This window comes from Lynx canadensis, chromosome F1 (assembly GCF_007474595.2).
Source record: "Lynx canadensis isolate LIC74 chromosome F1, mLynCan4.pri.v2, whole genome shotgun sequence".
In the NCBI taxonomy this organism is placed as follows: domain Eukaryota; kingdom Metazoa; phylum Chordata; class Mammalia; order Carnivora; family Felidae; genus Lynx; species Lynx canadensis.
Window position 1 is genome coordinate 2,098,953 of NC_044319.2, and position 67,443 is coordinate 2,166,395.

Sequence of the window (67,443 nt, forward strand, 5' to 3'; positions counted from 1 at the left end):
CGCGTACGGAGCACGAGGCCGAGGCACAGCGCACCGCCTGGCACCCGAGGCCGGGGCCGCGAACCCACACCAGCGCCGCAGCCTCCGCCATCTCAGCGAGCGACTGCCGGGGGAGAAGGAGCCACGACTCGCCCGGCGCGCCTGGATGGCGTCACGGGGCCTTCAGCGCCCCGCCCCCACAGCGGCCGCTCGCCCCGCCCCTCCCCTGGGGCCAGTCACGTGGGCCGGGCCCCCGCGCCGCGCCGCGCCGGCGGGGGAGGGGCACGGGAAGGGCCTGGAGGAGGCAGATAAGGCGCCGGAGCGCGCGGGCGAGGCGTTGCTAGGAGACGTTGCTGGGGCGGGGCTCGGGGGACCCCGTATAAAAAGCCGCGCGGGGCCGGGTTTGCAGCGCTCTGGCCGCGCGCGATAAGGCGGGTGCGGGGCGCCGCCCGCGGGCCTCGGGCCCCTGCGGTGACGCCGCGTGGTTATTTTTGGGTCTCGGCGAGCCGGGGCCGGAGGAGGCGCGCTCCCCCGGGGCGGGAGGCGCGGCCCTGCAGTCCCGGAAGCGGTTGGGGCGGCCTCCTCCGGCCTCGGAGCCGCCCCGCCCAAGGGCCAGGGAGCGGCCGCGGGGGCTCCCCGGTGGCCCAGCGCCCACCTCCTCGGCAGCCGCTGCCGGCCGCGCGCAGGGCCTTCTTGCTTCCTGCTGTCGGCGCCGTTTGCACACCGCCTCCCCTCTCCCCCTGGAGCGGGCCGCGCGAGGGCCGGGGTGGGGCGGGGTGGAGAGCCCAGCGGCCCGCGGGGCGGGGACCCGGGGGCGATGGGGACCGCGGCTGGCCGCCCGCACAGCCAAGTCCCCCGAGGTGCAGAGGGCGAGGCAGACTGACCGCCCGGCGCGGGGACTCCACAGGGCTGACCCGAGGTGGCCACCCTATGCGGTTGAAGACACTGGGCAGAGGACACCTCGCAGAGACTCGGAAGTCACTGAAGGGTGGCTGTAGGAGCGAACTCGGAAGGTCAAGGCCCCTGAAGTTACAGGCTCTAACTGGTGTGTTTATTTCCCTGACACCAGAGGGAAATGGACGCAAAGAAAGGGCCCAGGGACACAAGAGTTACACCAAATGGTGAGGATGTCGTGCCTCGAGAGAGTGGCTCTGGTGGCCCCACCAAGTATGAAAACACAGTCGGGGGCGGGGGGGGGGGGGCGCTTGAGCGGCTCAGTCAGTTAAGCCTCTGACTCTGCGTTTCTACTCAGGTCATGGTCTCCTGCTTCGTGGGATCAAGCCCCACGTGGGGCTCTGCACTGACAGCACGGAGCCTGCTTGGGATTCTCTCTCAAAATAAACGGACATTAAAAAAGAAATTTAAAAAAAAGGGGGGGGGGGCACCTGGGTGGCTAAGATGGTTGAGCGGCAGACCAGCTCAGGTCATGATCTTGCCATTTGTGAGTTCGAGCTCGGCGCCGAGCTCGCTTTGGATTCAGTCTCCCTCTCTCTGCCCCTCCCCTGCTTGCACGCTCTCTCTCTCAAAAATAAATAAACATTAAAAAACAAAGAACACAGTCCAAACTTTGGAAAACTTGAGCCTCCCCACTGTCCACCCTCAGTGCCCCCTGAACATGCAACCTCGAGGGAGCCAAGCCAAGCCCCAAGCCTCTTTGTTCATTCATTTCTTCTTCTTCCTTGGGATTAAAAAAAAAAAAAAAAAAAAAAATGGCTATCTCAAAGGTCCTCCCCTCCGACAAGCAAGCAGACAAAAGACCAGCTTCGCCTTATATAACATTTTTGTTTCAGGGCAATGATTCAAATATGTAAAGATCAATTAGTCCTTTTTAGTAAGGAAAGTCCACATCATTTATTTACTGGCATTAAATCTCATCCTTCTAAAACCAAGTCTGAATGAAACTGTCCACTCTTTATCTCATTCTTACACTTAAATTCCTATTATTAAAAAACAACTCGAGGGGCACCTGGGGGGCTCAGTGTCTGACTCTTGATCTCGGCTCAGGTCATGATCCCAGACTTTGGTGGACGGAGCCTGCAGTCACACTAAGCCTGGAACCTTCTCTCTCCCTCCGCCCCTCCCCCACACGATGCTCTAGCTCTCTAAAATAAACAAATGAATAACAATAACGAGGAAACTGAGTTACCGAGAGTGGCTCTCGTGGTAGAGCTCTCGTAGAGCTCTGGCCAAGGACATAGGAGTAGAAAAAGTTCTAGGAAGATAGCTGATTAGCTGGGCAGCTGAGAGTATACAGTGGTGTCTAATGGGCACTATTGTGTGGCCAGCCTGGTCAGCGGTTATGGAAACATAGAATTGCTGTCACCTTCCCCACCTCATGGTGTCAGGGGAGGCACAGGAAGATGCATGAAGGGTTGGGACCAGTAGGTGGTGAGTGGGTGGAGGTCAGTTCCTCTATTAGCAAAATAGTGTAGCCCTGCTCCGGGGACATATTCGGTGTTCTTTCCAATAAGCCACACTTTGTTCCCGCCCGCGTTCTCCAGAAGGTTGACTCTGGCTCCACCTTTGCTCTTTGAGGACTGGCTGGGGCCGGGAGGACACTGTGAGAGCGTCCCGGGGCGATGTGGGATAATTGTCCCCTGCCAGGAAATGACAGCTCCCGACAATGTTTGTGTGGCAACCCATGACGGGCTCAACTGAGCCAAAATGTCACGCTGGGCCGCAAGAACAGGAAGCGAGTCTGGACATTCTGGCAATTTTTACCAATGACAGCAGGGCTCCGAAACTAGCGAATTTGCACACTACGTCCCCGTGTGACATTCAGGGCACACTGATGTGTTTTCAGCCATGTTCATGCTCGGGGGCAAGAAAAGGAAGTCGTTAATGCCATCGTTATGACAAAAGACAATGGTACGGCTTGGTTCCTCCTGCGCCACGAACACAAAAGTGCATAAACTCCTAAACTGGCAAGTGTTGCCTTCTAGATGGTTCCAGCCCCAGGAACAATGAGGTCAGCTCCTAGGATGGAAAAACGGCTTCTGGGTAGGAGCTGTGGAGTCCACACTGGGGGGTGGATGGCGTGGGAGGCGGAGCCTGACACAGGGACCCAGGACGTGTGGCAGCCAGGGAAGGCACAGCCCCACCCTGCCGCCTTTATTGGACAGAAGGAAACAGGACACGTCAAGGGCGAGGTGGAGTTGAGGGTAGAAAAGGTGTGCATTTAGCACTGGTGCTGGGCAGGAGCCGGAGAGGACAGAGGTTCCGGAAAAGTAGGGTGGCGGTGCCCGGCCGGGAGAAAAATCTGGACCCACAGCCAGTGCTGGGTACAGAAGCCCACCTCTCTGCAGTGTCCGCAAGAAGGAAGGATCTTCCTTCGGGGTGGACTTTCATCAATAAATTCGGTCACTCCCGATCGCCCTGGATATTACCTTGTTTGATTTATCACAACACTCGCTTCCAAAGGCCTCTTGGTTATCCTCATTCGTAAGTCGCCATCAAATAATGCTGTTACGATAAAAAAAAAAAAAATTTAATTTCGGTCACTCCAGTCACTGTATTAGAATTATAAAGCAAACTGGCGTAGCACACATCTTCCATAAATGGAGTATCTGAGCACTGGAATTCTTTCAACATTGAAATTCAATTTCTCTCTTGGCAATAAAGACCCATAGTTCTTTATGAATTCTGCATGGCCAAGCCATTGAAAAGGGGATTTTTCTCCTGGAAAACTCATAGGTCTGTAGGAATATTTTTTAATGATCTGACGTTAGAATGTGTTGACTGTATTAGGGTTTTCTAGAGAAACAGAGCCAATAGGGTGGATAGAGAGAGAGAGAGAGAGAGAAAGGGAGGGAGGGAGGAGGGTACAGGCATACCTCAGAGACATCGTGGGCTCAGTTCCAGACCGCCACAAGAAAGCCAATATCGCAATAAAGCAAGTCAAAGGAATTTCTTGGTTTCCCAGTGAATATAAAGGTTAGGTTTACACTATATTATAGTCTATTAAGTGTGCATTAGCATTACATCTAAAACAATGCACACACCTTAATGAAAAAATATCTCACTGCTAAAACACCCCCACCACCATCTGAGCTTTCAGTGAGTTGTAATCCTTTCGTGTCTGGAAGGGTCTCCATATTGGGGGCTGCTAGTTGGTCAGGGTGGTCGGTGCTGAAGATTGGGGGGCTGTGGCAATTTCTTAAAATAAGACAGCGAAGTCTGCCTCATCGATGGACTCTTCCTTTTTTTTACTATCTTTAAAATTTTTGTTTAATGTTTATTTATTTTGCAGAGAGAGACAGACGGAATCCAAAGCAGGCTCCATGCTCTGAGCGGTCAGCCCAGAGCCCGACGCGGGGCTCGATCTCACAGACCAAGAGACCATGACCTGAGCCTAACCCATGCTTTGGACGCTTAACCAACTGAGCCCCTGGGCACCCTCTGATACACATCTTAGAAGCCCACCAAACAGGGTAGAATTTTGAACATTCATGAACACACGGGTTAAACGCTAACGAAGAAAACTCAGCTGTCCAATATGGCGGCATGTGTCCCCAAAACACTGGATACCGAGAGTCGTAGCCGCTCCGGTCCCCACTCCTAAACACCTATTGTACTTTAAGGCAGTTCAAATAGAGGGTCAGACAGACTGTTTTGTGTACAAATAACCAATTTTCTCCAGTTACTATAAGATGACAGTGATTTCAACACATAATTTCTCTTTTAATTACCCAGAGCCTTGTGCCCCTCTGGACGAGAAGATAAAGGGATTCTCCGATTTTCTGTAAATTCGTAGAGGGCTCTCCTTTGAATATTTACTAAAAATCTGCAATGCATGTATCTGGGCTCTCGGAAGGAGTCATAAAGGAAACAGAATGCATGATATCCTGTAATCACCGTGGAAAGCCTCTGGACGCTGGCAGAAGGTTCGAAACAACACACATTAGCTGCTGCAATTTGAAGATGCAAGAAATTCATACACAGCCTCCAGCTGATATTAATATTAAATTAAAGGAGGGGGCCCCTGGCTGGCTCAGTGGGTGGAGCGTGTTGACTCTTGATCTCAGGATTGTGAGTTCGAGCCCCACGTTGGGTGTAGAGATTACTTGCAAGTAAAATCTTGGGGCGCCTGGGGAGCTCGGTTGAGCATCTGACTTCGGCTCAGGTCACGATCTCGCGGTTTGTGGGTTCGAGCCCCTCATCGGGCTCTGTGCTGACGTCTCGGAGCCTGGAGCCTGCTTGGGATCCTGTGTCTCCCTCTCTCTCTCTGCCTCTCCCCTGTCTCTCTCTCTCTCTCTCTCAAAAATAAACATAAAAAAAAGAAAAGAAAACAAATTTTTTTAATTTTTTAATGTTTACTTATTTTTGAAAGAGAAAGAGACAGAGTGAGAGCAGGGAAGGGGCAGAGAGAGGGAGACACAGAATCTCGAGCAGGCTCCGGGCTCCGAGCCGTAAGTGGGGCTTGAACCCACGAACCTGAACCACGAACTGGGAGATCATGACCTGAGCCGAGGTCAGACGCTCAACCAACTGAGCCACCCAGGCCATTCCGACAGGCGTGAAGTGATACCTCACTGTGGTTTGGATTTGCATTTCCCTGATGACTAATGAGGCTGAACCCCTTGTCATGTATTTTGGAAAATGTTCTTTGGAAAAAGTGTCTGTTCCGGTCCTCTGCCGTTTTTAATTGGATCATTTGCATTTTTGGTATTGAGTTGTGGGAGTCCTTTATCTACGTGTTGAATATTAACCAATGGGGTGTTTAAAAAAAAAAAGAGAGAGAGAGAGAAACCGGGCAATTCCTCAGGACATTTACGGAGCTCGGTTCATTGTAATACATAAAAGCACACTTTGTTCTCCATATACCCGCAAAACCTACTTTACCATATGTGTTTTTTCTGGCTTTTAGCATCGGTGCCGGTGAGCTATCTCGTTCTTTCTGCCTCTGGGGGGACAAGGTAATAACAGAACACAACGGCATTACTTGCCCTCCTCCTGCCCGGGAGCAGAGGCCAGCGCGCAGAGGAACTTACGGTGTCGAGAGAGCTTCTGTATGGTCCCAGCTCCCACCGAAGATTTAGTGGCCCGCCGTGTGAGTTGGTCGCTCAGTTCAATTCCACCGCCATCCATTTCTCACCTCCTAAGTGCTGGAGAGGAGACGTGGGCGGCAAGGGACCGGACGCAGAGACAGCGACATAAACAGGCGAGGGTCTGTGCGCCAGATGCTCCAAATCCCTAACAAATACAAGCATCTTAAAGCATCTCAGACCAACACCGGTTGTGGCGGCGCGCACGCGCACACGCACGGCATCCCGTAGGCACGTAGGAGAGACCGGAGCGGAGACGCCGGGTTTGGGAGGGGTGTGCGTGGATAAGCTGATTGGGGACACACGTTCGCGCACACGCGCTACTTTCTAGAAAGGCCCCGAGGAGCTGAGCTCGGGGTTCAGGAAACAGCGCGAAGTCCATCGGACGTTACTGTTAAACGCGTGTGCAGCCAGGGGGCGCCTGGGTGGCTCGGTCGGTTAATCGCCCAACTTCGGCTCAGGGCATGATCTCGCGGTGTGTGGGTTCGAGCCCCGCGTGGGGCGCTGTGCCGACAGCTCGGAGCCTGGAGCCTGCTTCGGATCCTGTGTCTCTCTTTCCCTCCCCCGTTTGCACTCTCTGTCTCTAAATAAATAAATAAACGTTAAAAAAAAACAAAAACAAAAACACACCCAGCCGGGGGTGGGGGGAAGGGGTGGAAGCCGCAGAAGATAACGGCTGGGGAGTCGTTGGGCTTTTTAATGCCAGGCTGAGGCATCCAGCCCTCAATCTGCACAGAAGGAGAGACCACAGAAGGCTCTTTCTGTTTCTGTTTGCGTTTCTGTTGAAATACAGCCGCCGCACAACGTTGCACTCGTTTCAGGCGTACAACATAGGGACTGGACAAGTCTGCACTGTGTCCCTGTCATGCTGTGACAGGCTGCCACCTGTCACCCTGCAGCGATTACGATACCCCCGAGTCTTTTCCCTGCCTGTGCCTTCTGTCCCCGTGGGCAGAGCAGGTTTCAAACAGGGAAGAGACACGATCAGACGCGTACTTTAGAGCAATGACCCTGGAGACTCCTGGACCCTGGACTCCTCTTTGACTAGTATGGAAACAGGCTCAGAGAGGTTGAGTGGCTTCACCCAAGTCACACAGCAAGGGGGGGTGGGGGTGGTCAGAGCCAGGATTTCAGCTCCGGGTCTGATTCTGCAGCATGGAGACCTACAGTGAGTCTGCTGTTCCCAGGGAATGGGACACTGGCGGGGGTCAGAGAACAGGTTTGGGGCGCCGAGGAAGCAGAATGGACGGGCGGCCGCCCAGAGAAATCACCGCCTGGAAGAGAGTAGGTCACGGAGCGAGAAAGGAGACGTTTGGCCAACCTCCAGCCTGGCGACTTCTTCCCACCAGAAACCCCCAAGGTCACTGCCAAGTACTGAGCGGGGCGTGTCCGGGGCTCCCTTCGGTCGTGTCTTTATCATCAAGGACCTTCTTGCCAGATGCCTTTTCGCCGCCTTTCCGCGGGTCTGTCTGCCCCCCCTCCCCCCCGCCACAGGCCGCGCCGTGAGTTCGTGTTCGTGATATTCTGCTCTTATCTGCACGAATCTGGGAGACGCTTGTGTGTTTGCGTCACAGACCTGTGCAAAGAGAAAAACCCCAGGAAAAGGCCAGCTGCTGCCACGGACTTTACGGAATGCAGGTGGCAGGCGAACACGTGAGGTCCGCGCCCGGCCCAGAATCCCATGACGGGTCTTCGTACCTTGTTTGCACGTTGAAATGGTCATTTGCTGTCCCCGAAGCAGGGGCCCTGTGTGGTCATTTGCACGCCATCTAGGACTTTCTTCAGGACTTTCTTCAGTGGCTTCCTGGAAACACCATTACCTTTTCTATGAAAGCTCAACACTCACAAGACGTCAAGACCTGTAAGACGTCCAAGCTGCCTGCCCTCGGGGTGTCCCAGTTGCTCTCAGGCCCCACCCCCCTCCCCCCAAAGCTTGTTTAACCTGCTGGATTCCCTAACCCAGTGACCGCCTCACCTCTATCTACCCGTGGCCTCAATTTGTAAAGCCGAGGGTCATCACAGATCCCCGTACTTTGTCATGCCCCAAATCTGATGGCTGTCCAAGGCCTTTACACCTCTCTCCCAGCCCTTCTGCCCCCAGGGCTAACGCCTGGTTTCAGCCCTCCCCACCTGGCCCCCTCCGCACCCCCCACCTGTACTCCGCAGCTGCCAGGGACCTCCCTGAAACCGACTTAGTGACGTCAGATAGGGGACAGTCAGGTCCCCAGACTGGCCCTGCCGACCTCCGCCCCTCCCCCACCGGACTCAGCCCTGCTGGCTTCTTCTGCTCCTGTGTCCACCTCCTTATCCACCCCTGCCTGCCTTGCCCCAGCATCCCTCGCCCTCCACCAGCCCTCCGGGCTTCTAGCCTCCAGATAGTCGGTGCTCGATACGGATTCGGCCAGGGAACGTTTACTCATTGTCACTAGCTGCGTTGGAAGCTTTATTTTTCCTAACTTCAAGTTCTCGTTTTTGGGCGGGGATCGCGCCCTATTTGCTTCAAAACAGCAGAGTTTAAGCTTTTTCTCCCATCGCCGTTCCCAGCCTAGAAAGGCTCTGACCTTTGGGGGCGCCTGGCTGGCTGAGTCAGAAGGGCGTGGGACTCTTGATCTTGGGGTCGTGAGTTCAAGCCCCACGCTGGGTGTGGAGATTCCCTAAAAATAAAACAAGCCTCTGACCTTCGTTATTCCAAGTGGGATTGAGAGAGGGGTGCTCTCTAGGACTATGGAGGCAGCTGAAACTCTGTTTATACCCAAATCTAGTCTCAAATTACGAAAGGTTTAACGTGGGGGTAGAGCTAAAAGCAGCAGGACAGGGGCGCCTGGGTGGCTCAGTCTGTTGAGCGTCTGACTTCTGCTCGGGTCATGATCTCGTGGCTCGTGGGTTCAAGCCCCGCGCCGGGCTCTGTGCTGACAGCTCAGAGCCTGGATCCCGCTTGGGATTCTGTGTCTCCCTCTCTCTCTCTGCCCTTCCCCGGCTCGTGCTCTCTCTCAAAAATAAGTAAACTTAAAAAAAAATGTTTAAAAAAAGTTACTCAAAAGCAGCAGAATCATCTTGAGTCCTGGAGAGTGCGGAAAACCTAGAGGCACACAAATGTTCTTAGTTTTAATAGAGTCAGATGTATCCGTGTTTCCTTTTGAGTTGAGCGGGTTTTCCTGTCTTAAGAAATGTTTCCAACTCCGAGGTCAGAAAGATTCACGTGTGTTTCCCAGTCGGAGTTTCTTATGTTTTGTTTTGGTATAAAAGTTCTTTATTTGGTGTTGAGTTTTATTATAGACCGAGGGAGGGATTCTGCTTCATCCTTTTTCATGCGGATAATAATTTCATCCAACTCCATTTATTGAACAGTCTCTCCTTTCCTCACTGTCTTAAATGTCACCTCTGACGTCCGGCAGCTTCGCACCGGCCCGCTCTATTCCGCCGGTCGGTTGGTGCCCCGGCCACGACTGCAGAGCTCTGATTACTATCATTCAAAATAGGCCTCGGTGTCTACAGGGACAGATGCGTCTGGGAGATCTTTTACAAGCATCTCGTCTCCTGTTCACAGGAGCAAAAACCCAAAACAACCCAAATGCCCCTCAGGACAAGAGTAGCTAGACAAGCTGTGGGTTTCTGTTTAGAGTTTATTTATTTATTTTGAGGCCGAGGGAGCGTGAGCAGGGGACGGGCAGGCAGAGAGAGAGGGAGAGGGAATCCCAAGCAGGCTCCGTGCTGTCGGCTCCGAGGCCGACGCGGGGCTCGATCTCCCCAACCACGAGATCGCGCCCTGAGCCGAAATCAGGAGTCGACCGCTCGACCGATTGAGCCCCCCGGGCGCCCCCTTGGAGCAGCCGTGTTTTATCCCCACGGTGCAAAATGATTCGGCAGTTACGAGAATGAACTACAGCCACCCATGACGATGCGGCTGAACCTCAGCAATCCGTTAAGTGAGAAATTAAATTCCGCAAGATTGCATTCAACCCAACATACCCTTTGCGTCAAGTTAAAGATGACCGAAATAGAAACGTACTTTTCCGGAATACACCGGCATGGACTAAAATGGTGTGAAAAGAAAAAAAGCAAGGGACTGAGAGCAGAGGATTCGGGACGAAAGGTTCCTTCAGGTGGAGTCCCCGGTGTCCGCGGGGGCTGGGTTTGGGGGTGCCTGTCGCGTGGTTACAAAGAACTCAATAAACACATGCATGAATGAGGAGGATGTGTTTAGCCCAATGCTGAGGGCAGAAAGATTAAATAAAATAAAAGCTGTAGAAATGGGCTCTGCGAATGTATGTTGAGTTCTCAATGTGCCGGGACCGGGGGCACCCCGCGGGCCTGGTCGGTACAGCGTGTGGCTCTCGATGGCGGGGTCGTAAGTTCAAGCTCCGCATCGGACGTAGGGCTTCTTTTAAAATAAATAACTGATAGGGGGCGCCTGGGGGGCTCGGTCGGTTAAGCATCCGACTCTCCGTTTCGGCTCAGGTCATGATCTCACGGTTCCTGGGATCGAGCCCCGCGTCGGGCTCTGCACCGAGGGCATGGAGCCTGCTTGGGATTCTCAATCTCTCTCTCTCTCTCTCTCTGCCCCTCCCCCGCGCGTTCTCTCTGTCTCACTGTCTGTCTCTCAAAATGAATACACTTTAAAAATAAATAAATAAACAAACAGATAAACAAGGACCTAAATACCTGCTCGGAAACGGCCTGACAAAGATGTCATGAAAACTGGCAGACCCGTGCGATTTAAAAACAATACAAAAACATCACGCTGTCCTGCGTGCGTAGACAGCACGCTCCTGGTGGGTAATACAGGGTTCTCTGCCCGGCGTCCCTGTCTATCGCTTCCTCTCCCTACGGCCCCAGTTAGCAGGGGAAAGAATTTCTAGTTGCCCCGTGAAGACACGGAGTTGGGAGGGTTGTTCGTGCGAGCGTGGGGTCCACTCGAGGTGGACCATAGCACATCCTTGCCCACCTGTCTCCCTCTATCCATGCGTGCTCTTTCTACGGTTCTCGAACCTCCGTGCCCTCCAGAGGAGGTGTTCGAACGGAGTGCTGGGCCCCATCCCCAGGGCTTCCGATTCTGCAGGCCTGAGAATTTGCATTCCTAACAAGTTCCCGGGGCTGCCCGAGACCACGTTCCAGAGTCCCAGATCGAGGCGCTTGGGTCGTGACAGACCCTGGGATCCCTGGACCTCGGGCCTTCTACGAGAAGCCATTAGAAAGTGTGGAGTCCGGGGCGTCCCGGGGGGGTTCGGTCGGTTGAGCGTCCAACCGTTGACGTCGGCTCAGGTCGTGAGTTCGAGCCCTGCGTCGGCCTCTGCGCGGACAGTGTGTCGCCTTCTCGGGACTCTCTCCCTCCCTCTCTCTCTCTCTGCCCCTCCCCTGCTTGCACACCGTCTCTGGGCCTGCGATCGGGACGCACAGTCAGCTATCCACGGAGGGATTGGGGTCCAGAGGTGATAGGCCAGCCGTGATAGCTCAGGAGGCATTTTCCCGTCAGAGTAACGCAGGGAGGAGGCACGCCTGAGTTATCAGCCGCTCACGTTTGCCCAGAAGAGACGTCCTCTCACGGAAGCATGGCCTGAATTGGGCTCAAAGGGCACCCAGAGACTGAGCGTCGAGTCCGGGCCTCCTCCGCGGCCTGTCTGTTTTCCTAAAGTCTGAGTCAGGAGCCAAGGGCCACGCGCACCGACGCGCAGAGACAAACCCAACAGTGAGCCCTTGAGGCCGGAGCACGAGCCTGGTTCACCGACGCCAGACTCGGGGTCAGGGCCGGCACCTTCTCCCCGAGGGTCTGGAGCGACATTTTCACCGTGGGCCTCGTCACTGCCGCCGCTGCAACTGAACGGCAGGCTTTCCGGCCCACGGGCCCTGACAGGCCGAGGACTTCTAATCTCACGCGCTAGGCTAACCGAAGTCGCCCCTTGCCAACCGGGAGGTGGCTGGAGCCAGCCTCGCTGCCGAGAAGCCAGGTGGCCCGAGGTGAGGACACTCGACGTTTTCCAACACCTGCGAGGCAAGCTCGAACAGCATCTTGTGGTGATTTACTGCTTAATTATAACCGTACCCACGTCTGCCCGGGCCTGTACCAGCTGGGGACGTCTTTCCCTGTCATCCAGCACGAGGCAGTCACAGCGGCAGCTTCTGAGATGACCGTCGTTTACGGTTCACGAGTTATTTCTAAAGAGGTACCCAGCCAAGTCAACCAAAACAAGGATGCGGGAATAAAGCAAAGAGAAGAGAGAGAGGCAGTTTGTTGCCAAAGGAAACGGAGGCTGGCGGGGCGCCTGGGGGGCTCAGTGGGTTAAGCGTCTGACTTGGGCTCAGGTCACGATCTCACGGTTCGCGGGTTTGAGCCCCTCGTCGGGCTCTGTGCCGACAGCTCGGAGCCTGGAGCCTGCTTCGGATTCTGGGTCTCCCTCTCTCTCTGCCCCTCCCCTGCTCACGCTCTGTCTGTCTCTCTCTCTCTCAAAAATAAATAAACATAAAAAAACTCAAATTAAAAATCAAACAAACAAGAAAACGGAGGCTGGAGAGGCCCTGAGCTTTGACATGATGCAACATTGTCCAACCTGGGCCACGGACGGGTTTTCGATCGGGATCAAGAGACCCCTGGAGCTGTCCCACGATGGGGTGCAGGAGTGGGGAGGGGGGACAGAGACAGAGAGACAGAGACAAATACATACTTCCTGGAGAGCAGAAGTCAGGCCAAAATCTCCACTTCCAAAGTGCCTCTGGGCTTCGATACCCTGAGCACAGAGGATCTGACGCGGGAGAGCCAGGGCGTAAGACTGACCAGGGTGACCCCAGCAGCGAGGGGACAGCTGGCCCCGAGTCCACTGTCTCCCGGCCGGAGCATGAAAAGGGGCATCTGGGTTTCAGTCTTGCTCCAGAAGCCAAGCGTTCGTCACCGGGATTTGAAGTTCCCTCCAGCCTTAAATTCGATTTTCCTGCACGTCCCCAGTGGCGTCGAGAGGTGCCCCCTCGGTGGCTCTGGACCCTCCTCCCGGTCTGGGGAAACCTGAGGCACGCCAGGAAATGTGGTCTGAGGCTTTGAAGGAGTCACGGGAGCCGTTGCCGTCATTCTGGAATCTTCTAAAGTCCCTTTCATCTGAAGATCTCAAAGACCCACGTAAACATTAATTATTCTCACAGGACTGGTTGGAGGTAAACAGATATTACGATCCCATGAGCCTCTCACCGATGCTTCGTCTACACCTGCAGACGTCAGTTCCCATCCTATTATTCGCTTCACAAAAAAAGTAACTATTTTCCCCGCAATTTGTAGGGAAAACGAACTTGCCTATTAAGTACGTAGCCGTGGGCCAAAGTCTCTGGGCTGTACAAAGAATCCCCCGCCCTCAGGGAGCTCACAGCCTATTAAAGAGATGAGATAAGTACATACAACGAATAATAACATAAAAATTATTTTAAATTTTTTTTTCAACGTTTTTTATTTATTTTTGGGACAGAGAGAGACAGAGCATGAACGGGGGAGGGGCAGAGAGAGAGGGAGACACAGAATCGGAAACAGGCTCCAGGCTCCGAGCCATCAGCCCAGAGCCTGACGCGGGACTCGAACTCACGGACCGCGAGATCGTGACCTGGCTGAAGTCGGACGCTTAACCGACTGCGCCACCCAGGCGCCCCCATAAAAATTATTTTAAGACAGGACACGATTAGTGCGAAACGAGAGGTTTTCCGTGGGAAAGAGCATCATGGTTGCCGGTAGTCCAGGAGAGCTTCACGGAGGAGGATTTGGACTGGACCTTGGATACTCCGTGTGTGTGTGTGTGTGTGTGTGTGTGTAAGTGAACACGTGCATTCCAACAGGGGATGAGAGCAGGGACAAAGGGACTGAGGTAGGAACGTGCCTGACTCCTTTAGATGCCAGACGGCTTGATATTGTCACAGCTAGAAGAACAGTGAACAATAAGGTGACAGACCCAGGGGGCCCGGGACCAAATGGTGAAGAGCCTTGACAACAAATTCTCAAGATCTGGGGGCGCCTGGGTGGGTCAGTCGGTTGAGCCTCTGACTCTTAACCTCAGGGTCGTGAGTTCGAGCCCCATGTTGGGTGTGACGACTACTTAAAAACATTCTCAAGATCTTGACTCTTATATTGGGGCGCCTGGGTGGCTCAGTTGGTTAAGCATCCGACTTCGGTTCAGGTCACGATCTCACAGTTCACGGGATTGAGCTCCACATCAGGCTCTGTGCTGGGCTCGGAGCCTGCTTGGGGTTCTCTCTCCCTCTCTCTCTCTCTGCCCATCCCCTGCTCTTTTGTGCGTGCCTCTCTCTTTCCCTCTCAAAATAAATAAACTCAAAAACGAAAATAAAAAATAAAAATACAGTCAAATATTCTAATACCTTCTAAATAGTCAAATATCCTTAGCTCAGTAAATTTCTAGAGTCAGAAGTAATAATAATAATCGTACACAGTTGTATGGTCCTTTTAAGCACTTTACCTATATTGACCCATTTAATTTTTTTAAAAAGCTATTAACAAAGGGCCAAATATGATGCCAAATAAGCAGGATAGAGAGATACAACCATAGGAAGCTGGTTAACTAAAGGCTCAGGTAATGGGATATGGGATTTTTTTTTAAGTTGGATTTTCTCAACAAGTCATTTTTTCAAAAAAAAAATTATATACACATATATATTTTTTTTTTCCTGTTGTATATGACCTGTCATTTATAAAATGACAGAACCCTTGGGGCACCTGGGTGGCTTAGTTGGTTGAGCGTCTGACTTCAGCTCATGATCTCGAGGTTCACGAGTTTGAGCCCCGGGTCGGGCTCTGTGCTGACAGCTCAGAGCCTGGAGCCTGCTTCGGATTCTGTGTCTCCCTCTCCCTCTGCTCCTCCCTCGCTCACGCTCTGTCCGTCACCCTCTCTCTCTTTCAAAAATAAATGATAAAAAAAAAAAAACCTTAAAAGAAACCCCAACAGAAACCTTGATACTTACAAATCGATGAATCTCATTAGTGTACATTTGAGACACGGACATACCGTGTGCATACGGACTCTATATTCTTGCCAACTGTAGTTTGAGCCAGACGATGTCACAAAATACAGAGGATAAATCTGGGTCCCAACTGAAGTGAACCACCCCCAGGAAATTCAATACAGACTGCAGATTTTAATTGTTTCACTGTCTTCCCTCAACCTTTTTGGGGGAGGACCCCTCCATCCCTCTGCCCTGTTCCCCCCACCTCCTCACCTGCCTCCTTCCCCCGTGTCTCCCTCGGCCATTTCACAAACGTGTCGCTTCGCGGCGTCTCGTCGGGATTGCTTTTGTACGTTTGGGTACGAGGTAAGCAAGTGGCTAAAACGTCAAGGAGATTAGACCGTATCGAAGATAAGAGCCATTCCAAAAATAGTTGTCTGCCTCTCAGGGTTTTTTGGTTTTTTTTTCATGCCAGTAATGAAGCTCGCTGCCTTTAATTATAGTTTGAGACACTGTGTTGAAATATTTAATCTCAGAGTAATGACTGGATTTTAGTTTCCTAATTGGCATCCGTGCGTTCAGCATCTGTGCCAGAGCCCGAATCTGAGAAGCAGCGCACAACCCAAGACACGGACTGTATACGTAAAACTTTCTGATACCTGGCGCCTTAGCTCCAGGGCAATCGTGTCATAACCAAGGAAGGAAGGATACATATCACATATTTTATGATTCCGCTTATCTTTTAATCGCTAACCAACAACCTGTTCGAGCGTAGGAGTCAAACAGAAAGCCTGTGCCTGATCAGCATACAACGAAGAGTAATTATAGCCCCGAAGGACCCTTGGCCTCGGAAACAGATCTTGTGCTCATTCTCGAATGGTATCTCAGCTACCTGGGAGTAGTTCCCAGAAGGTACTGCCCCACCCACAACGGGGTGACTTATTTAAGACCTTGTGAAACCAGCTTGGAAGGGCTAGAAGGGGAGGTTGGGTGGAGAAGTCATCGGCTTGAACTCTGCCCACCGAAATTCTTTCCTGCCGCCCTGGGAGGAGAACCCCCAGATGCGTCGCTTGAGCCTCTTGCTCCGATCGCTGCTAGCTTCGTAGCATCTGGAGCAAGACACAAGTCTCCGTGCACAACAGCCTCTTTGGAGCGGGCCCGATACTTGCTGTGGGCGTGGGACCTACATGCTCACATTCCCTGAATAATGTATGCTTCCTTTGGCCGTGTTTATCCAGCCTAAAGTTACACACCGTGGGGGTGGAGGTGGAGGCGGAGCTAGAGGTGGAGTCAGCTCGCAGCGCTGCTCTCTCCGCTGCTAGCCTTGCAAACGTGGGAAAACAAATCCCCGACGGGCCGACGGCAGCAGCCCTCTCCACTCAGGACAGGGTCTAACCAGCCACACTGGGAGCTTTGGAGCTCCGTGTGCCCCCGGAGGCCACGGCCCGCACGTTTCTCTGAAAGTGCAGACCGCGCTCTCTCCTGCCACGCGTGAGTAACAGCGCGTGGGACGGACACGAGGCCGGCGCGGGGACACGGTGAGTAACCACGGGAGCCACTCCCAAACACCGAACCATCCTGCTGGTTACTGAATAGGGTCACCGTGGCAGGCCTCTGGGGGCCACCAGATGCGGGTGGGACCCCTGCGGCCGCCTGCGTGTCCCCTGCGTGTCATACGCCGCATCCTAAGTCCCCCCGGGCAGAGCCCCCAGTCTCAGCTTTTACTCTTTCCACCTTCAGATGAAGGGGCCCGATCACGTTCCGGACGCCGCGCTCCATGCTGCTTCGTGAAACGGGATCTTTCTCCTCGCGTTACAGAGAAGAAACTGACGCTCAGGGGACAGACCGCCGGGAAGAGACGGCGCCAGGAAAGAACCCACGCCCATCTGACTCCAAAGGTGACACTCTTACCACTTCCTCATTTCCATCCCCCCCTCCCCCCCGCCAACTCTGGCGGGAGTAGACCAGCAGTGGGGACGCCAGCCCCCAAGAATCACGCGCTCTGCTCAGGTCTGCTCCGGTATTGGAGGAACACAGCAGCAGCAGGTGGGAAGAGGAGCTGGTTCCTCTCGTTCCGCTTTCTCCACGGCGACACGGGCTGAAACCCCCCCCCCCCCAGTGCTTCCCCCCTGCACCCACCGCAAGAACCAGCACGGCCTCGGCCCGAACGAAATCGAAGCAGTTGCCAGAAAAACGCGTGCGATTCGGTTTGGGCCGCTGGGGATGGAGCGGCCAACTTTCAGCAGGATTTTTAATCCCAACCCACGAAGCGTGGGATCATGGCCTGAGCCGAAGTCAGACCCCTGGCCGACCGAGCCGCTTAGGTGCCTGGAGAGTGTGTTAAGGCACTGTGGCAGGTTTACAGACTTGACAGTGAGAAAACCCACTCTGTTCTCACGGGGTTCACGAGCAAGTGGGAGAGAGGAACATTCAGCAAATAGTAATACAAGTAGGTGTGAGATTCTACGTTGATGATAGAGCGTCATTCACATAATCTAAAAACCCAACAGGAACATCACCGCTCATTTTTATAAACACACGTTGGGGGCGCCTGGGTGGCTCAGTCGGCTGAGCGTTCAACTCTTGATTTTGGCTCACGATCCCCAGGTCGTGGGATCGAGCCCCATGTCGAGCTCCACGCTGAGTGTGGAGCCTGCTGAACATTCTCTCCCTCCCTCTGTCCCTCTTCCCCATGCACACACTCTCTCTCTCTAAAATAATAATTAAGGGGCGCCTGGGTGGCGCAGTCGGTTGAGCGTCCGACTTCAGCCAGGTCACGATCTCGCGGTCCGTGAGTTCGAGCCCCGCGTCGGGCTCTGGGCTGACGGCTCAGAGCCTGGAGCCTGTTTCCGATTCTGTGTCTCCCTCTCTCTCTGCCCCTCCCCCGTTCATGCTCTGTCTCTCTCTGTCCCAAAAATAAATAAACGTTGAAAAAAAAATTAAAAAAAAATAATAATTAAAAAAAAAACCCACACATTGTATAATAAAAGCATAAAAATATGAATGGCAGAGAAACACAATGAGATTCTTGATCACAGTTTCTCTGACAAGGGAAAAGAGTAGGATGGGGGAGGGGAACGGTGTTCAAAGTGGATTATAACCATATCCGTTTTGAGTCTGGTTCATCCGCGAAGAGAAGGGAAACATTTGAAAGAAACATTTGTGAACACTGTACATTCTGGCTCGTGACCGTATAGGTTCCTGATATGGTCTCTGAATTCCTCTCAATTTCTCTTGTCAAAATAAAACACGTTTACAAATGTTGGACGTCACAGCCACGATTGACTGCTGAAAGGGCACTGTGGGAGGTTATGGGGGTCTTGGGGTGGGTTGGAGGCATGGCCAGAAGCTCTTCCCAAGGAAGGAGCAGAGTCTGTGGGAGTCGGGAGGGTCTCCCCCCAACCCCAGGAGTTCTAGAGTGACACGGGAGACGATTCTGGAAATCCAGATGGCAGGGACGTGGACGGGGTAGTCAGTGGTGGATATGCAGGGGAACGGACGGACTCAACAGAAACTGAGGAGGTCAAATGGCCGGACCTGGGCGGGGACTGCAGGGGAAGGGAGAAGAGGGAGCCAGACAGGGGCCTTCGTGTTCAGCTCTCGCCCTCCTGCGGGTGCTGGCGCCCCTTGAGCTATGGAATGCCGAAACGAGGCCAAGTTCAGCGAGGAGCGCCGTGGATTGGGTTTGGGACTTACCGATTTTGAGGTGCCCGTAAGACATGCACGGAAAATCGGGGTACGAGTGAGAAGGAAGTGGAGATAGATAGGGGCCACCTCAAAGCCAGCGACACCGCTTGACTGATTGTCAGACGCGCCCAGGCCCGGCCTCTCCTCTGTGACGCGTCCACACGGCCACTCTCGGGTCGGCGGCTGAGCGTGCAAAAACCCACTTCATTACACCGTGAGGATTCCTGGGCTGTTACCCGTCTACACCCGGGCAGCGTAACCCTTCGCAGCTTAGTTCCGCTTGACTAAGGGGTTGAGGATTCTGTCCGGATTTCTGTTTTCCTCCTGTGCACCACCAGGCCCGCTAGGCTCTCTCTCAAATCCTTGCGGGTCCCTTTCAGCTGGACTCCGCTATGGTCTGAACGTCTGTGTCCCCTTCCCAAATTCTTCCGCTGCAAACCTAACGCCCAAGGAGGTGGGGCCCTGGGGGGCGATTAGGTCCCAAGGGAGGAGCCCTCATGAATGGGATTAGTGCCCCCCCATAAAAGAGGCCCCGGAGAGCCCCCCACCCCTTCCACCTGGTGGAAGCGGGTCTCCATCAGACACAAAAACCACCTCGGTGGGGACCGCGGCTGGGGCCCGGCCCTGCGGGGGACCCTGGGAGACAACCTCGGACACACCTCCGAATTTTCCTGCCCGAGGGGCGAGGAAGTGAGGGACCCCACCCCCCGCCACGTCCCATCAAGTCCACGGGGGTCAAGTCCAGGCATGTCTGTCCGTCACGTGGAGGGAGAGAATTACACGTGGGTGGAGAATTACATACAGGTGCCTGGGGTAGGGCAGCCTTGAGAACGTCCTGGAATGCCGTATGGGGAGGAGATGCGCCTCCCACGAGGACTCTCACACCCGAAACCAACGTCTCGCTTTTTTTTTTCTTGTTACAGAACTAATACATGTGTATCCTACAACGTTTATAAAATCTCTATGAGCAGGGCGCCTGGGAGGGGCTCGGTCGGTTGAGCGTCCGGCTTCGGCTCGGGTCATGATCTCCCGGTTCGTGAGTTCGAGCCCCGCGTCGGGTTCTGTGCCGGCAGCTCGGAGCCTGGAGCTGCTTCGGATTCTGGGTCTCCCTCTCTCTCTGCCCCTCCCTCGCACATGCTCTCTCTCTCTCTCTCTCTCTCTCTCTCTCTCTCTCTCTCTGTCAAAAATAAATAAAACATTAAAAAAAATTTTTTTTAATTACTAAAGGGGCGTCTGGGCGTTTCGGCTCAGGTCATTCTCACAGTCTGTGAGTTCAAGTGCTCTGTGCTGACAGTGTGGAGCCTGATTCAGATTCTCCCTCCCTCCCTCCCTCCCTCTCTCTCTCTCTCTGCCCTTCCTCTGCTAGCACTCTCTCTGTCTCTCTCAAAATAAATAAACTCTAAAAAAAATAAGTAAAAATTATAATTAAAAGGTTATTTTTTTTTTTTTTTTAATCGGTGTAAGCCAAAAGAAACTGGCGAAATTCACTCAACCTTTTCGGAGGTAAGTTCAGATGCTCGCACGGGGCTTTCCCTGTGAGTCCCACGTGCATTTATTCCTTTTCACCCCTGCTCTGGACGAACCTTTGCCCAAATATAAGTTTCTAGTTAGAAACGATTGCATGCACATGGATTGTTCCTGAGCTTTCCCGAAGAGGCGCTCACTCCAAACACCCACCTACCTGGAAAGAGAGGGTATTCCCGGAGAGAAGAGCTCCCGAGGGACAGCAGAGCCATCGGTCAACATTTGCTCCGAGGGGGTCTCAGAATGCTCGCAAGAGGACACACGAACCAAGTGTCTAAGGCCGTGGATCCTGAACGTGTTTTCGGTAAATAAAAGTCTTCTGAGCTGGGAATTCAGGGGCGGAATGTAGCAAAGGAGGGACAGCAGGGACAGCGTTGTTTTGTACCCTCCCTTCCCTTTTGTCTTCGGTCTTCACCCCCGGCAGGGGACGGCACACTCTCCCGCGGGCTCCGGGCTCTGAGTCTCCAGGTGGCGGCTCTAAGGCATTTCCTCTTTTCTCTCTTCCTCCCCAGCTGTCCCTCTTTCTGCCGCTCACAAAGCGGTTTCAATTCTACCGGGATGTGGCCTCCGTGAGGCCACCGGCCCATCAGTGAAGCTCCAAGAGCTTAGACCTAGAGGCGAAGCCCCGTGCGCTCACCGTGACGTACTGTGTCGTCGTCGCTCTGGGCGCTGTCTGTGTCCCCAGCGCCGCGGGCAGCCGAGGAGAGGATGTGAGGCTGGAGAGGGGCCAAGGGGGAAGCCAGGAGCTCAGCCGCCACGGCACGGCACGCCCGCTAGGGTGGTCGTAATAATAAAGACAGCGACAAACGTCGGGGAGGGTGTGGAGAAATCCCTGTACCGCTGGCCGGAAGGCAAAACGGTGCAGCCCTTCGGAGAGCAGACTGGGGGTTCATCCAGAGTCCCCCCTAGAGCCACCGCACGACTCAGCAATGCCACTGCTAGGTAGACACCGGAGCGTCTGTTGACAAAAGTCACACGGACACGAATGCGCCCAGCAGCCTCGTGCCTAACAGCCCAGAAATGGAAACAACCCAAATGTCCGTCAACTGCTGAAAATGGAGAAGCATATCCCATTCAGTGAAACTGATTTGACCATAAAAAAAAAAAAAAAAAAAAAAAAACAAAAAACCAAAAACAAAAACAAAAAACCACAGTCCCGGGGCTCCTGGGGGGCTCAGCCGGTTGAGCGTCCGACTTCGGCTCAGGTCACGATCTCGCGGTCCGTGAGTTCGAGCCCCGCGTCGGGCTCTGGGCTGACGGCTCGGAGCCTGGAGCCTGTTTCCGATTCTGTGTCTCCCTCTCTCTCTGCCCCTCCCCCGTTCATGCTCTGTCTCTCTCTGTCTCAAAAATAAATAAACGTTAAAAAAATAAATAAACATTAAAAAAATTTAAAAAAAAAGAAAGAAAAGAAATGCAGTCCTGATACGTGCTACGATGTGGATGAACCTTGAAAACCGTTATGCCGAGTGAAAGAAAGCACCCAGACATCAGAGGCCACTCATTTTATGATTCCGTTTCTACGAAATCTCTAGGCCAGACAAATGCTTGGAGACTGAAAGCAGATTGGTGGGTCTGGGGCCACGGATGGGAGGATGGGCGTGGCGACTGATGAGGTCAGGGTTTCTTTCTGGGGTGATGAAAACGTTCTCGAAGCATGTGGTTGCGTGCACAGCTCTGTGAGTATACTAAGGCCCCTGAGCTGCACGCATTAAAAGGGTGAACCTTTTGGGAGGCGAATCATAGCTCAAACATTTTTTTGTAAACAGCTGAATATCAATATATCAGAATATCCTACGGTTGTGTTTTTTTGTTTGTTTGTCTTTGGGGTTTTTTTTAAAAAATTGTTTTAGTTTATTGAGTTTGAGAGATTGAGCGTGAGCACGACTGGGGGAGGGGCAGAGAGAGGGAATCCCAAGCAGGCTCCGCACCGCCAGCAAAGAGTCCCACGCGGGGCTTGAACCCACTAACCGTGCAGAAGGACCTCATAGCCGAGGCTCCAGCGATTATGGGACTTTCCGGCGCTGACCAAGGTGACCAAACTCTCATCTCTAAGTGCCTCCCTGCCACACGGCCGGCCATCGCGGCCTAAGAGCGCCTATGAGCCACATTCCCTTCTCCTGGAGCTTGACCTCTGAGAGCAAGGCTCTCCACGCGCCCCGAGGCTGCCCGTCGGGATGGACACCCTACAGTGTCACTCACCTGAACACACAGAGGAGTCACACACGCTGGACGACACACGCTGTCAGGAGCGCGGAGGTGTTTACTCAGCACACGGATGGCCGTTCCCCACTGTTCCCACCGTGTCGAGGTTCAGTCTCCCCACGTCGGGGAGCTAATGACAATTGCCTGTTTGCCTCTCTACCGAAGACACCGATCTGGGTGACGGTTCAGCGGGTGACAGCGGGGAAGCTGGGGACGTTGCCTCGAACCTGCAGCCCGCGCCTCTGTCAGGGCGGGTCATCGGGGCCAGGTTTCGCCAGTTCTACACCCGTCTGTGTGCATCTGTGTGTGTGTGTGTGTGTTTAGTTCCGTGTACGTCTCCATTTCCCTTTTATTTAGGCTGCCGGGCGCTGCTGGTTTGTGACCACAAAACGGGTGTGACGGCCACCACCGTTGAGAGCCCCCCGTCACCCGTCTCGCTGGTGCGTGGCCCTTCTGGCCGGCCATCCCTCCTCCCATGCACCTGGCCCCTGCTTGCCATCTCTACAATTTTGTCGTTTCACGACGGTTAGACGAACAGAGCGCCACGCTCTCGCCTTCCAGGCTGACTGTCTCCACCGAGAGGGCTTCTTTGGCCATCATCCAGGTGCCCGTGTTCCCGCACCGCCTTTGGTTTAGACGCGGAGTCATATGCCACGGTACGGATGGACCACGGTGGAGGCCACCACAGTGGAGGCCATCGGTTTGGGCACCGGGGGGGGGGGGGTTGTTTCCGGTCTGGGGCCAATGCGAAGAGAGCCACGACGAACATCCGTGCGCAGGTTTTGGCGTGGACGTAAGTCTCCGTTTCCCTGGGACGGGTTCCCCGGGCGCTCACGGCGGGGTCACGTGGGACGTGCTGACTTAATGACGAAAGACCCAACCACGGTCCTTCGGAGACGGGCTGCTCCGTGTCACACGCTCTCCGGCGACATCCACGTGGTCCGATTTCTCTGTGTCCTCGCTGGCATTTACTGTTGTCATCGGTGTTTCTTTTAGCCATTCTGATTATACATATATATTTTTAAAGTTGAACAAACATGCATCAGACTTTTGGCAGAGTGGTTATTTCTGGGGTTTGTGTGTGTGTGTGTGTGTGTGTGTGTGTGTGTGGAGGGAAGTGCTTAACACGATGGAGGATTTTTTACTTTCTATGTTGTATATTTTTACAGGGTTCAGATTTTGCCTAACTCGGGGCAATTTTGCGTAACTGAGCCCGGCCGGCTCAGCGGGTGAAGCATGTGACTCTCGATTTCGAGGTCGTGAGTTTGAGCCCCACATCGGACGGGGAGTCTACTGAAAACGATGTCTTTTGTGGGTCACCTGGGGGGGCTCAGTCGGCTCAGTGTCTGACTCTTGGTTTCAGCTCGGGTCGTGATCTCACGGTTCGCGAGTTCGAGCCCCGCATGGGGCTCTGCGCTGGCAGCTTGGGATTCCCTCTCTCCCTCTCTCTCTGCCCCTCCCCTGCTCTCTCTCGCGCGCTCTCTCTCTCAAAAGAAATAAACTTTTAAAAAAATTTCTTTTTTTGCATAACCCAGTGAGTGTTTGAAATCTAAAACTTAGCGAGGATTTTTAAAGAGGTAACAGGGAAAAAGTAAAGTATTATAAACTAGTCTGGGGAAGAGCTTGCGCGCAGAGGAAGGGAGAGGTGGGCGGTAGAGGGGAAGTTAGCCTCGAGGGAACGTTCTCTCTGATGGAGCCCAGAAAAGAAACCAACAAAAAGGGGAGAGGCTGGTAGTTCCGGACGGAGGGAATGTCTGAGAGCTGGCTCTTCCCTGTTTGGCCAAGACCCTCCCTCCTCTGCCCTACTCTGCGTCCCTCTCCCTCCTGCTTCCAGAATTCTCTACACAACTGAGAGGCAGGAGGAGGGAGAGGCGAGGCTTGCTGCTCTCCAGCACAACTGTACCCCATTCTCCCAGGTACCCCTCACAGCGCCCCGGGACCACTGTCTCCCCTGGCCGGTACGGGGACCCAGAGCAGGAAAGTGAGGGGACACCCAGGTCTCTGAGCCCCAGGAACGCCGGGGAGGGTGGCCCGGTGGGGACGTCTGCAGGGGAGCAGGACCTGGTGCCCGATTCCCTGGATGTTCTTGGTGAACCAGGAGGCCACGGTTGAGCCACGGAGAACCAGACCGTGCTGCCTGAAGACGTGGTCGCCTTGGCCCCTCCTGAGGAATAAGGCCCTCGCTCTGCTCTCTTATTTAGGCTGCCGGTCGCTGCTGGTTTGGTGACCACAAAACTAACAAGGGCTTAGGGACGCCACCCCCGGGGCTGGTCCGGTCCTATCATCCCTGTTCTGTGAGGCTGGACGGGGAAACTCGCCCCACGCCTCAGCTCTCTCAGCCATAAAATGGGGGGATTTGCTCTGAAGTTTCAGGAGAATAAAAGACTTACACGAGGAAAGCACCTAGAATAACGCCTGGCCCTCGGTGGGCACCGAGGACACATCGGCTGTAATCAGTCCAGAGGGAGCGGTGGAAGGGGCCGCCCGGAAGAGGTGGAGAAGGAGAGAGGACCGAGGACAGGCGACGAGTCCCCGAGAGGAAAGCTGGGGCCCGTCTGAGGTTGTTCGTTCACGCCAAGACAGGTGTGGGGTGTTCGCTGTCTAGCAAGAAATGCGCTGGGCCAGGCAGGGCTAGGACAGGTATGTCTGGGCTCCGTCTTCCGGCCACCCAGGGAAGGGGACGGCGGGGTGGCCCCACGAGGACAATGTGCTGATCCGGAACCCACTGGAGCTCGCCGGGTCCAAAGAGGGTGTGGAGGGCAGGGCCCTATAGGAAATCTCACTTCTTAGATCCAAGAGCAGGGAAGGGGGGCAGGGGGGGCGCGTGGGTGGAGCCTCAGGGGACCGATGGACGCAAGGGGAGGCTCCCCTCTGCTCTCCCAGGGGTTCTGGTCCCTTCTGCCCCACCTCTCCCGGGGCTGCTCTGCTCATCTCTGTCTCGACCAGTGCCCTCTGCTTAATTTTCTCTCCCACGGCCACTCTCGTCTATCAGATGCCGGCAGCCAATTCACAGTGTAGCCCGCCAGCTGGGGGACCGGGGGCCAGACTCCCAGCCCCGGTCCGTCAGCAGCGGGCAGGGTAGTCCGTCCGCCTCAGCGAGCGCATCGCCCCTTGAGTTTCCCTGCAGGATCGCTTTGCGTGTCTCTTCTCGCGTTGCAAAGTCAATGTGAAGACAGAAATTTGGGGCCTTTGGGTTGAGGCTTTTCGTGCTTGGTCAGACCTGTCCACGTTGCCCTCCCACCTCCTAGGCCCAGAAGATTCTGGCTTGGCCCTCTCCAGAAATCCTTTCAAAGAACACAAAGGCCAGCCCCCCCCCCCCCCCCCCCACCGCCTCTCAGGCTCACTCCACACAGCCCTGGCAGGTGCAGAAGTAGCCTGTCTCCCTGAGTGTCAGCCCTGCCTGCCCACTGTTGTCATGCGTCAAACCTCAGGCATGAGAGACATTGGCTCAGTAAATTCCTAGGGAGCCTCCTGGGCAGGTGGCCGTGACCCTCTCCTACCAGCAGAAGGACCCAAGGGTACCGAATGCCACAGGGGGACGCCGCTGTCCTGCTGGCCCTCACTCAAGAGACAGACGTAGGCAAAATGGTCCAGTAGGTGACGTTCGTCCCCAGTATGTCCTCCCCTCCCCTTTCTGCATCTCCCTCCAAGTTTCCAGCTGGTAGCATGCCTGGGGTGGGGGGGGGGTCACCTGCCCTCCCCAAAGCCCCTCCCCTCCTGCCCTCCCCAAAGCCCCTCCCCTCCTGCCCTGGGAGCCCTGCTCCCCCAGAACAGGTGGCCCATCTCACGGAGTCCCCAGGTCCTAAACACACAGACCGGACTCCCCTTCCCCAGCAATTTCTGTGACTCTGACGTCATCGCCTGTAAACCGGGGGCAGGGGAAGGGATGATTTCTGTGCCCTTTCAATTCCAGCGCACAATACACGATGCCTGTTTTGATTAACCCTTTAATAGAATGAACAAATGACTGAATGAATCTTCAGGACTTTCATCAATACCTTTGTATTAAAACTAAATCTGGAGTTTATGTAATAGCGGCCGGGGGGTGGGGGAGGCAGGGGGGCACGGAAACCAGAAAACCATCATAAAAAGGAGCATCTGGTTTTTTCTCCGGCCTCCACCCTGGACCGGGCGCTGAAATGAGGCTCTTCTCCCAGGACAGGCAAAGCGGTCATCTGAACTCCCCCCCCAAAAGCCCCTAAATCATGGCTAAGAAGTTGTAAACTTTCGTACAGTGTTTCTGTCGGTCAGGACTGACGGACCTGCCTTTGTACAGAATGACGACACCTGCCAACAGAGACGCTTCCTGGGTCGGATAGTAACTCAAAAGACCCATTGTTTTAGCCACAGGAGGGCAGGGCATCGATTTTATTTGGTGTCCCGATATCTAACGCTGCCCTGAGACGATGGCACCATGGGTGGCCTTTAAGTCACTGACACCACAGTGGCCAGAGCGGGGCCCTCAAATAAAGCCATTGGCACGATTCGTTCTGGCTGGCAGCCGTCATTGCCCGTTCACATGTATGTATGTGTGAGAGCCAGGAAAATAATTCCAATTTCAAACCAGGGGTCCAGTTGCCAGACTGTGACGTCAGGCCACGTGTCCTGGTGTTGTTGGTTGTGAAAATGCGCATCACAATATCATATGGTTCTAATTGTACTTAGAAGAATTTTCGCATGAAAAATCTTTCCACGATAAAAGCCATATAATCATATTACTAACATTTTGGAATATTAAGAAGAAAAAGATCCCACCCATAATACCACTAGCCTGGTGTGTAGGTAGGCATACACAAGTGTATAATTTTCCCAGCACGTTACCAAAATAAACACACAATTTTATATCCTACTTTCTCCAACCAAATTACCTTTTTTTAAATTATTTTTTTAACGTTTCATTCATTTTTTTTTTAATTTTTTTTTTCAACGTTTATTTATTTTTGGGACAGAGAGAGACAGAGCATGAACGGGGGAGGGGCAGAGAGAGAGGGAGACACAGAATCAGAAACAGGCTCCAGGCTCTGAGCCATCAGCCCAGAGCCCGACGCGGGGCTCGAACTCACGGACCGCAAGATCGTGACCTGGCTGAAGTCGGACGCTTAACCGACTGCGCCACCCAGGCGCCCCAACGTTTCATTCATTTTTGAGAGACAGAGAGCTTGGTGGGGGGGGGGGTGCAGAGAGAGAGAGGGAGACATAGAATCCGAAACAGGCTCCGGGCTCTGAGCCCCACGTGAGGCTCGAACTCGCGACCCTGGGATCATGACCTGAGCCGAAATCAAGAGTCGGACACTCAGCCAACTGAGCCACCCAGGAGCCCCCAAAACCCTACCGTAGAAGGGAAAGTACAGGTACAAAATGGACAAGAAACAGAAGAGATGCTAAAGATGTTAAAAACTGGCCGGGGGTGTCTTTAAACCAGGTGAGCAGGAGAAAAAAAAAAGATAACGCACACACCGCCTCGTAGGAAAAGTCTTCCTTCTCTGCGAATCCCTTGGAAGGCGCCGTGGCCCCGCGTCGTCTTTCGAGCTCTGCTCATAGATGCGCTACGTGGGAACGACTCTCGTTTTGCAACGTGGTCGTAAACGGGGGCCAGACACAGACCAATCAGCTAGGCTCTGACCCAGGGACGGGGACATCAGCACTGGCGGGCACCTGCGGAGTCAGGTCCTTCCCACGGGGTTTCTCCCCTAATAAGCCGGGATCAGGGCGCCTGCGCGGCTCAGTGGGTTGAGCGTCTGCCTTTGGCTCAGGTCACGGTCTCACGATTCATGAGATCGAGCCCTGCATCGGGCTCTGTGCTGACAGCTCGGAGCCTGGAGCCTGCTTCCAATTCTGTGTCTCCCTCGCTTCCTGCCCCTCCCCTGCTCATGCTCTCTCTCTCTCTCTCTCAAAAATAAATAAACACTAAAAAGAAGAAGAAAAGAAGAAGAAGAAGAAGAAGAAGAAGAAGAAGAAGAAGAAGAAGAAGAAGAAGGAGGAGGAGGAGGAGGAGGAGGAAGAAAGGTGTTTGGTAAGTTTCACTGCTCACATGGCAAATGATTGATATTTACCCTCCTTACAGGAAGATTTTTGCATTTAGATACTAATCTCTCTGAGGGGCGGTGGCTCAGCCGGTTAAGCATCCAACTTTGGTTCAGGTCATGATGTCACAGTTTGTGAGTTCGAGCCCCAAGTCGGGCTCTGTGCTGACAGTGTGGAGCCTGCTTGGGATTCTCTCTCTCCCTCTCTCTCTGCCCCTCCCCTGCTCGCCATCTGTCTCTCTCTCAAAAATAAATAAAGGTTTAAAAAATTAAAAAACAAAAAAACAAAAAAACATTGTAGAGAAGGGTTAGGACTCGTCCCCTCCCCAACGCTCCCTGCCCCCGAGGCTTCCACAGAACCCCGAGCGAGGGTCACCCCTTTCTCAATGGGGCAGGAGCCACATTTTTCCCTTTGTAGCAAATGCCTCACATAGAGAAGGTACACAGTAGGCACCCAATAGATGCTGTCAAACTGCCCTCGTCACCCCTCGTGAGCCACTAGAAGGCCCGGGAAAGACCTGTGGGCAGACCCTGGCCTCACATCTGTAAAAGGCGACTTTGTTGTTCCCACTTTGTCAGGAGCCGGGGTCACCTTCTCCCAGTTTTTATACTTCAATTTTTGCTGATGAGAGGATACAATCTTACTGCAAAAAAATTAAAATCTGAGGGCGCCTGAGCGGCTCAGTCGGTTAAGCAGCAGATTCTTGATTTTTAGCTCGGGTCGTGATCTCGGGGTTCACGGGATCGAGCCCCGAGTCGGGCTCCGTGCTGGCAGCGTGGACCCTGCTTGGGATCCTCTCTCTCCCTCTCTCTCTGCCCCTCCCCTGCTCACTTGCTCTCAAAAATAAAGATTAAAAAAGAAAAGGAAATTAAAATCTGGGAAGCATAGACTACAATAAAGTAAGAAACAAAAATCTAACCCATCCAAATACCCACTACGTTTTAACCGGAATTACTTGGATCGATGTTTTTTCATTTTCTTTTCCCATTTGCTAGCACATATACTGACTTCTAAATTTTCCAAGCACTGGGCCGATTAGGAAGAGGGATTCTATGCCCACAAATGAAAATTTGTAGGGGCCCTTAGTGCAACAGATAAACTTTTAGTGATCTCTCTCGCTCCCTTTTTAATTTAAGAGAGAGCTCGCACCCTCGAGGGGCAGAGAGAGAATCTCAAACAGGCTCCATAGTCAGCACAGAGCTTTACGCAGGGCTCAATGTCACGACCGTGAGATCTTGATCTGAGCCAATCAAGAGTCAGATGCTTAACTGACTGAGCCCCCCAGGAGCCCCTTGGCGATCTCTTAGTGTTGGAGTTTCCTTTGTTTTCTGCTAAGGTTAAGGGACGGAGGGACAGAACCTTGCCTCTATAATGACAAGAGATGCCCCATCAGTGACTCCTGGTAGGTAGCTGTGAATAAGCCACTTTGGTGTCCAAGATAGCCCAGAAGAGCCAGGAAAAGCTGATCACCCTTGGAGGGAGTGCAAAGGTATTATCCGGGATAACTGAGTCTTATATAAAGTGGGGGGGGGGGGAACCCTTCTCCATGGAATAATGGACTTTTCCCGTTGATGCTGAGTAGCACTAGGGTGTCCTTGCCGAGTATCCGGGGAAGGACAGCCCTTGCAGGCCCAAAGATGGCCCAGGTGGATTTAGTCTCTCTCTCTCTCTCTCTCTCTCTCTCTCTCTCTCTCTCTCTCTCTCTTTCTCCCAGGGAGATGTTAACGCTCCTGTGGACCCGGCACAGAAGGATCTTCCTCCCTCCCTCCTGTTCCTGCAATCACCATCCTGCCCCAGAGACTGAGGCACATTGTGGGGCTTCGAGTAACGTGTCTACCTCTTCCTTAAGCTTCTCCCCTAACCCTCATGTAGGAGTACCGGGCCGTGCTATGCCCTGGGGGACACTGACTGGCTACCCAGCAGGGGACGGAAGCCAAATCAAGCATGAGGAATCCTCTAAAGGTGACCAGGCCCTGCCCACCTCCAAAGAGGTCACGGCGTGCACGTAAGAATGAACACGGCCATTGCACACTGTGGTCAGACACGGCAGATGACGCCTTCTGGAAACGGTAAAGGCAGAGTTGGTACAGTGAGCCCGGAATCTGTCAGTGCCCCGTACCCATCCTTTCGAACTCTCCCAGGGACCTGGCGGGGCAGGATTAGTGGTACACTTCAAGGTAATTTTACTCATTTTACAGACGGGGAGACTAAGACCCAGAGAGGCTAATATTCAACTAGCCGGAAGCAGCAGAGCAGGATTCAAACTCAGGCCCATTCGATCCTGAAGCCTCGCCCCCTCCCGCCGGGCCTCCTTTTATCCCTGCTGTGCCTGGGGGTTAGGGAGGGAGGTGGGGGGGGCGGGTTTGGGCTCAGGTCACCATCTCACAGTTCGCGGGTTCGAGCCCCGCGTCGGCTCTGCGCTGACAGCGTGGAGCCTGCTTGGGATTCCCTCTCTCCCCGCTCTCTCTGCCCCTCCCCTGCTTGCTCCCTCTCTCCCTCTCTCTCAAAATTAATAAATAAACCTGAAAAAAAAATTTTTTTGAGAAAATGACTTTATAAAAAAAAAAAAAACCTTCCCAGGTGCCACTTGCTTGGTGATTCGAGGTGTGGCCCTGGGCCTCCAGCCTCCGAAACTGCTGTCACTTCTTGGCACGCCCTCCTCACGGCGGGCCGACACCGACTGGTGGAACCAGGGCACCTGTCTTGTCATTTACGGAGAAGGTGAAGGTCTCCTGCATCCAGGGAAGGCATCCCCGATGTACACAGGGGGCCCAGCTGCAATCCCACGGCCGCTCGGGGAGCAGGGAATACGGAGGGGACGCCATGAATCATTGACAGTGCGCCCGAAATCAATAAAACATGAATAGTGACCGCCCCAGTCCAACGGGCAGATTTCACGCTCACATCCTCATCCCGAGAAAAACATTTCCAACTGCCCTCTTCCCGCTGAGAATACAAGGAAACGTGTGCAAGGAAAGGCACATCTTTCCAGAAGCGCCTCTCCTACGAAATGCATCTCACGGTCGATTGCCAAACCCTGTGTAGTACAATTGCTTTTTGTTTATTCTTCTGTCGTATGCTTTTTGAAAAATGTTTTTTTAAGTTTACTTATTTTGAGAGAGACCAAGAGAGCAGGGGAGGGGCAGCGAGAGAGGAGAGAGAGAGAAACCACGCAGGGGCCACGCCATCAGCGCAGAGCCCAACGTGGGGCTCGCACTCACGAGCCACGAGATCCTGACCTGAGTCGGATGCTTGACCAACGAAGCCACCCAAGCACCCCTTAGTTTTGTTTAAAGTAGGCTCCACGCCCAACGTGGGCTTGCACTCACGGCCCTGAGATCAAGAGCTACATGCTCAGGGCACCTGGGTGGCTCCTGATCTCGCGGGTCGTGGGTTCGAGCCCCGCGTCGGGCTCTGTGCCGACAGCTCGGAGCCTGGAGCCTGCTTCGGATTCCGTGTCTCCCTCTCTCTCTGCCCCTCCCCTGCTTACGCTCTGTCTCTGTCTCTGTCTCTCTCAAAAATAAATGAAACATTAAAAACAAATAAAAAGTATCCAAGCCCTTGCTCCCTCTGCGATTACAGTCTAGGTGGAGAGACCACAAATCAGGAAGCAAGTCAGCAAAATATCAGCTTGTGAGCATTGCTGTGATATGATCCCGGGAAGGTGACAAAGGACAATATGGGCGGTAGGGATGGGAACACAGGAACTTGGGGTCGTGCCCTGAGACCTCAGAGCAGCCCAGCGGTCTGTGGGCTATCGGGGGGGACAGGAGACAGGTCCCTTCGGCCCTAAGGACTAGGGCCCCTGGGAGGGCGGCCTCAGCAGCGTGGGCCAGACCTGTGCCCCATGGTGAGGGCGGCGCCCCCCCACTCACGGCTCCACGTGATATGAGCACAGCCCCTCCCATCCCTGCCTTAGTCCTGCGGGGCGGGGAGCAGTCCCATCGTGGACAAGGACACGAGGAATACTCACGCCAGGCCCCCCAAGGAGCACTGGTGTGTCCCCAAATGTGGCCGCTAGGGTTGGAGGCAAGGAGGCGAAACAGGCTCCCGGGGCAGACCTGAATTTCCGTCTCCCTGCCGGGTACTTCTCTCCACTGTAGCGCACAGGCCCTTTCGGTGGTGACCCAGGCACGTGTGCCTGCTACAGCTTTGGGCTGCATGATTATTTGTAAATACTTGACCTTTCAAAAGTTCATTGGATTTGGGGCGCCTGGGTGGCTCAGTCAGTTAAGTGTCCGGCTCTCGGTTGCAGCCTAGGTCACGATCTCACGGTTCGTGAGTTCGAGCCCCGCGTCGGGCTCTGGGCTGATGGCTCGGAGCCTGGAGCCTGTTTCCGATTCTGTGTCTCCCTCTCTCTCTGCCCCTCCCCCGTTCATGCTCTCTCTCTGTCCCAAAAAAAATAAATAAATGTTGAAAAAAAAATTAAAAAAAAAATGAAATGATGTTAAAAAAAAAAGTCTGGGATTAGCTGCAGAAGAATTCAAGTGGGAGAGGCAGGACAAGTGAGCAGATGAAATGCGAGACTGGTCACGAATAGCTCATTTTTGAAATGAGATGATAGGTGCATGGGGGTTCATTATACTATTCTTTCTACCTTGGTCATATCTTTGATGATTTCCATGGCTAAGGACGTACAGCAAATTCGGAAAGGTCCCTAACCGGGAGTGGAGTTAGGGTACTAGACCAGTGGAGACGGACAGATAAGCCTGCTACTATCCTAGACTTCACATTCTTTGGGGGAAGAGACAGATAATACACAAGTAAACAAATAGGATCACAGAGCCCGATGCGGGGCTTGAACCCACGAACCGCGAGATCATGACCTGAGCCAAAGGCGGACGCTTAAGCGATTGAGCCACCCAGGCGCCCCAGCCAAGGGCTTGAGAAAGAAGAGCCAATTCAGGACTCACCCTGGTGCCCCTTCAGCATCCTGTTTTTGCCGGGGCAGCTCTCCCGCTCCATCGCCTGGACTGGAAAGCCTTCTGTCGGCTACAGCTTTCTGCCACTCGTAGGAGCTCCAGAAGACCCCCTTCCTGTCCCTCGACCAAGTGCCTCTTCCTAGCAATGTTCCTAAAGATCATAAGCCCTATGAGGACAGGGTTGCTGCTTGCGCGGTCACTGCTGTGTTCCCAGCATCCAGAATTGTGCCTGACGCGCAGCTGTCGCTCGATATATATTCACGCAGCGAGAGTGAACTTCCAGAATCCACCAGGTAAGTAACCGGACACGTACCCGGGTGCTTATGTATTCCACTCCACAACTGGAATGAACTTGTGGCCTATCTTCACAGGGATAGATAACACTTCCATTTCACAGATGGACAGCTCAGTTGGTTCAGATCATCCAAGACCCGAACGATTTCATGTAAAAGTCTCTCCCTTCCTTAGGAATATTTTTTACAGCCAAAAAAATGGACGCTCTGGAAAAATGGAGCCCGTGAAGGGAAGGTTACCCACGTCATTTAACATTTCTCGAGGAGATAACGAATTTAATTGATGGGGCACAGCTTTCCTGGATCCATTCAACAACAAATATTTCGCTTCCCTGAAAACAAAAACAGAACAAGCAAAACAAAACTCTGCTCGGCCCCAGTGACAGGAACTCTCCGCTAGCAGCTCTGCCTGGGCTGTTTTTTGTTTTGTTTTGTTTTTTGCATGTGTGCTTTTAGGAGAGGCTTCCAGATCGCATGTGCTCTGCACAGCAACCACGGACACTTAACGTCCATTAAATAATAATGAGACAGGAGGCCTGGAGTTTTTCTGCTGCTCCCAAGTCTGTCCCTTACTTAAGTGACCTTGGACAAACCCATTCCCTCCCTGCTCTCTGATTTCCGCGCGCCCGTTTCAGGGTAATGTTTACGACTAAGGTGCTGTATAAAATCTGGGGATCGCGACTGGCACTTCGCCCTTCGCCCGGGCGGCGTAGCTCCCGCGCTATCCCCCGGGGATGCCCGCAGGAGCCCCGGGGGAGGCGCCCGCGCACCGCCGTGCCGCGCTGGCGGGGCCGTCCCGGGGACGGTCCGGGCGTCCCGGGCCGCGGCGGGTCGGCTTCCCGGGCTACCGAGGGCTGGAAGGCGGGTGAAGGCGACCGTCCCCGGACCGCCCCTCCCTCCCGGCCGCCGCTCTGCGCCGCGCGCCAGCTGTGCGGGCCGCCCCGGCCGGCCGTCCCCGGGCACCGGGCCGCGGCCGCGGGGGGCCCCGGGCGGCCGGCGGGGAGGTGCGGGGACCGACAGGCGGGCCGCGCGGCCGCGCATTGTTGTCGCGCTCGCCGAGCACAGCCATCTTGCGTCGGGCGGCCCGGCGCCGCCACCTGCGGGGAAAGTTGCGCGCGGGCGGGCCGTCCGCCCCGGGGCCCCCGCGGCCGCGTAGCCCCCCCCCCCGGGCCGTCTCCCCCCCCCCCGCCGCCCCGCCCCCACGCCGCCCGCAGGCCCGGGCGTTCACCGGCCGCGCCCGCCGCCCCTCCCCCACCGCCCCTGGGCGCCCCGACCCCGGGCTCCGGGCGCGGGATGACGTGGGCGCCAGCGGGGTGGGGGGGGAGGAGGGGACGGCGGGCAGTTGGGGGGGGGGAGCCGAGCGCGGGCGCGGGGCCGGGGGCGCGCGGGCCGGCGGGCCGGCGGGCGGGCGGGCGGCCGTCGCGGCGGGAGCCGGCGGCCCTCCGGCACGTCTTTTGTGTTTGTACACACTCGGCGCGAGGCGGCCGCGGGGAGGGAGCGGGCGGCGCGCGGGGGAGGGGCGAGCGCGCGCCAGCGAACGAACGCGCGGGGGGAGGGGCGGGGGCGGGGCGCTGGCGGGGGCCGGGGGCGGGGCCGAGCCTTCCCTCCATTGTGTGTGATTGGCTGGCGCGCGGCGCGGGGGCGGGGCGGCGTGTGTTGGGGGCCAGCCTCGGTGTCAGCCATCTTTCAATTGTGTTCGCAGCCGCCGCCGCGCCGCCGTCGCTCGCTAACGCCAGCGCCGCCTCTAGCTCGCCGAGCTCCAGCCGAAGGAGAAGGGGGGTAAGTTTCCCCGGCCGCCCGCCTCCCCGGGACCGGGCCCCGCTCGCCGCCCGCCGCCGCCCGGGCCCCGGCGCCGCGGGCACGGCCCCCCCCCCGGCCCCCCGGGCCCGGCCCGCAAACTTTTTGGCCCAGAAATGGAGGTGAGGAGCGAGTTTCCGCGTCCCCGAGGCGGCGGCGGCGGCGGCTCTCCCCCGTCTCTCGCCGCCTCAGCCCCACAGCAGCAGCCGCCGCGGCGCCGAGCCGCTCTCCCTCCTCCCCGCGCCCCCGGCTCCCCTTTCTTCGGCCAAATCCCGCCCGCCGCCCCTTCCCGGGACCCCAGACCCTCACCACGACCCGCGCGGGCCCCTTCCCTGCCGCCCCCGGGCCCCGGGCCCCGGTTTTCGGGCGGGAAAAGGGGGGAAATCGCCGCCGCTTCGCACCCCGGGCTAACTCGCTTTTTGCTGCCTCCCCACAGTTGTTGCTGAGCTTCACCATCTTGTCTCTCTTCTCTGGTCACCGACCATGTTTTCTCCCCCGTCTCTCTCTCTTCCCCGTTTCGAGAACGGAGGAGAATTTTTTCAGAGAGGGACATTTTTTTTTTCTCCTTTTTTGGAGAAGCGGAAACTTGATGCATTGGAAATGCAAAAAAAACTTTTGCATTTTGGAGGGCGGCACGTGGCGGGGGATCGGGGCGTTTCGGAGCGGCTTGGGTGCGTCGTGCCCCCGGGAGGAAGGGGCTCCGGGCGCCGATTGTTGGCGTGTGGGTCGGGGCGCTGGGGGCCGCGGCGGGGGCGCGGGGGGCCGGGCCCAAAAGTTTCCGCGGGCCGGCGCGGGCGGCGATCACAGCCCGGCTGCGGGGCGCTCGGCTGCGGCGGAGCCCACGACGGCCGGCCGCGGGACCGGGCTTTGTGGAGAGCCGGCCGCCGGGCGCCGCTGTCCCCTCCCGCGTCCCCGGGCGCCGTGTTGTCAACACGCTGTGGAAACGCGACCCCAGGCGTGTTTTCAGAGCTTCGCCCGGGTCCGTCCGCGGCCGGGCGCCCGGCGGTGGGGGGCGCGGGGCCGGGGGGGGGGGGACCGGAGGCTTTTTGCCGAAATTTGACTCGACCTTTCTGTGTTTTGTGGCTTCGTTCTTTGGACTTGTTTGCGGGTCGGATGTTTGCAGACGTTTCTGATTTCTACTTTAATTAAAGAGAGGGAGGCCGAGGCCGTTAGGGGGGTCTTTTTGTTTTGCCGTCGGTCTTTTGAGGGATGGTCGGCGTTAGAGGTCCCAATTTCCGAGTCCCACAGTTTGTTTCGAGAAGTCCTGTCTGGGTGGCAGGCGTGATCTGCACCCTGGCGAATTATATAACATGACGGACATTGTTGGATTTGTTTTGTTTTGTTTTGTTTTGTGCTGGGCCTGATTTCCAGCCTGGCGGGGGCGGGGGCCGGCAGTGGCAGGAAAACTTGAACGTCTGGGGGGGTCGTGTGTATGATTTTTGTTTTTGATGCTGGTAGGTAAGTGAGGAGGTCTCAGTACCATGGCTCGTACAAAGCAGACTGCCCGCAAATCGACCGGGGGTAAAGCACCGAGGAAGCAACTGGCTACAAAAGCCGCTCGCAAGAGTGCGCCCTCTACTGGAGGGGTGAAGAAACCTCATCGTTACAGGTATTTTTTTTTTTTTTTAAAGAGGAAATAGTGGGATAGAGTCCGTCTACAGAAGCAGCGATTGTAAAATATAATGAAAAGATGTATAACCAGCAGACTTTTTGATCTAGGGAAACCGATGTTTTTCCTCTTTTGAATATTTGCTAATACTTTAAAAAACGTATGCGCTTGTGTGTCCCAAAACATAGTGTTGGGTTTTGTCGGAATGTTTTATTTCATTTGAAGCTACCCAGAGCCCAAAGGAGACCAACTGAATCACCGATGATGTTAATGAGATAGGTTCTCGTTTTATTTAGTTGTTACGTTAGTAACGTGTGTTTTTAAAATAATAAAGTACTTTTTAAGTACATGTGTGAGGATGGACACTCGTTTTTGGCAAAATAATACATTTTGATACCAATTCTATTTTAATAATACTCAAGGTGGGGTGTTTTGTTTGAGTAAAGTTCTCCTTCATTTACTTAATGGTGTATTTCCTCGTTAGCAGTCTGGTGTTGAGCTGTCCTCAGCAGTGTTGTTAAGGGCATCCGCCGTTAGAGGGCAGAAGCTATCTGTACTTAGCCTCTGCAAATGATTTTATAGTTACTCTAAAATAAAAGCTCATAGAGTGGAAGAAATAAGTCAGACTTGAGGTACGTTTTTGTTGACACTTAGTAAAAAAAAAAAAAAAAAAAAAAAGATGCATGAACACTCTGCCCTGTGGAAGGCACACCGCGCCATCAGGGGTATTCAGACTTCATCATTCCTGACGGATGAGCCGTAGTCAAAGTAAACGTGTTCTGGAAGATGGGCCTTGAATATACCTGAGTGTGTTTTTAAATGAAGCCCATTGAGTGGTGTTGGTGCGTCTTTTAGAAGAAGCAAAGCTAGTAATACCAAACTGACAAGAGTCTGAATGTTGACTTTTTATTAGTGGCCTCACACCCTCCCAAGTAATGATACGTTATTGACGCCCCTGTGTTAAGACGAAGAAAGTGAATGGGACTCGGATAAATGCCCTGCTCAGAATCTCCTTTCATGTTATGCTTTTTGCTTTCAAGGAATTGTTCTGTTAACACTCGACAGCTTTGAATATTCAGATCATAAACTGATGAGGGAAATTTTATACCCAAGCTAAAAAACAGAAAACGGGTGGTTTATTTTTTGGAAAATGACTGGATTTGTTAAAGCTAACCGCTTATCCTCGTATGTTTTTGTATACGTCCGATAACCATTTGTTTAATGTTGTTTTGTTTTGTGTTAAGGCCTGGTACCGTGGCACTCCGCGAAATTAGACGTTACCAGAAGTCCACTGAACTTCTGATCCGCAAACTTCCTTTCCAGCGTCTGGTGCGAGAAATTGCTCAGGACTTCAAAACAGACCTGCGCTTCCAGAGCGCGGCTATCGGTGCTTTGCAGGTAAAGTGGCGGGTGGGGACGGCTCTGAGAGTCGGCCGTCCTGCTGTGTACCAAGAACAGTTCTAAATCTTTCCACGTGCTTTGATCGGCACAGCCCGTAAGGTGGGCCATACCTTTGCTTCACCGTTGAGATGTCAGAAAGGTTAGGTTGCTCAAGGTCATACACACCGAAAATGCGACTTGAACCCATTTGGGTGACAGTCCTCATTTGAACCCATCTGGCTCCGAACGGTATACCGTTCGTTCCGGTATACCGTCTTTCAGTTTTTTAAACATTGCGTTGAGAACGGTGTCTCGAGGAAAAAAGAACCCTCTTGTTCGGTCATGGGTGCTGCGGGACATTACAAAGATGTGGGACTAAGGTCTGTGTTGGTCGTCAGCTTTAAGCAGTGATCGCTGGAAAAGGCATGGAGAGTTGGTGTCTTTCTGGATGTGCAGAGGCCACGCGAGAGGGGAGCGCGGTGTCGGTGGGGAGGCTGTGCACTGAGCTGAAGGAAGCACCCAGCTAGCTGGCATGGGCTTGGCCGTAGGGAGAAAAGGTGTGCTTTGAGATCACACCGTACGTGTTAAGGGGCAGGGATGTCAGGACTTGGAGTTGGCCAAAGAGGATTATGGATCTCCGCTTAAATGGGAAGCGCGTTGAATTTAATCTCCACGCCAGGTGTCAGAACCCTGAGAAGTACGGTCTTAGAGGTGGTTACATATCCATAATATTTGTGTCTTGTGCCGGCATTAAAACTTGAAATGCCCACGGGTAACATGCTTGATTAGGGGTGAGAATATAATTAATACCAATCACTAACGTGTAACCTGTTTTATATTGTGTTTGGCATGTTTTAGATCGGTGTATCTCAGACTACTGCCTCCATGAGAGCAGGGGTTTGGAAGTGACTAAAAGTGCGGATTTCTAGGCACCACAGACGTGAATCAGAATCTCTGGGGGTGCGGGGACCACAGTCCACATACACTCCATTGGAGGATTGTGAGGCTGCTGTTGCCGTGGCAAGCTTTGGCTTTACATGTGAGGGAGATTTGATAGGTGGGTTCTATGCTGGAGTGCGATTGGTTGAGCTGTTTCTATGGTTAGTCTGAACTGGGTTTGATTGGTGGATTCCAGGAGTAGGCATCCATTAAATTCTCAATGAATTGAAATTACTGAAATTTCAAACTACTAAAATCTTCTAGCGCTGGTAGTTAAAACTCTTTTTTCTGTTTTAATCGTTGTTTACCGTAAGGTCTCCTTTCGTCTATCGCTACAGTTGCAAGTCACATTTTGCCCGCTGTATTTTCCAAGATTGTCAAGCATTTGATACAAAGCTGCTAGTTTTGGTTCCTAGTCCCGGTTAGCCAGGACTGTGCTTAAAGAACCCATTATACTGGGAAGTCCCAACGTGTTCCTGTTAAACGGTCGGTCCGTGGAGGAGCCTTGTAAATGGAGATTACTAAGCAATCTGGGCAAAACACTATTGTCTTTCCAGTTCACGTGTAAACTTCATGGTCACTGGCACGAAGGCGTGTGGTTTAGGTTAGCAAGTGTTCCTGTATTGGTTTTGAGCACAATGTTTCCTTCTGCTGCCTGTACTCCAGCAGTTAGATGGCTCTTGTTTGGAAAGAGTAATCTTTGTTACCGGTTTTTTTGTGCACGTGTTTGCTTTCTGTATCCACGCACTTCAGTTCTCTTAAAGACAGGGATGGAGAATTTGCTGGTGGAAATAACAGAAGAGAGCAGTTGAAATAAAATTCAAAAAGTCACTTTATTTTTGGTTTAGAATCACACAGTTGACAAGTTTCCTAATAGAACTAATGAGACGGGGAGGTGGTGCGGGGGGGTGAGGGGTAAAAAATTAGCCTGGGTTTGCCATACGATACTCAGGAACGGACGGACTTAAAATCTAACCTTTGTCTTTAATGTCTGAAAGTTTGGACTTGAGGTATCCTCGTGTTAAAAACGTAGACATTGGTGTTTCGAAATGGTGGGAGAATCAGACATTGAATATAGTCAACGCGTTGTAAATTAACATTTCCTTCTAGTTGTAAGATATTTTTTCTTTTGCCATTATCTCAAAATTGGTTTGTTGGGCTATAAATTTATGTGGCAGTCTTTCATTCCCATTAGAGCCTTCCCGTTGAGAAGGTTTTAGGATCTGTGTAATGGAATTAGAAATATATGGGTCATGGTCAAATCCCCCGTGGGTATAGAATACTCTCCCAGAGCCGACCAGACATAACCCTATAAAACCAGTAGCCGGGCTCCAAGACAGAAGTGAGAATGGCCACGTGCCATTCGGAGCAGTACCAGGGAGCCCACGGATCATTCTGCTCTTAAATGGTCTCAGAACCACGGGACCTGTTGGCTTGTCCATCTTGCAGCTCACAGTGCTACGTTTTGCAGAAGCATTCTGGATGGGCGTGAGGCCGGGTGAAACAAAATCAGACTGGTGTCTTGCCTGAGGAACGTCAGTCCTATCTGATGTGTGTGGTGAGCCCATCGGAGCCCACACTATGCCTTGGTCTCCACACCTCTCAGCCATTCCTTAGAATATTGTAAGAATGAATCCCCGGCTGTTAAGGGCTTTTGCCTTCATTACATCCTTTGGAATGTTTGCATGGAAAAGATGTAAACTTACTTGGGGTTAGATTTAAAAAGCAAACATTTGTTGAACATCTACTCCAAGGCAAGGCGTCGTGAGTAGAAAACAAGACTCTATTATAAAGTTACGTACATAAGAGGGTGGCTCTGGCTCTGCTGTACGAGGCCAGAGAAGCAGCAGGGAGTCTGGAGGAAGGAGTTCAAGGCTTTGTGCCCTCGGGAGCTGGGAGTGGAAGTGCTTGCTTCCTCCTGCTCGGAAAGTCTGAGCTAGGCCTTAGTGGGTAGATAAAACCTGACTCTTAAATGCAGCAGGAGGCTCCTGGGGGGCCCAATCAGCTAAGCGTCTGACTCTTGATTTTAGCTCAGGTCATGATCCCGCGGTTCCTGAGTTCGAGCCCCACATCCATTAGTATAGAGATTCCTTGGGATTCTCTCTCTCTCTCTCTCAAAACTAAATAAACATTAAGAAAAAACGCAGCAGAAGAACATTGTAGGGGTTGTAAAATTTAGATGAAACAAATTTTCATAGAAGAGAGACATAAGGCAAAAAAGTTGAAGATATATAAATGTGAAGGGCGTACTTTTTCATAAGATGATAATGTGAACCAGTTGAATTAATTGTTGCTGCGTTGATGCTTGGGAAAGCAAGTCTCCGTAGTTTTATTGCAAAATCACAAGCGAATCTGCCTATTCCTGTCTACATATTTTGTGTTATGTAGCATAAGTGGCTGAAATTGCTCAAGTGTCGGGTGGCATCATTTGTAGCTTTATTGTTACCTAAGGGTTCCAAAATGGAAAATATTTTTTTTATTAGGACAAAAACAGCAACTACAGGAATCTTGGTTTTTCTAAGTATCTTGATCAGAGAAGTAACTTTTCTACAGAGAAGGCGACAAGGCCAGACAGCCCCGTCTAATGCTCCTGAGCCACTAAAACAGCTGGGCGGGTGACCGGACTGGTAAAACGGTTTCTGCCTCTCGGAATGAGGAAGCAAATGTGACTTCGGCTAAAGGACTCTTTAGCTCTTCAGACAGCTGTAAGGTCTACTAACCTGACTTGCCAAGTGTCCGTGAACAGTTCCCACAGCTGGCGGTTTCTGAGTGGTGGTAGAGAGAGGGGGGGGGGGTGCCTTCAAAGACTCCTCGAGTGTAATGAGAAAAACTGGAGGGATCCATATTAATACGAGAGGGGAAAAGGTCACTGCGGGTTGGGGAGCACAGAGGAAGGTGCGCTTGGAGGGGGCACATCTAGGCAAAACAGGTCCAAGAATGTAAACAACGCCAGCGTGTTGTGCTCTGGGACCCGTGGGCCCCATGTGCTAGAACGGAGGTGGAAAAGAAAAGGTTGGTGGGGACCATGTGATGGAAGCCAGTTGTCCGCTGTGTTGGATTATTGGCAAGCAAAGGTTCAGGCAGATACTCCGGGGCGAGCGGGATTCGGGATGAGGAGGACGCTGGCGAGGAGACAGGATTAGAGTCTAAGCTGGAGTTCCTGGATCAAATGGGATTCACCGAAGACATTTCGGTGGATAAGAGATCACGTGTTAACAGGAGAAAAATCGAAGCTTAGTAATGAAATCTTTTGACTCTTGTGTAATTTGCTGAAGATTTCCAAGCTCGAGCCTTCCGCTTTTCCTAAAGTGCCTTTCAGCCTGTCCCCCAGGTTTTAAAACGTACCCGTTTGGTGAACAGGTCAGCGTCTTCTGGAGCGGCTTCTCAGAGGTCCGAAAACCTCATCATCTGAACCGGTACAGACTTCCCCGTGACGGGTGCTAATAACGCCATTGATGCCTTTTTCTTTGCTCCTTTGCAGGAGGCAAGCGAGGCCTACCTGGTGGGCCTCTTCGAAGACACCAACCTGTGTGCTATCCATGCCAAACGTGTAACAATTATGCCAAAAGACATCCAGCTAGCGCGCCGCATACGTGGAGAGCGTGCTTAAGAATCCACTCTGATGGAAAACGTTTCATTCTTTAAAAAAAAAAAAAAAAAATTTTCTCTTCTTCCTGTTATTGGTAGTTCTGAACGTTAGATATTTTTTTTCCATGGGGTCAAAAGGTACCGAAGTATATGATTGCAAATGGAAAAATCGGGGACAGAAATCAGGTATTGGCAGTTTTTCCATTTTCATTCGTGTGTGAATTTTTAATATAAATGCGGGGACATAAAGCATTAATGCAAGTCAAAATGTTTCAGTGAACACGTTTCAGCAGTTCAACTTTATAACAATTATAAATAAACCTGTTAAATTTTTCTGGACAATGCCAGCATTTGGATTTTTTTAAAACGAGTAAATTTCTTATTGACGGCAACTAAATGGTGTTTGTAGCATTTTTATCATACGGTAGATTCCATCCATTCACTATACTTTTCTAACTGAGTTGTCCTACATGCAAGTACATGTTTTTAATGTTGTCTGTCTTCTGTGCTGTTCCTGTAAGTTTGCTATTAAAATACATTAAACTGTACCTGCTTTTGGTCTTTATTCTCACCCCTGCCCGTGTAGTTCAGTCACTTGAACCGTTAAGAATCATTTTAGCGCCAAGCGGTTTGTCACCTCCCGTCTGAGACGAGACCGTTGAGAGACGGAGAAAGGATACGTTTTGTGTGGAAAGGAAGCTGGAGCTGTTGGTTCTCCTCCTGGTTTAAAATTTGCACAGAGTAAATCTGTTCGTGAAAACCAGATCCTTTGGATCTGACCCTTTGGATGCGTGGTGCTCCGAACGGGCGAGTCCCCACCCACCCGGCGGAAGCACGTGGAAACGGGGAAACCTTCCTGAGGCCTGTCCGTTGACAGACCTGCGCCGTTGAACTTTGCTCCGCACGTGTAACGGTAAGTGCGGCTCCGCAGCGAGGGCCCTGGAGGCGCGTCCACCCCGAGGTGACCGGTCAGGCCCGAGACTTGCTTCCCGGCGCGGTTTCCCTCGGGGAGGGGAGCGCGCGCTCTGCCGCCGGCAACGCGGCCCTGGTGGGCGCGCTGGTTCCAACGCCGCAGCGCGTGGAACTGCTCTGCTCTCGAGTCCGGCGGAACTAGGTCGTCGACGGGCCGAGAACAGTCCGGGAGAACGTTGGGCTGCTGCACCGCTGGTTCACGGGCTCTTTCTTGACTTCATTTTCATTTTTATTTTTTATGTTGATTCATGTTTGACAGAGCATGAGCGGGGGAGGGGCAGAGAGAGAGAGGGAGACACACATTTCAGAGCCTGCTTCCAGTTTGTTGACGTGGGGTCATGGTTTTGTGTTTGTTCGTAAGTAAACTCTCTGCTCCACGTGGGGCTTGAACCCTGAGGTCCGGAGTCGCATGCGCCACCGGCTGAGCCGGCCCGGCCGCCCCCTAAGAGCCAATTTTTAATGAGCTTCCCCAGTCGGTTTTGGCAAGCGCCACACTAGGCTCTCGCCGCCTGTTCGTGGAAGCGGACGGGAGAGCGGGCGTCTCCGATGGGGTAGGAGAGGCCGCGCTTTGAGCCGAGTCCCGTAGGATTTGTACTAAACTGTGCTTTAGAAAGCTTTAGCTTTGCCAACTAAAAAGCCTGTTTCTGCCTTTCGCATGAAGCGGTCACGGTACCCGTTAACCCATCTTCTTGTTGAGTGAGGAGTCCTTAGCTGCTGCGGTCTGGGCACGAACATACAGTAAGTCGCAGGTTACAAAACGGGGCGGTTAGAAGCCGCCCGGGACCGCATAGATGAGGCTGGCGCTCCGCGCACGCTGTGATGGGCTCGTCCCGATATTCCACGGTCTGTCAACATCTGACGTGTTCTATTCCGAGGAGGCGGGGAATTCATTCCTACTTACAAAGGAGGCGATGACTTCGGGAGGATTATTCTTCGTTACCGGTGTGTACGACTCGCACAGTTTTAGTTCGGGGCCGTTACCGGACTTGCGGGTGTGAGTGACCTGCCGGCCCCTTGGTCCCTGGGTTCATGTTCAGTAACAGGCTGGTAATCCTCTCCCCCGCTACGCTTTGGAATCCTTACCTGACAATGCCACCCGGGAAAAGTGCCCAATCGGATTTGCCCCCAAAGTGACGTGGGGGGGGGGGGGCTGCGGCTCAACTCCATACGCCTGGTTAAGCTCAGTCTTCCACGTCTTCAACAAGCTGACCCACTTTGGAAGACCAAAGTAACTTGGCCAAAACAGTCAGTCAGCGCCTCTTAGGCTTCCAGAAAATATTCCTAAAGTCTTACAGAAGAAAAACCCGACATTACAGGGTAAGATACAAATAATTTTAGGTTCGGTAGGTCTTGGGAAATCAGGGGAATACTTGAACTGGGAGAACTTTGGGGCAGGAATTTGGAGACCGTTCTCTTAAGCAAGTGGAGCGAATGTCACCTGGCTGATAGACTTGGGTGAGCGGGTGCCCGAAAGTGCCCAAGTTGTTTCCCCTCCGATCTGCACGGTCTAAAATCGAGAGGAAATAAATTCCAATTTGCAGGCTTGACCCCATCAAGGGTCTGCTAGATGCTGAGGATGTAAAAGCATAAATGCCCCCAACTCAACAGCCGGGACAGGGTCACCCTTCTCTACCGATGTCCCACATGAAGAAGCTTGTCCGAGGTCACAATTCACCCAGGCAGGATTTGGTCTCCAGTTGACTCCGTCCAGGGCCTCGCCCTCCCACTGCCATGCTCTGAGCGTTGTCATTTTTGCTGGGAGTGACAGACGTTAGGGAAAGTCTCTGACAGTGGGAACAAGGGTGGAAAAAGGACAAAACTGGGAAGGAGGGGGACAGACGATAGAAATCACAGGAAAACCCTCTGCCTTTTTTGCCACCTGTTCCGTCTCCAGCAGTCCCCTAAATTCCTCCCTCTCCCTCACCTCCGTAAATCCCACTGACGCTTACTCCAAAAAGGCATCTGAGACTTTGCAGTGACACTCCTGCCCCCTACTCCAAGCTGCCACCTTCCACCCGGACCACGGCAACACCTTATATCTGCACCCCCACCCCTGGCCCTTCACACAGCCTCCGGAGAAATGCTGCTAAAGCCAATCATTTCAGGACGTCCCCAACTTAAAAAAATACCGAATGGTCAGGGCGCCTGGAGGGCTCTGTCGGCTGAGCATCCGACTCTTGATTTCGGCTCAGGTCATGATCTCACGGTTTGTGGGTTCAAGCCCCACGTCGGGCTCTGCACTGACAGTGTAGAGCCTGCTTGGGATTCTCTCCCCCGCCCCGTTCCTCCCCCCCTCCCCTTGTGCTCTCTCTCTCAAAATAAATAAAGTTAATTTTTTTAATTTTATTTTGAGAGAGAGAGAAAGCACGAGTGGGGAAAGGACAGAGAGGGAGACACAGACTCCGAAGCAGGCTCCAGGCTCCGAGCTGTCAGTACAGAGCCAGGTGTGGGGCTTGAACTCATGAGTCGTGAGATCACGACCTGAGCCCCCCAGGTGTCCCCCCCCCATTTTTTTTAAATATCGAATGGCTTCCATCGCACACTGACTACCACCTAAACTCGTTGGCTCATGAGTCCCCATGTGACTTGGCCTTCCAGTCTGTCCACCTGTCGCTTACTAGGCTGCAGCCAAACCCCTGCCCACCTGCCTTTTTGTCACCCCCTTGGCTTTATTGCCTGAGGATGCATCGAAACCTGAAGTGCCCTCGTTCGCTTTTTTATTGGCCATGCCCGCTAACACGAGCTGCAAGAACCAGGCTTCGCGAGCTTTCCACGGTAGCCCCAGGGGTGGCACAGAGTAAGCCTGTATGAAAATCGGCCGGAGTCCCGCTAGAGGGACGGGGTGTTGCCGCTTTCCTTCCGATTTTAACACTTCTGAGACCTTCACGGACGGGCTGCTGTTGGATCGGGTCCCCACTGAACCTCATGTCATTAGGTGTGGGGCTCTAAACGAATCAGGACCAGGAGGGTGTACCTTCACCATTGATAAGGGGAGTCAAATCGATAACATTAGTGGCGAAACCCTAGGCCAGAAGCATTCTCCTAAAGTCGTCGTGAACACTTTTCGGCGCTATTAAACGTCTCTTGGAAAGTTCTAGTCAAGGAGAAAATATGTTTTTGAAAAAGGAAATCATTATTTGCAGGACGCCTTCGTGGTTCAGAGTTCAGGCTCTGGGGGCGACGGGGTGACTCCGTCGGTGAGGCGTCCGACTCCAGCTCAGGTCATGAGCTCGCGGTTTGTGAGTTCGAGCCCCACGTCAGGCTCTGTGCCCACCGTGCGGAGCCTGCTTGGGATTCTGTCTCCTTCTCTCTCTCTGCCCCTCCCCCACTCACTCTGGTGCGCTCTCTCAGGAAATGAATAAACATTTAAAAAAAATTTTTTTTAATTAAAAAGAGTTCAGGCTCTGGAGGGGCGCCTGGCTGGCTCAGAAGAGCACGTGACCCTTGATCTCAGCGTCATGAGTTTGAACCCCACCTTGGGTGTGGAGATTACTAAAAAATTTTTTTTGGTAAAGATCTCAGGAGCTGAACTGCCACTCTAAGCCACTCTCCTAGCGGTGTGACTTTGGAAAACTTGCCCAGTCTCCCATGCCTCATTCATGAAGTATGTAGGGAGCACCTACTATGCGCCAGGCGCTGTGGTGGGAATACGGAAGAGAGCAAAACAACGTCCCCAGTCCTCTTGGGGAAAGTACAGTCTCGTGGGGGAAATAGACGATAAAGAAGTAAAACACATTTAAAAAATAAAGTAGGGGCGCTGGGGGGCTCAGTTGGTTAAGCAACCAACTCTCAGTTTCAGCTCAGGTCACGATCTCACGGTTCGTGGGTTCGAGCCCTTGCATCAGGCCCTGGGTTCTCTCTCCTTCTCTCTGCTCCTCCCCTGCTGTGTCTCTCAAAATAAATAAACATTAAAAAAAAAAAAAAAAAGACCTGCCTGAAGGAAAGGAGAGCCATTTTATCTTTGAGAGAGAGAGAGAGAGAGAGAGAGACAGAGCACGAGCAGGGGAGGGGCAGAGAGAGAGGGAGACACGGGATCCGAAGCAGGCTCCAGGCTCCCAGCCGTCAGCACAGAGCCCGACGCGGGGCTCGAACTGAGAGTTGTCCGCTGGAGATTGGCAACACGGAGGTGATCGTGATCTTGACGAAAACAGTCTCGGTGAAATAGAGGGCGCGAGACCCGATGGGAGTGGATTCAAGAAGAGACCGGGGCTTCAGTCAAAATAATTGCACTCGCAGGCGCCGGGCCGGCTGGATGGAACGCACGGCTCTCGATCTCGGGGTGGTGAGTTCGAGCCCCACGTTGAGTGGGCTTAGAGCTGACTTGAAGAAATAAATAAAAAGAGAATCGGAGGAAAGGAATTGGAATCAGCAAGAATAGGGAACTCCAGAAGTTTTGCTTAAAATGCAGGGAGATGGAAAGTAGCTAAAGAGAAAACAGGACCGCGGGTTGGTTGGTGTTTTTCTCCCTGTAAGATAAGAGAAATAGAATGATTGTTTGCTACTGAGTCTCTTCTATGTGTTGTTGGGGTTGTGAGGATTGTATGAATCAAAACATGGCAAGTGCTTGGAACTCTTTCCGGCACGTAGTAAATGCTCAATAAATATTCACTGCTAGTTTTGTTATAAAATTGTTATTTTTTTTCCGTTTTTTTTTTAACATTTATTTTTGAGACAGAGACAGAGCATGAACGGGGGAGGGTCAGAGAGAGAGGGAGACACAGAATCTGAAACCGGCTCCAGGCTCTGAGCCGTCAGCACAGAGCCCGACGTGGGGCTCGAACTCACGGACCGCGAGATCGTGACCTGAGCCAAAGTCGGCCGCTTAACCGACTGAGCCACCCAGGCGCCCCTAAAATTGTTATTAACAAATAATACTTGGGGCGCCTGGGTGGCGCAGTCGGTTAAGCGTCCGACTTCGGCCAGGTCACGATCTCGCGGTCCGTGGGTTCGAGCCCCGCGTCGGGCTCTGGGCTGACGGCTCAGAGCCTGGAGCCTGTTTCCGATTCTGTGTCTCCCTCTCTCTCTGCCCCTCCCCCGTTCATGCTCTGTCTCTCTCTGTCCCAAAAATAAATAAACGTTGAAAAAAAAAATCTTTAACAAATAATACTTACCCTGAAAGCCTAAGAGTTTCAATTACAAAATTATTGGGTTTAAAAAAAAAGAGTTTAATGTTTGTTTATTTTGGAGAGACAGAGAAAGAAACAGAGCATGAGCAGGGGAGGAGCAGAGAGAGAGAGGGAGACCCAGAATCCGAAACAGGCTCCAGGCTCTGAGCTGTCAGCAAGGAGCCCGGCACGGGGCTCGGACTCACAAACCACGAGATCATGACCTGAGCCAAAGTTGGACTGGACGCTTAACCGCCTGAGCCACCCAGGTGGCCCACAAAATTATTGGTTTTAATGAGATCTCAGTAAGATAGCAGGCTATAAAATATACAAAGGTCAACAGAATTTCTATACATTACCAATAACTAGTTACAAACTTATAATGAAACTAATTGTTGGTTATAAGATCAACATAAAAACTGTAATGTAAAAAATTCTATCTACAATGTCCACTTCTCTATAACACACCAAAAAATAAGCTTAGGAAGTGTGTGAGAATTATTTTTAAAAAATCTTTTTTGAAGACCATAGAAAAGATCTGACTAAATCAAGAAAGATGTATGTTCCTTGATGGAAATGCTCAATACTGTAAAGATTTTAGATTCTTCCACACTGAGACAATCTCAACAAAATTTCTAACAAGATTTTTAATGGAACTTGGCGCTAATTCTGAGTTCATCCGGGAGAGAAAATATGCATGCAAGAATTAAGAAACTTTAGGGGCGCCCGGGTGGCTCTGTCGGTTAAGCATCGACTTCGGCTCAGGTCATGATCTCACAGTCCGTGAGTTCGAGCCCCGCGTCGGGCTCTGCACTGACAAATCGGAGCCTGGAGCCTGCTTCGGATTCTGGGCCTCCCTCTCTCTCTGCCCCTCCCCTGCTCACACTCTGTCTCTCTCTCAAATAAAGACAAAAAAAATTGAAGAAAAAAAAAGAAGTTTTGGAAACTTCCTTGAAACAAACGTTAAAGTATATTATAAAGGTATAAGATGTAAAACTAATACCTGCAGAAGGTAAGCAAATAGATCAATGGAACTAAAGAGTCAAGAAACAGAACCCAGACTGTGTGGGAATGCAATATATAATAGTGTTAAAAACTTGGATAAGAGGGGCGCGCGGCTGGCTCCATCCGTGGAGTGTGCAACTCTTGATCTTGGGGTTGTAGGTTCGAGCCCCACCTTGGGTGTAGAGATTACTCAAAATAAAATAAAATCTTAAAAGAGGAAGAAGAAGAAGAAAACTTGGCTAAAGGTGACCCGTCGAGTTTTTAAAGCAAAAGAGAATTGCACTATTCACAAGAGAGCATGTGTCCATACATGTTTTGTTTTGTTTTGTTTTTTTACTTCTTTTAATGTTTATTTATTTTTGAGAGACAGAGACAGAGCATGAGTGGGGGAGGAGCAGAGAGGGAGACACAATCTGAAGCAGGCTCCAGGCTCCCGCCGTCAGCACAGAGCCCGACGCGGGGCTCGAACTCAGCAACCAGTGAGATCGTGACCTGAGCCGAAGTCGGATGTTTAACCCACTGAGCCACCCAGGCGCCCCTCTTCACATGTTTTAATACGCCTCCCCAACATCTCCACAATAAACCTACAAATGGCAGCACTGTTTTGTATAACCGAGACATCTGAACAACCCAAATGTCTATCAGTGGAGAAATGGCTAAATAAAATTTTATGGAGTGATACTAAGAAGTACCGTGTAGCCATTACACAGAACGAGGCAGAGAAACCTATAGATGCTGACGTGGGAAAAGGTCCAAGCTCTACAGTGACACAGAACAAGCACACTGCGGGTAGTAGGTTTCTTTCTAGGAGTTTAACAACAAAGGCACCCCAGAACCTCTGTAGGTACGTGCGTGGAGATGGCCGTATTACACACACATATTACAGGCCCGGGCCTGGAAAGGCCTGGACACGCCCGCCGGGCGGCTCACCGCCCCAGCCCCAGGGGGACCTTGGGACAGGGCAACCACTCGCTCAGGAGCAAGGCCTCAGACGCCGCCGCCCAACTTGTCACAGCGGCGGGAAGGACGTACGGAGCGCCGAACACCTGCTCGCCCTAACCGCGCCTGGCTCTCCCGGGGACGTTCGGGGCCGAGCGCCACCGTGTGCGCCGCAGAGATGGCAGAACCCGGGCTCAGAGCGTCCCCACCTCCCCAGCCCCGCCCGGTCCGCGTCTCCGTCGCGTCCCTGGTTCCGCTTCGCGGGAGCCGTCGTGTCTGGACCCCCAGGTGGCATCCTTTTGCTGTCAGCAACGCGTGCACTGCGGCACCTGCAGGCGGCCTAGCCCATACCCGCGGGCGGGACACGTAACCTCCACCAGCCTCAGTTTACCAGTCTGAAACACAGGGACCACGGGGACAGGCACGAGGGGATTTCATGGGGCTTATTAGGAGTGAGCCTCTTTTTTTTTTTTTTTTTTTTAAGTTTCTTTCTTTCTTTTGAGGAATCTCCACCCGCAAGGCGGGGCGCGAACTCACCACCCCACCGGGAGATCAGGACTCCCACGCTCCACCCACCGATCCAGCCGGGCGCCCAGGACCGAGCATTTTTAAGACGTAAAAGACACGTGGTACAAGAACCCTGGGGTTCCGGACGGCACCTCTTTGGGTTTGCGTCGTGAGCGGATGAGATCGTGGAGAGGGTGCTGGCGGGGCCCGAAGCGGAGGGCGGCCGTGCGGGGTGCGTACACGACACGACAGGACGCGCGACAAGGGCTCCGCGCAGCCGGGGTCCCCGGGGTCCCGTCCACCTCCGCTCGGGGACGCCGGCCCTCCACGCCCTCCAGCCCCGCACATCGCCCCCACGTTCGCAGGGCGCACCGGGGGCTCTTCCCCGTCTGAGCGCTTCTGCAACCGTCTCCCGACCTCTGCTTGCGGCCTCCGCTCCCCTGCTCTGCCCCCCCCCCCTCCCCCGCCTTCCTCTTTCCTCCCCTCTCCCGCGGACTTCCCTCTCCTCTCCTCCCCTCTCCTCCCCTTCGGACTTCCCTCTCCTGCCCTCCCCTCTCCTTCCCTTCCCTGCCCTGCCCTCCCCTCTGCTCCCCAGCCCTCCCCTGCGGCCGCCCCTCCACTCCCTGGCCGCCTCCCCTGCTTTCATCTCCCCTGCTCTCTCCTCCCCTCCCCTGTGGTCTCCCCTCCCCCCTCTTCCCCTCCCTCAGGCGTCCGGGAGACCTCCCCACCGAGCTAGCAGAGCGGGCCAGCCCCCGCCTTCCTCCAGGCCCCCTCGCCTCTCCCCCGCACTCCGCGGGCGGCGGCGGCCGTCCCCAGACCACGCCCCTCGGGGTCCACGCCCCTCGGGATCCCGCCGCGCCCTCCCTGACCACGCCCTCCGGCTTCCGGGGCGTCCTCGGGCCACGCCCCTCCCAAGCGCAGCTCCCGAGACCACGCCCCTGGAGAGTCTCGCCGCGCCCTCTCAGACCACGCCCTCCGAGGCCACGCCCCCGCGCTCCCGCCGGGTCCCAGGCCACGCCCCTGGTCACGCCTCTCCGAGTCCCGGCCGCTGCGCGCCCGCCTAGCGCTCCGCCCTGCAGCGCGCCGCGCGCGAGTCTCCCCCGCGACCGTGGGCCTCGGCCGCCCGGAGCTGGACGCGGGCTCGCTGTCCCCGCAGCCCCTCCGGCCACAGGTTCGGGACCCCGGCCCGCGAGCTGCAGCCGCGGCCCTGAGAATGCCGCGCCTCCTGCCGAGGGCGCCCGGCACGCGGCCCCTCGGAAGACAAAGCTGCTTAGTGCTCGCCGCGTCCCGAGCAGGTGGGAGAGAATGGTCTCTTCGGCGGCGGAGGAGCCCCCAGCAGCCGCGTCCCCCGGCGGGGCTGGGGGCAACCCCGGGGCAGCCGCCGCCCCCAGCCTCCCCCTACCCGCCGGCTCCCTTGCTCCGGGTTCGGCTTCGTCATTCGCGGGGCCGCGGCCTCGGGCTCGGCCTCTGCTAGGAGCTGGGACAGAGGATGACCCGGCGGCCCCCAGGTCCCCGGTCGGGAGAAGGCTCGTCCTACGGGGACACGCGGGAGGGAAGGGGCTGGGACTGAGCGCTTGGCCAGGGTGTCATTCCCGACCGCCCCGACGGTGAGCAGGGCTTACACGGGTCAGGACCAGAGAGAGACACCCGGCCGCGCTCGGGCTCAGGATCAGATTTCACTTAGGAACCAGGCTTGCGGAGTTGCGGCAAAGAGGTCGGTTAGGAGGTCACCCCAAGGCCTGCGGAGCTGCCCCTGGGGAGGAGGGAATCCCAAGTCCTGGAGAAGCCAAGTCTTGGGGACAGGGAAAGTGGACGGGTATATAGGTGGCCTTCCGCAGTCCCACGGTGGAAACTCCCAAGGGCAAGGGCAAGGGCGCCTTACAGGCTCAGCTCCCATTGTCTGGGGAGAGGGCGTGGGGAGGCCGGAGGAAGGGACCCCAGCACAAGCATCACCTGCAAGGCAGCCTTGCCCAGAGGTCTTAACAGGACCATTTTGTACATCAGAGACTCCCTCCCCGCCCGCCCAACCGACAGAATCAAGCTATTTTTCCAAGGAGAGGGCACATCCAGCCAGAAGGTGCTTCCTCCCTTTGGGGATCTCAGCCCAGGATCTCCCCAGAGCCTCCCTCCCTTCCCCTCTGCAGGGGCAGGGGGCAGGGGGGGCACCAAGGAAGTATTTCCCACTCTGGGGGAGTAAAGAACAATGGCTGAGACCCAGATTTCCGGGGACCCAGGAACCTAATGTTGAAAATGGTTGACAAACCCCTTTCAGGGGGAGATTTGGCCTCGTATTCGGGGTGAACAGAGATGTTCTTGAATATCTTCTCCACCACGAGCCAAGCACCGTGCTAAGCTTTCACGCTGCCCTCACAGCCACCCTCCCCCCCCGGAAATAAGCGTTGTCCCCCCTGTTTCAGAGACAGGGACACTGAAGCTGCCGGCCGGTGAGATGACAGGCCCCAATCACACAGCCATTAAGGGGCAGAGTCAGAATTGCAAAGCAATCTTGACCGCCTTCAATTCTGGCGGGAGAATGACTCCAGATACGGCACCTAGGAAAGGTGTGAAATGCTCGGTAGGTTTTGTGAGGCCGCTAAGGACGGACACGGACCCACTCTCAGGTCCGGTGAGCGGTGGCTTTCCGGCTGGACCGATGGGGACCGTACCTGGGCGTCTCTGCCCCGGCCCGGGTCCGAACCTCCTGCTTTCCTGCTGCCCCATCAGGCTCCACTGGGAGCACTGGGCAGGAGGCCAAGGGACTCCTCCCCCGTGGGCCTCCCGTGTTCCTTCTTGGGCCTCCAGGTCCTGGGCATGCCACCCCCAGTCTGAAGTGTTCAGCCCGGTTCGTGGTCTGTCTGGCCTCCTCGTCACACGGCCGCATCCCCAGAGACATTAGCCCCGCGTGGACGGGGCCCCTTTCAGGAGCCCACCCCCCAGCCGAGGCTCAGCGCCCACAGAGCAGCGCCCTCTCGGAGGTCCCTGTGTGAGAAGTTTCCACATTTCTCCTAATTCCTGCAGCCCTGGGAGGCTGGCCTTTTCCAGCAGTTGCTGCCTTCATGAGGCCTCACGGTTTTCTCCTTACCTTTCGGTTACTAGCTAACGAGTTTTTCTTACGTGCTTAACACTCCTGTGGTTTTTTTTTTTTTTTAATTTTTTAATGTTTATTTATTTTTGAGACAGAGAGAGACAGAGCATGAACGGGGGAGGGGCAGAGAGAGAGGGAGACCCAGAATCCCAAGCAAGCTCCAGGCTCCGAGCCGTCAGCCCAGAGCCCGACGCGGGGCTCGAACCCACGGACCGCGAGATCGTGACCTGAGCCCAAGTCGGACGCTTAACCCACGGAGCGCCCCCAGGCATCCCAAGACTCCTTTAAAATAAATGTCCGTTGTGACACTTGCGGTGGCTTCTGTCTCGGGACCAGGCGTGGGGTGCCCGGGGCTCTCCCGCCCCCTCCTGCCCAGGCCCGAGTTTTGTGGCCGCGGGAGGGACAGCACGACACAGCGGGCTGTGATTCAGAGCCTCCGCTGGACCCCGGAAGCCAGGAACCCTTCCACAGCCTCCGTTGGAACCCTTCAAAGTGGTGTCTCCCCACAGGCCCCGCAACTGGGTCAGTCTATCAGGCCAGTTGCTTCTGAGTGATGAGTGGGTGGTTAAACCAGTTAATTCCAGGGACATCGGCCCCTTTGCTGCTGCGCTTCGGATGTGATGCGACTTCCTTGATCGGAAGCAGTGTCGCGTGGAAGGTTAGGGCATGAGCGAGGCAGGCCCGTGCGTGGTGGTGCCGGGGGACCCCTTCCGGGCGGGAAGGGCAGTTCCGTGTCCAGGATCTGGGTAGAATCCGCGGGGGACAAATCTCTGCCCCTTCCACGAGGGGAAGGGACCGGCGTCATCAGCCTGCTGCTAGGAGGCCGGCCGGGCCCCGCGTGGTCGGTCTCTGCCGCTGGCACAGGGACAGCAGGTGGCCCCGTCGGCACTGGGGAGGGGAGGCCACGCAGAGCCCCACACCTGCCACCACAGCCGCTCGGTTGCCTCGTCCCTGGGACAAGACGCTGATGCCCAGAGGACGAGTTTCCTCACCCGTCAGGAGCCTCTTCGGCAGTGGATACCCTCCAGGGGGCAGTCGCGTGGGACACAGGTACCCTGACATGCCTTGTGCGTTTGGAGAGACCCGTCGGGTCCTTCCCCCGGCCTCCTTGTCACCAGTGCCCACCATAGTCCCTCCTTCCCCTCCCCCCCCAGCGGACCTGTGCGGATCCACACTTCTGGCCGTCTCTCAGTCCAGACAAATGTGCCTCGGAGCGCTGTCCCCGGGGCAGGATCCCCGTCACCGCCGTCCGCCAGGGCTTCCCCGGACGAGGGCTGGAGGGCTGCCGCTGTCCCCTTGCTGCCCATTCCTGCGGAACCATCCGTAAACTACACCCGAATTCTTTCCCTCTCAGCTGATTACAGGAATTTTCCTTTTCTTTTCTTTTCTTTTCTTTTCTTTTCTTAAGTTTATTTATTTTGAAGGAGAGACAGAGAGAAACCCAGGCAGGCTCTGCGCCGTCAGCACAGAGCCTGATGTGAGACTCGAACCCATGAACTGTGAGATCATGACCTGAGCCGAGATCGAGAGTCGGATGCTCAACCGACTGAGCCTCCCCACCCCACCCCTCCCCAAGGCGCCCCCAGGCCCGAGGATTATCGGATCTGCTACATCACCTGGTCCAAACAGAAGAGGACCTTGCCCCGTCCCCTGCCCTGGCCGCAGAACCTTCTCGCTTGCTCCGGTCCTCACTCGAAACTCTCGCCTCCTGTATTTCTTTACAACGACCCCCAATTTTTTACCTGCATGATCGCAAGCTCACGCTTAGCAGTGGTGTCTGGGATGGACTGATTGTATTTCTCCTTGTGTGTAAAACAAATACTTGATTGAAAATAAGAACTTTCCATCTGAACGCTCCCTGAAATACCCAGGGCCCTGCAGTCCCCCCTGGGGACACGCTCGCAGGGGCGAGGGGGGGCAGGACGGGCACAGCTGTTTGACCGCACTTTTCAGTTCTTGTTTCTTGGAAGCAGCTGAAATCTGACTCTGGGCCCTTGGCCACCAAGGTGGGCAGAAATTTGATTTCGGCTGTTACGGCAGATGGGCCACCCTGGGTTCTTCTAGAACTAATGCCAGTCCCACATCGGGGGAGGGGGGGGTCTAGTTACCATCCCCCTGAACCTGGATGGACCCACGGCTCCCCTGTAGTCAGCGGAAAGCCGCGGAAGTGACTCTGTGCCACGGACAGTGACGCAAGGTGCACCTTGTGAGAGCCCGAGGCACCGGGTAGGCAATCTGACGCCCCTGAAGTGACCGGGCCCCAGGAGAGCCCTCTTCTGGGACCAGGCGTAAGCGACGGAGGCTTACGGGACCCAGGTCACCCCCAGCCCGGAGCCCCAGCCATCTTGGGGTAAAAACAAGCGGCCTCACTGTGGGTTTGTTCTAAAAAAATTCTTTTTTAATTTAATGTTTATTTATTTTTGAGAGAGACAGAGACAGAGCGTGAGCAGGGGAGGGACAGAGAAGGAGACAAAGAATCCGAAGCAGGCTCCAGACTCTGAGCCATCAGCACAGAGCCCGCCGCGGGGCTCAAACTCAAACTGTGGGTTTGTTTTTTTCTTTTTGAAAACTCCCGCCCCGCAGGAACCGTCTGCCTTCAAGACAAATGGTTGTTTTGTGCCACCAAGTTTGGGGGGTTTCTTACACGGCAGTAGGTGTGGGAGACCCTTCCCGGTGGCCTTCTTTAGGTGACCGTGGGGTCACTCCCTCAGGACCCATTGTCCCCTCGCCCCCAGCAGAAAGCTGCCTTGTGTCCAGGCTCTGGAGGTGGACATCGAGGTTCGGGGCCAACGTTGCCCACACAGTCCCCACGTCGGCACAGTCTCGGGCTCGGGGCAGGGGCCTGTGTGACTCATTTGGAGCCGATGACAGTGGAGAGGATATATGATGGGAACTTTTGCATTTCAGATTTTATTTTTAAGTAATCTCCACGCGCAGTGTGGGGCTCGAACTCACAACCCGGAGACCAAGAGTCGCACGCTCCACCCACCCGGCCAGCCAGGCGCCCCCGATGGGACCTTCTGAGAAAACAATGAGGATTTCTCCCTCTTTGGAGACAGATTCCACAGGTGCCCCCCCACACGTACGCAGCCCCCCACCCCACGGCCAAAGAAGAGGCGCTGACGACTTCGCCGTGACCACGAGAGGGAGCCAGCTTTCGGAGGAAAGTTACGAGTGTCGAAACCAGATTCGAGGCAGAAAACAGCAACAGCAACAAACCAGGCCCCAAAAGGGGGAGCTGCGCCCCTAAATCAAACCCAGCCTGAAGCTGTCTCTAAGTGACCGCAGGTGAAGCCGGGGGCACGTTGTCGTCTCTCAACCAAGGAAACGGGTCACGAGGAGGCATTTAAACTAAACACGTCCCATAAGAATTCCAGGACTTGGGGCGCCCGGGGTGGGGGGCTCAGTCGGTTGAGCATCTGACTCTTGGTTTCAGCTCAGGTCACGATCTCACGGTTTTGTAGGTTCGAGCCCCACGTCAGGCTCCACACTGACAGTGCAGAGCCTGCTTAGGATTCTCTCTCTGCCCCTCCCCTGCCCGTGCTCTCTCTCTCAAAATGAATAAACGTTAAAAAAATAAATAAAATGTTAGGGTAAAAACATTCTTTCTCCATCAGGATGCCCTTGCGTACAGAAGTGAGCCCTGCTCCGCGCGAGGGACGTCGGCGTGGGAAGCAAGCTAACAGAAGCGCGAAGAATGAGAGAGGGGCAGAGAGAAGTAGCCAGGGCCCTGGTGACGTCAGAAACCTCCGGAAGCCCTCTCCACCTCTGCACTGCTCAGTTATTAAGTTAATACACTGCCACGATGTTTTTTTATCTAATTATTTATTTTTTCGTTGTTTTCAACGGGCTTTCTTACTTACTCATTTTTACGTAAGCTCTGCACCCAACATGGGGCTCGAACTCGTGACCCCGAAATCAGGAGTCTCATCCCCCACTCGTTGAGCCAGCCAGGTACCCCAATAGGCTTTGTTTTCATTTCTCTATCATCTATCTATCATCTATCAGTCACCTATCTATCTGTCTAAAGTTGGTTTCACTGCTCAGCACAAAGCCCAGAGCAGGGCTTGAACTCAGGACCCTGAGATCAAGACCTGAACTGAGACGCTTAACCGTCTTACCCACCCAGGCGCCCCTAGGCTTTACATTTTTGAGTAGTTTTAGGCTCCCGGCAAAATTAAGCAAAATGTACGAAGGGTTCCCCTACAGCCGCCCTGCCCCACACAGGCACGGCCTCGGTCGTTTACTGCATAGTTCAGCCCACTGTCAACCCCCCCCCCAACCAGAGTGGGACATTTGCTACAGTCAGTGACCCTGTGCTGACACATCGCAATCGCCCGAAGGCCGCAGTTTAGGGTTCGTGCTTGGGCTGTACGTGCTACGGGCCCACCATCGTTGTTTTTTTTAATATTTATGTATTTTGAGAGGGGGGGAGGGGCAGAGAGAGAGGGAGAGACAGGCTCCCAAGCAGAGATCAGCGCAGAGCCCGACGCGGGGCTCGAACCTCGAACTCCCGAACTCCGAGATTATGACCTGAGCCAAAGTCAGACACTTAACCGACTGAGCCACCCAGGCGCCCCTCGATAAATTCTTATTTATTGAAAGACCTCCAGTCGAGAAATAGAGAAGTAATTATTAGGTAGGAATACGCGGCACATGATTATGAGGACGTTCCACCAGATCGTATTCCCAAATTATAGTCTCTCTGCTAAATTCCAGAGCATTTATACTAGGAAGCATTGATTTTTTTTTTCTTTTAATGTCATCAGATGCGTCTTTTTTGCAAATATTTTCTCCCCATCTGGGGTTTCTCTTCCCGTTCACTTGATAGCATCTCTGTCCCAGAGCAGAAGGTTTTAATTTTAATGAAGTCCGGCTTCTCGATTGTTTCTTTCACGGGTCACGTCTTGGATGCTGCAGCTAAAAAGTCGTCACCAGGGGCGCCCGGCTGGCTGGTCGGTTAAGCGACAGACTTCGGCTCAGGTCGTGATCCCCCAGTTCGTGGGTTCGAGCCTCATGTCGGGCTCTGTGAGGACAGCTGGGAGCCCGGAGCCTCCTTCAGATTCTGTGTCTCCCTCTCTCTCGGCCCCTCCCCCACTCACACTCTGTCTCTCGCTCTCAAAAATAAATTAAAAAAAAAAAAAACATTAAAAACATTTAAAAATAATAAAAAATAAAATAAAAAGCCGTCCCCAGACCCAAGGTCAGCTAGACATGCTCCTAAGGGTAACTTCTGGGAATTTTAGTTCCACATTGTACATTTCGGCCTGGGATCCCGTGAGAGTTCGCTTTGGTGAAGGCTGGAAGGTCTGTGTCTCGCGTCCCCTTTTTTGCATGCGGATGTCCAGCTGTTCTAGCATCACTTGTTGGGAAGCACAACTGCATTTCGGTTTTTGAATTTGCAGACAGCCGTCTCCCGCCCCTTATCCTTGGGGCACGCCTGCCAAGACCCCCAGGGGACGCCTGAGACCGCAGCTGGTTCTGAGCCCCACCCAGACTGGTACACACACACCTCCGAGGAGGTTTAATTTCTAAACTAAGCACAGCGAGGGGTGAACAACAGTAACTAATGATCAAACAGAACGATTATTACAATGTATTGTAATAACAGGTATGTGCAAACGGTTTCTCTTTCTCTCTCTCTCTTGCTTTCAGAATATCCTACTGTCCTGTGCTCGCCCCCCCCCCCCCCAAATCTTGTGACGATGTGAGACGATGAGATGCCCCCGTGGTGAGGTGACGTGCGTACCTGACGGAGCACTGGGCTACAGTTGACCTTCTGAGGCTGAGTCAGAAGAAGGACCATCTGATCCTGACTGTGGTTGACCACGCGTCGCCGGGCTTCGGGGACTTCCGGAAGTTTCCGTGAGCATTTCTGTACAGGTTTTGCGTGAATATAAATTTTCATTTCTCTAGGGTAACTATGCACGAACGGGTCCCTTTATCTTTTAGGTCAGTTTAATTATTTGGTTTTTTTTTTCTTTCTTTTTTTAAGGTTCTATTTCAGGGGCTCCTGCGTGGCTCAGTCGGTTAAGCTTCTGACTCTTGATTTCCGCTCGGGTCCCGATCCCATGGTTTGTGCGATCGAGCCCCGCATCCGGCCCTGCGCTGGTGGCGTGGAGCCTGCTTGGGATTCTCTCTCTCCCTCTCTCTACCCCTCCACCACTCACGCTGTCTCTGTCTCTCTCAAAATAAATAAAATTTAAAAACTTAAAGTTTACATACTTATTCTCCAGGGAAGGACGCTTGCTCGCGGGGCCCAGGCCCCAGGCGGGGAGAAATCCCAGCAGCCCCGTGGCAGGTTCACGTGCAGGTGCGTGGCCACAGGTGCAGCTGAGGTCCCAGCCAGCAAGCAGCGTGTGATCGAGCCGTCCTCTCGGTGATTCCGCCCCCAGCCTTTGAGTCCAGGCCCAAGCCGATGCCACAGAGGAGAGACCAGCTGTCCCCGGCAAACCCTGCCCAAATAGCAGATTTGTGAGCAAAATAACTTGACGCTAAGTCCTGGGGCGTTCATTCTGCAGGAACAGGCAACCACAGCAGGACCCCTCTTCTGTCCCGGCTCTCTCCTGCGGGCCTCACACCGTGTCCCCCCCCGCCCCCCACCGGGGCACCCAGCTAACGCCAGAAAGGACCAGGTGGTAACTCACTACCTTGCCAAGGTGTGTCCCCAATACCCTCTCCCCTCCTCTACAGTCACGTGGCCCAGTTCAGGTTAGCCCGCGCCGCGGGACCACATTGGGCCGCATCCCTGGGAGCGAGCTACATCCGCCCGCTTCCGTCCCAGACGACGGGGTGTGAGCGGATGTAACGCGTCTGCGGACGTCAGGCCTGGGGCACGTGCCCGCGCGCGGGCTGGGACACAGATGGGCTGACCTTACGACCCCTCCAGGGGGTGGAGGGACCACCGCACCCAGGAGACCGCGGTCCCTGAAGGACGACAGCAGCGGACCCGTCCTGAGCCGCTCTGCTCTCCCCGCGTCGGTGCCTGGGACGGAAAGAAACCGCGATCTTGCCTGAATCGCTGTCTCGGGGTTTCTCAGGGACCCCGGCTTAGCCTCCACCCCAGTAATACCGGAAGTGAGTGTCTCAAGCCCGGTGAGCTGACCGTCGCTGAGACGCAGGGCACAGGAGAGCCCGTCTGCTTCCTTAACATGGGACAGGAAACACACAGGCAGGAAACATAGCTGGACACTCACCTGCTGTGGGGAGCCCCGCGTAGCAGGTGCCACCGAGGGGGCCGCGGGAAATCGGAAGGCGGAGAGAGAGCCTTCAGAAGGAGCCGTGAGCAAGGGTCCTGCGGAGACAGAGGCCGAAATCGAAGGCCAGACCGGACAGACGAAGTGGGGCCAAGGGCAGTCCAGATAAAGGAAGGAGAGGCACAGGGCCGACGCGGGAGGGCGCCCGATCCTTCGGGGGAGACGCGGAGGCCACGGTACGCGGTTCAAAGGGCTCGGTAAACACCGAGGAGCCGGTGCCGTGGGGCTTAAACCCAACGTGGCCAATCCTAAACGATTCTTTCCTGTTTCTGTTAGGGAACTGTCTGCAAACAAATCTCTACTTGATGAGCAGCTTAAGCATAATTGCACCTCGTGTGTTACGTGCATATTTCACTGCTTTATTAAATCCTTCAAACAACATAGTTCTGGGAGGTGTAATTAACCTCTTGAGAACATTACCTCGCAACACAATAAACGAACCATACGCTTCGGTTAGTCTTTCGAAAGACCCCTCAGTCTGGGCGGTCTGCAGTGGCACTGAGTGGGGCGGTGTGGAGGACCCCATTCCCCACGCCTGAGTGATTGGGCCAGAGAGGGACACGTGGCCCAGGCAGGGCCAATCAGAGTCCTTCCCTACGATCCACCCACAAAGGCAGGGAGGGAAGTTTGCAGGGGACCTAATCGCAGGACTCTAAAGAGGGGCTGCCCTATGGGGGAAGAGAGCCTGTTGTCAAACCCGAGCAGAGATGACAGATGGACAGAGACCCAACGGTGCCGAGTCCCCGGAGCTCCTCCCCCACCTGTTCCCAGGCTCCTGCCCGACTCTCGGGCTACTGCATTCCTCCCCAAGTTGCATTTCTGTCACTTGCCACCAAGAATCCTGGCTCAGCGTGACCCTTAGTGCGACATCTCAACAAACTTCCAAACCCTTGACTGCAAAACATACTAACATTTCACGAGCCACGTCCCCCAGGGGGACAAGCTGCCAGATAGCTATGACAAGGCCCTGACCATAAGATGCATCCCGGTTTCAGAAACAGAAGAATAAGGGGGAAAAAAGGACTCCCTAGAACGGATAAAATATGGCAGCCGTGTGCCCGTGGATGCGTCACCGAGTCTCTGTCATCGTCAGTGCCTCATCCACAAAGCAAGGACGATCATACCCACGACACAGGATCGGGAGGGTTAGAAATACAACACAGTGGAACTGTCTACACACAGACGTTCTTAGCAGCGTTACTCAAGAGTCAAAAACTGGAAACACCGTCAACTGGTTGGAGGGGTAGGCGGAGCGGGGGCCAGCCGGGCTCCCCAGCGAGAAGCAGGAACGACACCACGCTGTGCCACGGAAACATTCTGCACCGGGAAGAAGCCAGACGTGAGAGACAGCACATCGTAGAATTGATTTATGTGAAATGTCCGGAAAAGACAAATCTATAGAGACAGAAAATAGATGAGTGCTTGTCTGGGGCAGGAAGAAAGCAGGAGCGACAGAGAAGGGGCGTGAGGGATCTTATCTGCGCCACAGACGCGCTCTACAAACCCACCCACCGTGACGGGCGCGCGGCTGGGCGATCTACTACAAATTGGTTGGGGTGTATCCTCGACATGAGTGAATCAGACAACATGGAAAATACGACTCGATAAAGTGATTACTATTATTATTTTTATTTTGAGAGAGAGAGAGAGGCTGAGCAGGGGAGGGGCAGAGACAGAGGGAGACAGAGAGAATCCCAAGCAGGTTCCACATCCATAGCCCAGAGCCCGATGCGAGGCTCGAACCCACAAACCGTGAGATCATGACCTGAAGTCAGGAGTCGGCCGTGCAACCGACTGACCCACCCAGGCGCCCCGATAAAGTTATTATTAAAGAATAGATGTCGGGGTGCCTGGGGGGGGGGGGGCTCAGTCGGTTAAGTGTCCGGCTCTTGGTTTTGGCCCAGGGCACGATCTCACGGTTCGCGAGTTCTAGCCCCACATGGGGGTCTGCGCTAATGGCGTAGAGCCTGCTTGGGATCCCGTCTCTCCCTCTCTCGGCCCCTCCCCTGCTCGCTCTCTCGCTCTGTCTCCCTCTCAAAATAAATAAAAGATTAAAAAAAAAAGATGTCAAGTGTCTAGAACAGACACGGTGGGTGCTCAAGAAATGGCGACCCTCCTCTGATCCTGGGGTCCAGGTTCCTGACTGCACAAGGCCGCGCCTTCCTGGGCAGCTGGGTGGGAGGTGCACTGTTCTTTGACGTGCTGCAGGGGCTCCCTGGGGGGCACCCAGAGGAAGCACTGCTTCTCGAAACTGCTGTGGTCAGAGACCGCAGCAAGGCCCTGTCTCCAGAGAGCCGACTGGGGAACCTCCCTCCACCCTCCGCCACCCCCCCACACAGACCGAGAGGCTGGTGACCTACGGTGTCTCAGATCCGTCCTGGACTCAGTAAAACTCACGGGAACACCAAGAAATGAGGCTCATTTCACGTCCTGGAAAGCAAGTCGTGTCCCCGAGACTCTGCAACCCAGGTGAACCTTAGGCTCATCCGCCTCCTGGGGGTGGGGAGGGGGGGTGGTGAGGATGAGCCTCGGGACCTGTCGGCCCGTCGGTTTAGTGACCCTCAGCGTGTCCAGATGCTCGGACACCGCCAGGAACTTGTGACACCGTCCCAGAGAGACTCTTCTCGGAAGGCCGTCCAGCACAAGGCAGGACTCGGCTCCAGGAGAGGCCCTGGCCTCCCTTCCCTCCCCCTGCCCGGCCGCTGGACAGAAATGCGGGCTTTGGGCTCAGGGAGCCCGCCAGGAACCACGGCGCTCTCTCTCTGCTGCAGACACCCAGCACGGGTCACCTTGCGGTGGACGACATTCTGGGACGCCGTGAGTGGCCACACCGCGCTGGCGGCTTCCTTCCCGGGGCTCCTTCCCGGCACCTGCTGGGGCCGATGGGGAACTGAGCCCCCTTGGTCCTTCCTGCCTTCTTCCTTCCCAGAACCGAGAGGCAAGGGTCAGAATGCCAGCAGCCATCTTGTGTCACGAGGCAGCCTCGAGAATGGTGAAGAATTAAACGAGAATTAAATGGTGAAGCCCGGGTTCCTGTAACCGTGGGGCTGCCGTCCCAGCCTGGAGTCCCTGCCTCCCGACTTTTTACCCAAAGTCATAGACACTCGTAACTCCGTTCAAGTTGACGTCGTGTCGCACGAGCCGCGTCTTCCTGAAACACAGCCTGCCCGTCAGATAAACTTTTCATTCACTGACTTCCACACGCAGGACGATCCTGGGTGCTAATCAACGGTCCCCTGAAACGTTCTGTGCAAATCATCTCTCTGCAGATTCAGTCGCTGTTCCCCGTGGACTCACTTTATGAGTCTCAGGGAGGCCTTTGGGAGTCGGTATTCCATTGGCAGTGATGCCCTGCCCGTGTTGGCACAAGGCTTACAAATGCGTCACTCCCCGCTCGGGTGGGCAATGACTACACAGCACCGGAGAGTCCTGCAGCGTCACTCGAAAGAGAAGAATCTTTCTGCCAGATGGGTGTAATTCCTACCCCTAACGTGTGTGCGACCTTGCAGTCAATAGAGCAGCCCACGGCTGAGGGGAGGTGACCCCGGGTCCACCCTGGAGGGTGGGGCCGGTGTTTTGGGTAGATGTGGCCTCAGAGGCAGGCCCCCGGCCCAGGCCAGGGGGCCTAGGACGAGCGGGCTCACCCGAAGGCCCTCCCGGTCCTCCGGTAACTGCCCACCCTTGAAGCGGGTGCGTTGCAAGCCGGGAGGGTAGAGGCACAGTCCCTGAGCAGGTGCATCCGGGGCCCCTGAGCTGGCTGATACGAGCCCCTGGGGAGAAATTCCCAGAGAGCGAATCCTCCCCGGGACATTCACGGCCTCGGGTGTTATTAACAAGCATTTTAAAGGGGTCCGAGGTCAGATCCATTTAAGAAAAGTGCCCACACGGATCTCTTCAAGCCTTGCCCTCGCCCCAGTCCCACTGTTCCAGGACCCTGGGGGTGGGAGAGCGCAGGGCACCCTCAGGGGGACTCTGCCCACCACGCAGGCCGGTGCTAGGTTAAGGCGCCGCTTCTTCCCAAGTCCCAGCTTCCTTTCAGTTACCGACCACCGGGCACCGGGCACCGCGCTGGGCTCTGCTCAGCGCCCCGGGACCCAGGGTCGTAGGACGGCGGGTGGCCAGTGAGGCGCGAGGCAGGGGCTCCAGGCTCGGCGAGGGCGGCGCCCATTGGGGTGCACAGATCCTCACATGGAGGACTGCCAGCCGCACCCCTCCCCAGCACGCTCCCCGAAGGCGGATGGGAAGGACCAAGTTTCTTGTGTCCAGTGGGGCGCCAGGCCCCGCCCACAGCCCGAGAAGAGGAAGTAACTCTGGGGGCGGGGCGGGGCCAGCTCTGCCCGAATGGGGGAAGGGAGAGGGGAGGAAGGGAGAGGGAGGAGGGGAAGGGAGGGGAGGGGGAAGGGTAGGAAGGAGGAGGAAAGGAGAGGGGAGGGGGGAAGGGAGGGGAGGAGGAAGAAGGAGGAGGAAAGGAGGGGGAGGGGAGGAGGAAGGGAGAGAGAGGGGAGGGGAGGAGGAAGGGAGAGAGAGGGGAGAGGAGAAAGGGGGAGGGAGGGGCGCCCTGGGGTGCACAGGAAGCAAAGGAGAAATGCCACTTCCTTCTCCCCTGGCTACTTCCCTGTTTTGTAGTCAAAGAGATGAGCTCTCCTCGCCCGGCTCAGTCCCTGGAGGCCGCTCTTGAGCTGAGTTGTGAGTTCGAGCCCCACACTGAATGTAGAGATGACTCAAATCTCAGAGGAGAAACAAAGGCGGGCAGGATTGGGAGGGGGGGGCACACCCACCTAGGGGCAAATCAGGTGGCTTCCGGCAGCACTGGAACAGCGCTACCCAGCGGCCGGGCCACCCATCCGGACACCCACCCATCTGGCCACCCGCCCGGCCACCGCCAGGCCCCAGCTCGCTGCCTCGCCCTGGGTCCTGTGGACGCTTCACGCCCCACAGAAGGCCTCTGCTCTCCGTCCCCTCAAGGACGTGACTCCAGCCGCTGTCCCCTCTCCACCGGTCACCTCGGGCGGCAGGGACAGTGCCACCATTTCTCCCACTTCTCGGGCCACAGGAGCGCTTTCCAGCTCACCTCCCTCCCAGCTACCCGCTCCTCTCCCTTTACAGCGAAACTCTGCGGTGGTGCGTGCGGTGGTGCGCGGTGGTGCGCGCGTGAGCCTCCCCCTTCCTCTTCGACCCACCCTGGACTCCCCTCCTTGCCCCTCCAGCAAGGCTCGTGCCACCTCAGCAGTGACCTCGTGGCCGCTGGACCACGTGCTCAGTCCTCATCGTCGACCTTGCCACAAGGGACAGGATGCTCACTCCGTCCTCCTGGCGACACCCTCTCAGGGGGTTGTGGGACACCACACCTGCCCGCCTTCCCACCCGGCTCCCCGCTCCTGCAGGCGATTTCCCTCCCTCTGACTGGCTGTGTTATGAGGGGTCCGTGGCTCAGTCAGTCCGTGGACCCCTTCTCTCTCCAAGTCCCTCCCTAGATGGACACTGTCCAACGCAAGCCTAATATGAACCGCATGTGTCCTTTAGCATTTTCTCGGGGCGCCTGGGTGGTCGGTTAAGCGTCTGACTCCCGACTTCAGCTCATGTCATGATGGCGGGTCACGGGATGGAGCCCCGAGCAGGGCTCCGAGAAGCCTGCTTAAGATTCTCTCTCTCCCGCTCCTC

General features: G+C 54.5%; 3 protein-coding genes across 3 annotated transcripts in view; 2 read left to right on the forward strand and 1 right to left on the reverse strand.

The window, feature by feature from the left end:
- The window catches only part of SDE2 (SDE2 telomere maintenance homolog), a 14,208-nt gene extending 14,097 nt beyond the window's left edge, over window positions 1–111 (reverse strand). Inside the window, exon 1 of the mRNA XM_030302245.1 lies at window positions 1–111. This exon is cut by the window's left edge and continues 29 nt beyond it. Coding sequence (XP_030158105.1) covers window positions 1–91 — 91 coding nt within the window. The 5' untranslated portion in view covers window positions 92–111.
- A 35,165-nt stretch (window positions 112–35,276) lies between these two features.
- Window positions 35,277–43,461, forward strand: LOC115504764 (histone H3.3A). Its single transcript, XM_030301895.1, has 4 exons — window positions 35,277–35,379; window positions 36,856–37,006; window positions 38,251–38,404; window positions 42,807–43,461. Exons 2-4 carry the CDS (start codon window positions 36,879–36,881, stop codon window positions 42,933–42,935), a joined length of 411 nt encoding a protein of 136 aa, XP_030157755.1. The 5' UTR covers window positions 35,277–35,379; window positions 36,856–36,878; the 3' UTR covers window positions 42,936–43,461.
- Window positions 43,462–46,611: 3,150 nt separating this feature from the next.
- LOC115505513 (vegetative cell wall protein gp1-like) lies at window positions 46,612–60,264 on the forward strand. The gene is made up of 3 exons (XM_030303152.1): window positions 46,612–46,660; window positions 52,037–52,736; window positions 60,182–60,264. The coding sequence occupies exons 1-3, from the start codon at window positions 46,612–46,614 to the stop codon at window positions 60,243–60,245; spliced, it is 813 nt and encodes a 270-aa protein (XP_030159012.1). The 3' UTR covers window positions 60,246–60,264.
- Window positions 60,265–67,443: the final 7,179 nt, after the last annotated feature.

Bases quoted from the DNA above. Each gene is read 5' to 3' on its own strand.
- LOC115504764 (XM_030301895.1), top strand. From the start codon at position 36,879: ATGGCTCGTACAAAGCAGACTGCCCGCAAATCGACCGGGGGTAAAGCA. The intron at 37,007-38,250 runs GTATTTTTTTTT...TTTTGTGTTAAG, and splicing joins AAGAAACCTCATCGTTACAG to GCCTGGTACCGTGGCACTCC. The intron at 38,405-42,806 runs GTAAAGTGGCGG...GCTCCTTTGCAG, and splicing joins CGGCTATCGGTGCTTTGCAG to GAGGCAAGCGAGGCCTACCT.
- LOC115505513 (XM_030303152.1), top strand. From the start codon at position 46,612: ATGCCCGCTAACACGAGCTGCAAGAACCAGGCTTCGCGAGCTTTCCAC. The intron at 46,661-52,036 runs GTAGCCCCAGGG...TCTGCTCCCCAG, and splicing joins GGCTTCGCGAGCTTTCCACG to CCCTCCCCTGCGGCCGCCCC. The intron at 52,737-60,181 runs GTGGGAGAGAAT...TCTTGCTTTCAG, and splicing joins GCTCGCCGCGTCCCGAGCAG to AATATCCTACTGTCCTGTGC.